At 42.6% G+C, this 71,846-nt stretch overlaps 1 protein-coding gene and 1 non-coding gene across 10 annotated transcripts; both read left to right on the plus strand.

The window, feature by feature from the left end:
- Nucleotides 1-622: 622 nt before the first annotated feature.
- TRNAE-UUC lies at nt 623-694 on the plus strand. The gene has a single exon. It is a non-coding gene; the product is annotated as a tRNA-Glu (tRNA).
- A 12,597-nt stretch (nt 695-13,291) lies between these two features.
- Nucleotides 13,292-42,748, plus strand: SRRM1 (serine and arginine repetitive matrix 1). Of its 9 annotated transcripts, none has more exons than XM_043444946.1 (18): nt 13,292-13,440; nt 16,079-16,168; nt 16,468-16,590; nt 18,683-18,853; nt 19,773-19,888; nt 22,311-22,514; nt 23,029-23,223; nt 23,514-23,633; nt 25,690-25,964; nt 30,661-30,741; nt 31,263-31,346; nt 32,618-32,762; nt 33,102-33,143; nt 36,026-36,136; nt 38,074-38,535; nt 39,115-39,310; nt 41,123-41,332; nt 41,716-42,748. In XM_043444946.1, the coding sequence occupies exons 1-18, from the start codon at nt 13,420-13,422 to the stop codon at nt 41,818-41,820; spliced, it is 2,751 nt and encodes a 916-aa protein (XP_043300881.1). In that variant the 5' UTR covers nt 13,292-13,419; the 3' UTR covers nt 41,821-42,748. The 9 variants fall into 9 exon arrangements, with proteins under 9 accessions (XP_043300881.1, XP_043300882.1, XP_043300883.1 ...); XM_043444947.1 differs by having other exon boundaries at nt 25,690-25,958; nt 31,260-31,346; XM_043444948.1 differs by having other exon boundaries at nt 25,690-25,958.
- The last annotated feature ends 29,098 nt before the right edge of the window (nt 42,749-71,846 follow it).

A 71,846-nucleotide genomic window follows, 5' to 3' on the forward strand; every position in this document is an offset into this window, starting at 1 on the left:
AATGGCAACCCATTCCAGTATAAGGATACAGAAAAATTCCATGAACAGAGGGGCCTGGTGGGCCACAGTCCATGGGGTCGCAAAAAGTCGGACACGACTGAGCGACTTCACTTTCTTTCTTTCACTTTCTTTCTGGACAGAAAGCATTTGGGTTAATCTCGTTAACCGAAAGCTCGGCCTCTGTACACCCTTGCCGAATCAAATCCCAGAGACAAAAGAGTTTGGGGTGAAGCAGGAAAGGATAGCTTTATTGCTTTGCCGGGCGATGGGAGACACACACTGGGCTTTTGCCTCGAAAACCTATTTGTCTCAAATCCAGAGAACTTAATGACGGTTTTTATAACAGTGGGTCAAATGTAGGGTCTTTGAAGGAAATGGCAACCCACTCCAGTACTCTTGCCTAGAGAATCCCATGGACAGAGGACCCTGGCCGGCTACAGCCCATGGTGTCGCAAGAGTTGGACGCGACTTAGTGACTAAACCACCACTTGACAAGACTGGGTGTGAAACTTTGCATTCCCCTAACCTCCAATCGGGTGGTTCCTCTCCTGAACTTGATGAACGGCTCTGGTCCCTTTCATCTTGCCTCACGTAGTTTCCTGGCCGCCCCTCCCTCGTCTTCTCCCACATGGTCTAGCGGTTAGGATTCCTGGTTTTCACCCAGGCGGCCCGGGTTCGACTCCCGGTGTGGGAAAAAAGAAGCTTTTGGACCTCCTAGGTGGCGCTAGTGTAAAGAATCCTGTCAACGCAAGAAACAGTAAGAGACTCGGTATTCTTTACCCCTGAGTCACCAAGGAAGCCCTTAATTAGCAACCATTCAAAAAAGCCCTTTCTAAATCAACGAAGGTGACGGAGGCAGGAGTCTTGCCTACGGGAAAAAGGGATCAGAAAGACCCCCATGCCTGGGAACCCCACACGGCCCTTCTCGGTTTCAGCCTCGGCCTTCTACAAATTAATATCTAGCCTAACATACTTTCTAAGCGTTTTGATCAATAGTAAATAATAAATGAAATAAAAGAACACCCTTGTAAAGAATTGGATAATCCGCCTTGCGGGCAGATTCTTTACCAGCTGAGCCACAAGGGAAGGCCGAGAACACGGGAGTGGGTAGCCTATCCCTCCTCCATCTCATCTTCCTGACTCAGGAATCGAACTGGAGTTTCCAGCATTGCAGGTGGATACTTTACCAACTGAGCTATCAGGAAAGCCCATAGTTTTTAGATGTTTTAATCAATAGTAAATAATAAATGAAATAAAAGTACACTCCTCTAAAGAATTGGATAATCACTGCTAAGACCTGCTAGGCAATGCCCCAAAATATTAAAAAGAAATGCAATAATTCCTTTTAGCCTATTTCCAAACTTTGAGTAGTTTTTCCTAAACAAGAGTTAAGAGCTAAGACTTAAAAGATAAACATGGATTTTTCTTTCTTCTTTTCTTCTCTTTTTCTCTTCTTTTTCTCTCTCTTGAAGACGTCTAGAGTTTTGTATATACCAAGAACTATGCTAAACATTTTAGGAATATAAACATGTTTAATCAGAGTAAAAGACAAATTGTCCCAAGTTTGATCTAGGGCAAAATGCTTTTGTAGGATCTAATTCACAGCTTCCCTCTAGGAAAAACAAAAACAAAATTTCTGAGAATATGTTGTGGACTAAAAAGATGCACAGGGTGAGAGTTAAATTTTATTTAGGGCAGAATGAGAACTGCAGCCTGGGAGACTGCAGCACCTCAGATAGCTCTGAGGAATTACTCCAAAGAGGCAGTGGGGGAAGGTCAACATATAAGATGTTGGTGAAGGGGGAGTTCAATGCAATCAAGCGCCTTACAAAAGATTTTCTACTAGTCAAGAGGAGCTGGTGTTACCATGAAGGGATTTAGTACTTTTCTAGACGTGAGGAGATATAAGAATTGGGATCATGAAATCGGTTTCTGAAAACAATGGCAGATTTTATTTTCTTGAGCTCCAAAATCACTGCAGACAGTGACTGCAGCCACGAAATTAAGACCCTTGCTCCTTGGATGAAAAGCTACGACAAACTTAGCGTATTGGAAAGCAGAGACCTCACTTTGACAACAAAGGTCCATATCGTCAAAGCTATGGTATAATCAAAGCTATGATTTTTCCAGTAGTCATGTATGGATGTGAGAGTTAGACCATCAAGAAAGCTGAGCGCCTAAGAATTGATGGTTTCAAATGGTGGTGCCGGAGAAGACTCTTGAGAGTCCCTTGGACAGCAGGGGATCAAACCAGTCCATCCTAAAGGAAGTCAACCCTGAATATTCACTGGAAGGACTGATGCCGAAGCTGAAGCTCCAATATTTTGGCCACCTGATGTGAAGGGCCGATTAACTAGAAAAAACCCTGATGCTGGGAAAGACTGAGGGCAGGAGGAGAAGGGGGCGACAGAGGATGAGATGGTTGGATGGCATCACAGACTTAATGAACATGAGTTTGAGTAAACTCCGGGAGACAGTGAAGGACAGGGAAGTCCGGCCTGCTGCAGTCCACGGGGTCACAAAGAGTTGGACACAAGTTGGCTACTGAACAACAAAGACCTGTTCCACCAGTTCCCCGAGAACACAGAATGCCTCACTCTCCACCCTAAACTGCCTTCAGGGCATGTCAAAGGTCAACAACTGCAGTCGCACAGTATGCAGTCCCCACAGAGGCAGATGGCGAATGGCCTTGTTGCCCTTCAGTCGTTGACAAACACTTTTGGCAGGTACCAATTTGTACTTGACATGTTTAAATCTGGAGAAGGACATGACAACCTGCTCCAGTATTCTTGCCTGGGAAATCCTATGGACAGAGGAGCCTGGGAGGGCCCATAGGGTCACAAAGAATCAGACATGACTGAGCAACTGAGCACACACTTTAAAGCAATTTTCTGATGAATTTTAATGGGATCAAGACATTCTGGAAACTAGTTTCTTGTTGTTGCTCAGTCATTCAGTCGTGTCCGACTCCTTGCGACCCCATGGACGGCAGCACGCCAGGCTTTACTGCTCTTCACAATCTCCCCAAGACTGCTCAAACTCATGTCCATTGAGTCAGTGATGCCATCCAACCATCTCGTCCTCTGTCATCCTCTTCTCCTCCTGCCTTCTATTTTTCCCAGCATCAGGGTCTTTTCCAGTGAGTCAGCTCTTCGCATCAGGGAGCCAAAGTATTGGAGCTTCAGCTTCAGCATCAGTCCTTCCAATAAATATTCAGGGTTGATTTCCTTTAGAATTGACTGGTTGGATCTCCTTGCTGTCCAAGGGACTCCCAAGAGTCTTCTCCAATGCCATATTTCAAAAGCATCAATCCTGTGGCGCTCACACCAGGAAAACCTGGTGTGATACAGTCCATGGGGTTGCAAAGAGTCAGACACAGATAAGCGACCTCCTTTATGGTCAACTCTCACATCCATACATGACTACTGGAAAAACCTTAGCTTTGACTATGTAGACCTTTGTTGGCAAACTAATGTCTCTGTTTTTTTAATATGCTGTCTAGGTTGGTCATAGCTTTTCTTCCAAGGAACAAGTGGATTTTAATTTCATGGCCGCAGTCACCATCTGCAGTGATTTTGTAGCCCAAGAAAATTAAGTCCGTCACTGTTTCCATTGTTTCCCCATCTACTTGTCATGACGTGATGGGACTGGATGCCATGATCTTAGTTTTTTGAATGTTGAGTTTTAAGCCAGATTTTTCACTCTCCTCTTTCACTTTTATCAAGAGGCTCTTTAGTTCCCCTTTGCTTTCTGCCATAAGGGTGGTGTCATCTGCATATCTGAGGTTATTGATATTTCTCCTGGCAAATTTGATTCCAGCTTGCGCTACATCCTACCCGACATTTTGCTTGATGTACTCTGCAGAGAGCACTTACCGGGCTTCCCTCATAGCTCAGTCAGTAAAGAATCTGCTGCAATGCAGAAGACCCGGGTTCAATTTCTGGATGGGGAAGTACCACTGGAGAAAGAAATGGCAACTCACTCTAGTATTCGCACCAGGAGAATCCCATGGACAGAGGAGCCTGGCAGGCTACAGTCCATGGGATCACAAGAGTTGGACACAACTTAGTGACTAAACCACCACCACTCTGTAGAAAAGTTAAATAAGCAGGGTGACAATATACTGAGTGACTGAACTGAACTGAGCACATACACACACACTACCCAACTGATTTCTATCTGAGAGTCTTCTATCAAGAGTCTAGAAACTCTTTTTTTCTTTATCTGATCAAACAATGGTTGTCTATCCATTTTCTTTTTTCCATAATGGAGCAAATCTTTTTTTAAAAATCTTTTGGTCATGCAGCATGGGCATGTGGGATCTTACTCCCCATCCAGGGATGGAACCTGCACCAGTACACTGGAGTCTTAACCACTGGACCACTAAGGGAGTCCCTGGAGCAAAATTTTTATTTGGCCTACTAAAAGCCTTTTCCTTTGGAACAAGATTATAATATAATTTTGACATATGCTGTTAACTAAATTATCTATAAAATCCAATTTTCTATAGCAACCCTCAAAACAACTCAAGAGATCTAAATAGAACTCTACCCTCCTTTCCCACCCAATGTTTGTGGCTCAAAATTTCAAACACTTTCTTTTCCCTGGATGAAAGCGAAAGTTAAAGTTGCTCAGTCGCGTCTGACTCTTTGTGACCCCATGGACTATACCATCCATGGTATTCTCCAGGCCAGAATACTGGAGTGGGTAGCCTTTCCCTTCTCCACAGGATCTTCCCAACTCAGGGACTGAACCCAGGTCACCCTCAATTGCAGGTGGATTCTTTACCAGCTGAGCCACCACGGAAGCATCTTCCCTGGAAGATGGCATCACAATTCAGAAGTTTATGGCAGACACAATGTGTGTTTGGATTCACAAATGTCCGTTGGAGGAAAAAAGATCTACCATCAGTTCACACCAGAGTGATCACAGAGGACCATTTATCAAGATAACAGAGTATTTCTAGAAATTCAGATATCCTGGAGAAATAACCTGAACTTCAAGATAACCTACATGAGCAGAATAGGTTATGGAGTCCCTGGAGAAAGACAACCAGGAATGACTTTCTGAACATAAGAGAACCCATTTTGGCCTAAGCCATTTTGTGATCTAAGCCTGGTTGCAATGCTTGCCCTCCAACAGGTCTATTACTAAGGTTTTAAGAATCAGCTCTCAGGGTCTTCTTAGTGAAAAATCAAACCAGTGTTTCTCAAAGTAAGATTCCCTATCAGAATTATCTGGGCATGTTTATTTAAAATGCAGATTCCTGCCTTCCACATAGATCACAACACTGGGGGTGAGGCCCAAGAATCTCCATTTTCTAATCAGGCCGCCCAGGCTCACCATCTTGAACTTAGGGTGAAACAATAAAGACAGTTCAGGTGTGCCTCATAAATGTTCAAGGGAAATGAAGTCAGCCTCCACAACTCCAGGGTGTCAAAGCCACAGAGTGTCTGTGCAGTGAATTGTTCTGTATTCACTCAGTTGGCTTTAATATATGAAATATATAAAATACAAACAGATCAGAGGTAGCCTTTTAAAAAAAACTTACGGATTTTATTATAAGATTATTTAATACAACAAAAGATTTTCCAATATAAAATGTCTAATCTACCTATTCTAGACTAACATTTTTATTAATTCACTTTACATTTACACACACTTCTTTGGAATGAGGTTATAGACCATAGCTTCTTAGCCTTTATTGGGTCCACGAGTTGCCTTGCAGGTATGGAAGCTCCTCACTCTTTCCAGCTGCTGCCTGGGCCTTGGGAGAGTGGAGGAATGACAGGAATTCCTACTGTGGCCGTAGGTACCTAGATATGATCAATGCATATGCTGGCTCTACCACCCCCACTCATCTGGTTGTTGGTTTGACAGGTAAATTAAATAACCTCAATTAATTGATAAGACATGGTGACCCTCGTTGGGATGTAAGCAATGGGTCAAGTCATAATTCATACATTCTACATCTGGTCTAAATGTCTTTATCAATTGCCTGTGGGCCACTGGACCACAGCCCCTCAGGCGTTCTACAAGATCAAAAGTGAAAGTGTGTGATCCAAACATATTTGCTGACTTGCTTCCCTGTGTTTGGTCTCTAGCCAGCCCTACATTTACAAGACAGTGTAAAGGATCCTGCTCATCGAGGGAATTTGGGTGTGGGAGATAAAGAGAAAAAAGAATGACCTCTTAGAATGACAGGATTTGTTGCTCATTTTAAATGAAATCAAGAATGATTTTTCAATCACTGACCACTTATGGTCGCCACTGCCAGAAGAGTTCTGGGCCAGAAGGTGAAGGAAGTTGATCCAGGCCTCTCTGGCTTTCCCTTCCTCTCACCTGGGTGAGACTGGGAGGCATTGCCCAAACTTGTTTGCTTACTGACCAATAGGATAAGGTCTGTCTTCATTCCCTTCTCCAGTCACTTGCTTAATACCTACATGAATGTCAAGCCATTTGTAATGTTGTGGTTGCAACCCCCAGCAGATAAACCAAACCCTGAACCTGAGTTTGTTGTATGCCAGTTGAGTGATTTTAGGCAAGTATCTTCTCCTTCCTAGGTCTCACTTTACTCATCTCTAGAATAAGGATAATACCTATGCATTAGCTTGTGAGGGCTGTTCCAACAAAGTGACACAGACTGCGCGATTCCAACAGAAATGCATTTATTTAATTTTTTAAATTTATTTATCTGGCTGCATCAGGTCTTGACTTCCCAGGTGGTGTTAGTGGTAAAGATCTTGCCTGCCAATGTGGGAGATGTAAGAGGCCAGCGTTCGATTCCCTGGAGAAGGGCATGACACCCACTCTAGTATTCTTGCCTGGATAATCCCATGGACAGAGGAGCCAGGTGGGCTACAGTCCACAGGGTTGCAAAGAGGTGGACGTGACTGAATTGACTTGGCACACATGCACAGTCTAACTTGTAGCAGGTGGGATCTTCTTTCTGGCATGGGGATACTTCGTTGTGTGCCTTCTCTAAATTGTGGCATGCATACTCGAGAGTACTCAGGCCCAGTAGCTGTGGCACACGGACCCAGTTGCCTGACCAGGGATCAAACTCATGTCCCCTGTGAAACTGTTTACCACAGATTGGGACTTGAACCCATGTGCTGGGACTCGAACCCAGCCAAAACCCAGTCTGGGACTTGAACACATGTGGCTGGTACTCCCAAACAGGGTTTGGCTGGTTCAAGTTCCAGTCACGTGGGTTCGAGTCCCAAGCAAGGTTTTGGCTGGGTTTGAGGTGGCTTGGATGGTAAAGCATCTGCCTGCAATGTGGGAGACCCAGTTCGATCCCTGGGTCGGGAAGATCCCCTGGAGAAGGAAATGGCAACCCACTCCCAGTACTCTTGCCTGAAAAGTTCCATGGACAGAGGAGCCTGGTGGACTACAGCCCATGGACTTGCAAAGAGTCAGACACGACTGAGCGATTTCACTTTCAAGTTCCAGCCACGTGGGTTCAAGTTCCAAATAGAATTTTGACTGGGTTTGAGTCCCAAGAAAGGTTTTGGCTGGGTTCGAGTCTCAGCACATGGGTTCAAGTCCCAAGCCGTGGTAAATGGTTTCACTTGCATTAGAAGGTGAACTTTTTTTTTAAAGAAATTATTTTAGTTATAATTCATTTATTTTTGGCTGTACTGGGTCTTCGTTGCTGTGAGGGCTTTGTTTTTGTTTTTCTCTATTCGGGAAGATCCCCTGGAGAAGGAAATGGCAACCCACTCCAGTATTCTTGTCTGGAGAATTCCATGGACAGAGGAGCCTGGCGGGCTACAGTCCATGGGGTTGCAAAGAGTCGGACACAACCTAGTGACTTCACTTTCCACTTTCTTCTTTCTTTATGAAGAGCAGGGGCTGCTCTCTTGCTGTGGTGCATGGGCTTCTCATTGCAGTGGCTTTTCTTATTGCAGAGCACAGGCTCTATGACTCTCAGGCTTCAGTAGTTGCAACACACGGGCTCAGTAGTTGTGGCTCTCAGGCTCGAGAGCACAAACTCAGTAGTTTCGGTTCACAGGGCTAGCTCCTCCAAGGCATGTGGGATCTTCTTGGATCAGGGATTGAGCCCATGTCTCTGGCACTGTTAGATTCATTGGCAGATTCTTTACCACTGAGCCACCAGAGAAGCCCCTAAACAACAGAAATGTATTTTCTTTCATTCTGGAGGCTAGAAGTCTGAGATCAAGGTGTTGGCAGGGTTGGTTTCTAGTGAAACTTGCCTCCTTCTTTGGTTTAGATAACCACGTTCTCTTGGCATCTTCACATGGTCCTCTTTCTCTAATTACAGCACCCATGTCCTTATAAAGGCACTGACCATACTGGTCTAAGGCCACCTAGGGACCTCATGCATGGGTGTTCAGTCTCTGCAGTCATGTCTGACTCTCTGTGACCCTCTGGACTGTGGCCCGCCAGGCTTCTCTGTCCATGGCATTCTCCAGGAAAGAACACTGGAATGGGTTGCTATTTCCTTCTCCAGGGAATCTTCCCAACCCAGGGATCAAACCCATATCTCCTGCATTGCAGGCGGATTCTTTACCCACTGAGCTACCTCTAATGACCTCATTTTAACTTAATTATCTCTTTAAAGACCTTAACTTCAAATACAATCACATTATGAGGTACCTGGGCTTAGGACTTTAATACTGAATTTTGGGAGGACACAGTTCAGCCCATAACAACCTACTAGGTATTATTGTGAGGACTGAATTTTCTAAAGTGTCTAAAGCATTAACATAAAGCCTGACATGACTTCCCAGGTGGCGCAGTGGTAAAGAATCCACCTGCCAATGCAGGAGACTCAGGAAACACCAGTTTGATCCCTGGGTTGGGATGATCCCCTGGAGAGGGAAAGGGCAACCTGCTCCAGTATTCTTGCCTGGAGAATTCCATGGACAAAGGAGCCTGGCGGGCTACAGTCCTTGGGGTCACAAAGAGTCGGATATGATGGAATGTGGACACACGCACTGACATAGTATGTCCCGCAAAATGGGAAATGCTATTATTTTGTGGCCCTATATAAAAGAAAGATTCTGTCATTGAAACACAAGATAACGCAGATGGAAAAAGGGAATTCTCCCAATTATGGCTTCTCATTTCCCATCTAATGGATATTTTGTGTTCCTCAAGTCCTTCTGTTAAACATGTGCCAACACAACATCTGAACACAACATCTCGGGGCGGGGGGGAGGGGACTTTCTTCTGGCTAGAAAGCAAGACAGACAATTAACAGTATTCTTCTTTGCCTGTTGCTGTTATCCTTCTGGCTATATTATAAGCTCTTTGAGGACTGCCTTAAATTTCCTTTGTGTCTCTTATTATATCTAAGAACACTATGCTGAGCATAGAGTAAAGGCTCAGTAAAAAATAAATCAAACCACGAGTCTTTGTGATAGACACTTATTTCTAGTGTCAAGTTCTGGCCAAAGGGGTACGTTATCCTGAGAGAGTAGATTGCCATCTAGTGACTCTTGTTATTAATATTAGACTAGGAAAGAGAGAGGTTCAGAAAATCCTAGGTTGCTACTTCTATGTTTCATATATTTGATATTTATATATGCAAACATAACCACAAATCTTATAATTGGACAGCTTGATTAATTAACGATACACTCGACTAATCTTTTATTTTCCTTCATTCCCAAGAGATTTATCACTCTCAAAACAAAACAGAAATTTACCAAATAATCTATATAGACTAAAATAATCTCATAGCTGAATAAAAATGACTGGATAAAATCTGATACATTTTGCACTGGAAAGTGTCTTTGAGCACAGCGGTGAATGTATTTTCAGTAGGAGTGATTCTAGAGGACAGAGGAAATCGGCAACAAGTGAACAAGCAAGCAACAAGCAATGAGAATAAGTGATAGAGGAAATGGAGCCTAGAGGATCAGCACCAAGGCTGGATGCCTATTAGCTTTTTGAAGTTCAGAATTTGAGGACTTAAAGACCAGTCATAGCCAAGAACCATTAGTGACTCCCTGGGGATGGTTTCTTGGTTTAAGGCCCATTTTCAAATGCAGAGCATCTGAGCTTATAGGAGATGGTGTCTGTAAATACCTTCACTGCCAAGTGGAGAAGTATCTCCACTGCACCTCTAGGGTGGAGGCTTCTCAGTCTCAGCAAAGTTTCAATGTGGACTTTTCCTTATAGAATCAATGGTTATATTTCAAAGACCAGATTCACTCATTGGTAGAAATGCTTTTGGTGACTAAGCCTTAGACTCTCGCTCATACATTCATTCAATAAGTATTTATTGATGTCCAAGAATGTGTTAGATACTGTTCCAGACACTAAGGCTTTAATGGTGAACAAGATGGACAAGATTTTTGCCCTCACAGAGCTTCCTTTTTTTTTAAAGGGGGCAAAGACAGTAAGCATGTAAACAAATAGATAATAGTCATGTACTATAAAGAAAAAATAAGGCAAGGTAGGATGGGGGTGGTGGTGGTGGTGAGGGTTCTGCTATTTTCCACAAGGCTGGTCAGGAAAGGCATATTTGAGGAGGTGACACTTCAGTCACTTCTTAAGTCACTTTTGGCTTACCAACATACAGACCCAAAACTGACTTTTGAAACCTAACCTGTTCATAATTAGACTAGAGTCTATAGCTCAGTGTGGCTGCAGTTTAGAAGTGAGAGATGGGGAAAGGGAGCTGATTAACCCAGGAGATGAGTCTGGAGAAGGGAGCAGTAAACAAACCGTAAAGGGCTTTGTAAGTCACTGTAGCTGGTTTGGACTTTATCTGGAGAACAACAGAGAAGCCACTGATGAATTTTAAGCAAGGAAGCAAAAGAATCAAGATTATCATCTTAAAAAAATCACTCTGGATATAAGATGGAGACATCAAACCCTGAAGGCAGAGAAAATGGTCAATAGGTTAGTGCAATGAGCCAGACAATAACCCAAACTGCCTAAATTAAAGAGGCAATGGGGCTAGAAGGAAGTTGAGGTGAGAAGGCAAGTTTTGATGGTTGTAGAGTGTGAAGAGAAGAATGATGACAGGGAGAAAGGTGTGCTCATTAAATAATAAGAAAACAGATGGTTAGACAAGTACAAAGAAGATGAATTCAGTTTGAGCTACCTACAGACATCAAGCAAATGTCAGCAGGAAGTTGAAAATACAGGTCTGGGACAGACCTATATCCGAGATACGCAGGTTTGAGAGACAAAAAGGTAATCAAAACCACGAGAGGACAGATAGGTCAACTTCTTTTTTTGAGAAAAAGAGTTAATGACAGAACCAGAAGGAAAACCAACTTTTACAAGATAGGCAGCAAAAGAACAAAGGCAGTGAAGGAAGGATAAAACAGAATAACTGATCAGAATCACACAGAACAGTAAGACGTGCATTGTGATTTCATAGGCCCATCTAGTTAACTGCCTTGTTCTGTGGAAACCAGTCACTTCCCCATCTTTGACCCTCTGACAAAGCTTTTGTTAATTCAACAAAATCAAGCCTATACTATTAACATGTGCCAGACACTGTTCTGCGCCATCAGTGTACCAAAAAGACACACACCTTGACTTTATGCAGCTTACATTCTAGTGTGGGGAACAGACAAAATAAACACACTATAGGTAAACAAATACTAGAAAGTGATATATGCTATGGGGAAAAACAAAGTAGATTAAGAGGTATCCCAGATGCAGAGGGAGTATGTGACTAATTTCCAGTGGGGCAGTCATGATAGCCTCATTGAGAAGGTGATGCTTGAGTAAAAATCTTGATATTTGCAAGTAGGTATCCGGGGGGAAGAGCATTCTAGGCAGAAGTTAAAACCAGTGCAAAGACGTTGAGACAGAAGCTAGCTTAAGAAGTTCAAGCACTGAGCTGTGTTAGGGTACTAGAAGATGAAATCAAAGAAACGGGGAAGTCAGGTGGAAATACCAGGGGCTATTGGGAGGTCTCTGAGCTTAGGACACACTTCTAAGTTTTTCTGTTTTTTTTTTTTTTTAATGGGGCCACTCTGACTGCTGTATTCAGAACAGATACTGAGTGCCAAGGGTAGAAGCAGGAAGGCCAGTTAGGCCAGGGCAGAAGTTCAGGCCAAGGATGACGGTGTTTTGAACTAGGATGATAGCAGAGCGAGTTTCTTGATGGTTTGGAAGTGGGATATAGGAGGAAGAGGAATCAAGAACAACACCAGTGTTTGTCTGCAATTAAACAAAACTGCCATCAACCAAGGCAGGGACGACTTCGGGAGGAGAGGGTCGGTTTTTGGTGGAGTGGAGGGTGTTCGAGAGAGAGGAGGAGGAACCAGGAGCTCAGTTCCGGGTCAGGTTAAGTAGGCGATGTCTTTCCAGTGGAAACGTCCAAGAGGACGTTGCCAACACAGGTTTGAAGTTTGGGAGAGAAATCTATGGTGGAAATCTATGAAGCTGCTAGGAGGGAGCTGGTGTTCAAAGCCGTGAGAGTGAATATAGTCTCCAGATGAGTGCTGTGAACAAAAAGCAGCAAAGGGAAGTGAGACTGTGTGTTGGGGGAATGACAAAAGGTGGCCAGAAAAGGATCACATGCTTATCTGAGAAAAAGAGAGAGCGCTTAGAGTAAGTGTAGCAGAAGACATCGATGCTGGAGTCCTCACAGTCGGAGCAGATCGCTGGAGAGGCAGAGCTGGGCCAGCGAGGTCGACGCCCTGGCCTCCGGCCTGGAGACCGGCCGCTTCTCCATCAGGCCGGCAGGATCACAGCTTTCCTCAGCTTCCTGCCCGTAAGCGTGGGGACCGGATAGCCGAAATCGAAACTCATCTAAAGGGCAGTTCCAGCTTCTCCCTAAAGCTAAGGAGTTGTACGGAAACGGGAGCCAGCCGAGGGAGCGGGGCCAAAATGCAAACTTCACTCATACTACGTAGCTCGGCTACTTCAGGGCCGAAGTCAGTAACTGACAAACTCGTAAAACCAACACAATCACAACTTTCATAACAACAGAGGAGGCCGTAGGCTTTTCCTCTGCGCAACGGCGGCCTCACTAGCGTCACTCTGAGGTAACAGTCTTTTTCTTGAATCACTCCATGGAACCCCCAAAGCGGGAAGCCTCCCACACTACGGGTAGAAGGATGGGTCAATTCACGGTCGGCGAACGGGGCTAGTTAGGCACCACAAAAGGATTCGCAGGGCAGGGCAAGTCAGTGACTCTCGCACGCTTGCATTGGCTGAGATCGCGAGGCTCTCCTCACGGACCGGCCAATGGGGAGGTTCAGAGCCCGGTAGCAACCCCCACGCCTTACAAAACGCGCGTGCGCGAGTGTGACGGGCGCTCACCACACTGAGCAGGCGCAGCCTCGTGTCGGCTGGAGGGGCGGGTTGTAGCGGCGCGCGCTGCGTCCCGGCGCTCGGCTTTCCCTGCCGGTCCCGCCCTCCGTCGCGGCGGCGCGGTGCACCTTGGGATAGGGAGCGATCTCCGAGCGAGGCAGCAAGATGGACGCGGGATTCTTCCGCGTAAGTAGGAACGCGGGGACCTGGGGTGAGGTTGGAGGGGGGGTTATCCGCAAAGCCCGGCAGGACCCCCTAAGCTCAGGACGGGGTAGCCGGCGAGCAGAGGCTTCGAAGATTCTGGGGATCCTCGGTAGCAACGGACGCTCCCCCCCTGCCCTGCGGCGGGGACCGGTGCGCCCCTACGCAGTCTCCTCCTCCGGAATCGTCCCCCCTACGCGGCGGCGACGACGGTCGCCGGAAAATGGCGGCGGGAATGGCAGGGAGCGATACCTCGCCTCCCGGCCTGCCTGACGGGGCCTGCAGACCGAGCCTCGCGTCCCGCCGGGTCCTGGGGCCTAGTGGGCCCGCGAGGAGGAAGTCCCTGGGGGGAGGCGGAGGGAAACCCTGAGGTGACTGGATGCAGAAGGGTCTTGAGAGACTACGGGTTTGAGGGTACCGCCTCAGGAGAGCGTGGTCCGGAAGCGACGCTGAGCAGCTTTTCTTGAGAAAGCGGGCGCCTGTCCCCCCACCCCCACCCCCAACCCGGGTCTAAGCCTTCGGGAAGGCTCCGGGTCAGAGTTCGCGGGAGCTCCCGCCCAATGTGATATCTCTTCAGGGAGGGGAACGCGGATAATTTTGTGTTCAGAACGTTTGAATCCGAGACTCTCTGAGCAGAGAGCGCAACAAAAAGTGCGCGTATATGAAGGCGGGGTTATGGAATGGATCTGCTTCTCCTTCCCGCTCACCGTACCCCCACCTCTCCAGTTTGTTTTACTCTTTTGAAAGTCTGCTCGAGGAAAGATGCCTGTAGATTCTCAAGGGTCTGCGGGCCCATCGCTTACCAGCAGGGACGCCTCGAAATTGGCCCTCAGGGCCCATAATTTATCGAGCGCGTGTTGGAGCCTGCTCATCTCCTTTTTCACTCGTGTAGAAAATGATCACCCAGTGGAGATCTAGATCCTGGTTTGGCAAGTGACACTAAGAGATCTAGAGTTTGCAGGTTCTTTTTAATGCTGAACGGACCGTGTAGAGACCAGTTGGTTAAGTCAGAATATAGGTTGGCTCTTTCCACTCCCTGGAGTATGAAATATGCAGCGTGTGTGTGTGTGTGTTTAAAGGAAAAGTTAAAAGAGGGGAAGACCGGGACTTTAGTAAAGAAAACTCTTGACACTCCAGAACTAGCGTTGAAATTTCTTTTCCGTTGACTTTAAATGTGTTAGTTTTTCATTAAATGTTGGAGTGTTATTCCAGGCGTTTGACTTAACACAGCCAGTTATATGACTGTTTTTAGGTTGTGCAAACAGTACTGTAGTTGTTTATGTAATGATAGTTTCGATTGAGTTTATCAAATTTTCACACTGCAAATTGTATCAAAGTATTTTGTAGTAAGTACTGAGTATTTCCTGTAGTGTTACTGTAATATTTTAAAACACAAGCCTATTCTTTTGATATTTTCATTATTTCGCATGGAAAGGCACTCCCAAAGGAAAAGAGCAAGACGGTTGATAAATTTACGAATGAGGTTTGCTTTTAGTGTTGGTAAAAACCTGTAAGAAAAGGGTACAATATAATCCTTAGGGGGATTGATTGGATTTAAGCTGAGTTAAAAGATTTTAGGACAGTTATTCTTTTAGTACACGGCCATTCAGGTAGTAAGATAGAAATAGTAGCTTTCATTTGCTGGACTACTGCTATCTGCCAGTTACTTTAAGTATATAATTTCTGATATACACAGCCCTGCGAGATATTGAATAGATTTTAGCAAGTAAGGAAACATTCTCAGAGAGGTTTAGTAAGTTTGAGGTCATATGACTTAACGTAGTGGCAGAGTTGAGGTTCTAATCCACATTCTTTACCTTCCTAAAAGAATTTTCTTGATCACTTTCCAAGGGACAGTGGCCAACTCTGTGAACCATTCGGTAGTTTTCATAGCTCAGCCAGCTATTTCCGTGTTTAATTGGGCCAATAGGAATGACAGAACTCACAGTGATTACTTGATGGCCCAAGTGGTGTTTGATGGCTCTCATTTTTCCAGTTTCTTTGCAGAAATTGAGTTTATTAAAGTAAACCTACTATGTTTTTCATACATCTCAAGTTCTAAAAGTTTTGCAGCCTAACACAACTTGGTCTCAGGGTGTTCTTTTTCCTTTCCCCCCTGTTTATATGCATTGTCACAATAATTTTGCAAGCATGCTACTGGCTTTCAGAAGAGGATGAAGCTTAATGGTTTTGTTTAAAAAGGATATGTTAATATTTACTATATTTCAGTGTGTTCTCATTTAAAAAAACAAACCAAGAACCACCTTAAATGTCTTAGCATAGAAAGAGGTGAAAAAGATATACATCAAATGTAACTTAGTAATGGGGGAGGTGTTAGGTTTATGCTATATTCTGTGTATTGTGTTTGACTTGTTATAGTGAGCATATATTTTGTAATTTTTTTGTTGTTTTATTTTGTAATTTTTAAATACAGTCAAATTTTCAAAATGTTAACTATGTTGAGAAAAGAGTATATACTTTGTACCTGTGAATATTAGCTATGATATTTCTGTTTACTTGATGACCCTGTTTCAAAACTGTGAAGGTCATAACCATCATTAGCAGATAAAAAATAGGATTTTAACTTTGAGCTCTTAATTGAAATGTGCTTCTCTTTCTACAGGGAACAAGTGCAGAACAGGATAATCGGTTCAGCAACAAACAGAAGAAGCTACTGAAGCAGCTGAAATTCGCAGAATGCCTAGAAAAAAAGGTATTCTTTTGGTTAAACTGTTCTGCACTTTTATAGCACAGTTGATTCAAACATTTTGGCTGTTTTGGAGCTGGACTGTAACATGACTACTTAGGAAAACATTTATAATTAAACATTTTCCATCTTTTAGCAACAATAGCAAACACTTGGAGATTGGCACAAGCAAATAAGAATGAGCTCTTAATAAATTTGTATCATGCTAAACCAAAGAGGAACTTTGTTAAATAAAATTCTTATGTGAGCTTTCTTTCAGGATTGTGAAGTTGTACTAAGTAATAATTGCTTGCATCTTTTATCAGGTGGACATGAGCAAAGTAAATTTGGAGGTTATAAAGCCTTGGATAACAAAACGAGTAACAGAAATCCTTGGGTTTGAAGATGATGTTGTGATTGAGTTTATATTCAACCAGCTGGAAGTGAAGGTAATAATATACAGATGGCTCTTATTTCTGAATATGTGACATAATTTTGTGAATCTATGGAAACTGAATTTTTCTATGGAGTACAAATATAGGAGGGTTATTTTACATTGTTTGTTGTGAAAAGAATTCACTTTGTAAACAACTATTAAGGCTGGAAGTTTAGTGAAGGTACATAGTTTTGAAAGCTACACAGGTGAAAAATCAAACTTATTGTTTGTAATTTTGCTGTTACATGTTAAGTTACTTTGACAGCAATTTTCTAATGATAATGTGATTTATGATTTAAAAGGCCTGAACCAAAATGGAAGTTATTCCTTGCGTCTGAAGTATAGCACCATCACCTTATTAGGTCACAGCAGAGTGAGTGTCCCAATGTCGCTCTGACCCAACTCCCTTGATGATGCAGTGTGTGTTTGGAGGTGAGTTGTGTAAAGTGGCCGAACATCAACAACAACAACAACAAAAAAATACAAACAGGAAAGAGCAATGGGTAAATCTGTACACTGCTCTTTAAAAATACTATTATGAGATGGACTTTTATGTGAAGCATGAGGGGCAATTCTGATTTGATTGGATATTGTTTTTAAAATAATCAAGAAACTAAAGTTTTTAGTTGTAGCTGCATGTCAGCTAGTCATCGATTACATTTTAGGCACAGAATTTTTTGTTTACATTATAGTTAAACTTCAGACTAAAATAAATTGACAGTATTGTTAGACCCAGTTGATGTAATTGTTCTTTCTTCATACATGAGATATGAGATGACAATAGAATTGATGTTTAAAAACAATTTTATTATAAGATAGTTTGCTGTTATGCCACGACAACCCAAAGGACAGTAAGATGCACCATATAACCTTTTGGCAAATATACCAATGTGAATTTACTTTTCCCAAAGAGTTCACCCTTGTGTTTTGACAGAACAGTTGACATTTCAACTGATAAGGTATTTCTATTTTTAAGACATAATTTGGTAATTACATTTTGTTTTGAATATTTGCAAATAGTATTTTAAGAATATGTTTCTTTTAAAATGTATGCATTTTACTTAGAAAACCAGGAACATGGGAAAAAGTTTTTTAAATGATGATTAAAGATAGATTTTATTGGAGAAATGCTTTACTGATTTGTATTTTAGTGCATTTTAAAAACCTTAAGTATCTGGTAGTATTCCCCTTATAGTGAGCATGAGATTAAAGTTTAGAACTTTTTTAAACAATCTTTTCTTTTTTTGTGGTTGTGTACTCATTATTGCTTGTTCGTCTTTTGCAATTTAGATAAATGATATAACATTAAACTCAAGGTGGTTGAGTTGCAGTAGGGAGTCGGAAGCAAGCCAAGGGAACATCTTTCTCTACAGGGGACTTGGCGATTCCAAACCCCCAAGGTTCCAAGAAGAAACTGAAGACACCTGGAATCTGTACTTGCTTTGTGCTATTGAGCTGTGCTTGTTATATGGACCTTGTTGCTTGACCAACAGATGTAGCATTTAAACACCCAGTTATTTCTGAGAAATAATGACCTCTTAGCCCTTTGTGGACAGTTGAGAATTTGAGGAGTTGTTATAATAGATTTTCCTTATGTAGAAGTGAAACTTTCAGCTTAGTCTTCAAAAGTTACAGAGTGCATGCATAACTGGACAATAGATATTTTGTAGAAAGCTATCTACAGTGTTAGAAGTGAACAGTTTATATACTTTTCTATTTCTCAATGAGGGAGAATTTCCAGACAAGCAGACACTTTCCTTGTTAGTAAATGCAAGAATTTGTGGATGTTCCATGTTGGTTTTTAAAGTTGATAAATGTAAGGCCCACTAACAGCCATAGTCTAAAAATACTTAATGAAATCCACAAAGGATTAACGGGCTGCTCTGATGGCTTTTGGTAAAGTGAGAGAGAGAATTTGGTAATCTGTCCTAGAGATTACATTGCTGAGAAACTACTAGGGAAAGCTATTTTTTAAAAATAGTAAAGAATATATGTATCTAAGCCCCTATGATAGACTTAAAAATACTAATTTAAGTGAGTTTTAGATTGGTTGGTTGGTTTGTTTTGGAGTAACCTGTTTTTCTTCCTGTCATGTCTTTTTGCAGAATCCAGATTCGAAAATGATGCAAATCAACCTGACCGGGTTTTTGAATGGAAAAAATGCTAGAGAATTTATGGGAGAACTGTGGCCCCTACTCCTAAGTGCACAAGAAAACATCGCTGGAATCCCTTCTGCTTTCCTAGAACTGAAGAAGGAAGAAATAAAACAGAGACAGGTAATGACCTTTACTTTTTTGTAATGTTTGACTGGAGAGAGTAGTATCCAGATTGCTGAGACACTTCAAATTTTACATGTCCTGGCTAGGGTCAGTATGTTTTTCTCTACTGTAATATGTTTGAATGTTTGGCTTTAGTTCTCTACTTCTCTCACTTTCATATCCCCACCCCCTAACACTGAGTTTAAAATGTCATTGTCCCAGAGTCCAATAATTTTGTAGATTATATATATATATAAAAGCATTTAAAATATATGTTTGTGTGTGTATATAGATATATATATTTTAAAACATACCATATATGTATATACATTAAAAATACGTGTGTGTGTGTGTGTGTCTAGTACATTTAGCTTAAAATAAAATTGAACTTTAGTAACAGTGTAAAAGGTAAGCACAAGCTCTTCATATGGGCAATAATTTTAAATCACAAAAGGATAATATAAATGTGAAAATGATTTCTTTTTTCTTAGTAAACTTGAAAACCGCAAACAGCCATTCTCTTTAGTTCAGCAAGTATTCAGTACCCGTCATAAAGTTTGTCTGTAGTGCCGTGTGGTCAGTTGTGTCTAACTCTTTGTGGCTCCATGGACTGTAACTCTCTGGGCTCCTCTTGTCCATGAATTTTCCAGACAAGAATACTGGAGTGGGTTGCCATTTCCTTCTCCAGGGGATATTCTTGACCCAGGGATCAAACCTGCATCTCCTGCATTACAGGCCAATCAGTTATTCAGTCTGTAGTATGGATGAAAAAAGACCAGTCTTGTTGAGAAGCAGAGACTGATGAAATGACAGTTAAGTGAAATTGGGGTGGTGAAAGACAGTTATATATAACATTGGTTTTTATCAGATGTACAGTCTTCAGTTTGCTCATTAATCTCATGTTCAGTTGTTTACTTTGAAAACCTTATCTTTACAGATTGAACAAGAAAAGTTGGCATCTATGAAAAAGCAAGATGAAGACAAGGATAAGAGGGATAAAGAAGAAAAAGAAAGCAGCAGAGAAAAAAGGGAGCGGTCTCGAAGCCCAAGAAGGTACGGTACAATCTGCATACCTGATGTTTTGGGTTTTTTATGTGAATTTATTTTATTTTATTTTTTGTGTGTGTGATTTATTTTTAGTTGAAGGATAATTGCTTTACAATATTGTGTTGGTTTCTGCCATACATCAACATAAATAAGCCATAGGTATACATATGTCCTCCCCTCCTTGAACCTCCCTCCCACCCCTCTAGGTTGTTACAGAACCCTGGTTTGAGTTCCCTGAATCATACAGCAAATTCCCATTGGCTATCTATTTTACATATGGCGCATACCTAATATTTTATGAATAACTTAGGTATTAAAATATTGTGTCCATAAAGTTCAGTTCAGTTCAGTCAGTCAGTCGTGTCCAGCTCTTTGCAACCCCATGAATCGCAGCAGGCTAGGCCTCCCTGTCCATCACCAACTCCCAGGATCTTCTCAAACTCATGTCCATTGAGTCGTTTATGCCATCCAGCCATCTTATCCTCTTTCGTCCCCTTCTCCTCCTGCCCCCCAATCCCTCCCAGCATCAGGGTCTTTTCCAACGAGTCAACTGTTTGCACTAGGTGGCCAAAGTATTGGAGTTTCAGCTTCAGCATCAGTCCTTCCAGTGAACACCCAGGACTGATCTCCTTTAGGATGGACTGGTTAGATCTCCTTGCAGTCCAAGGGACTCTCAAGAGTCTTCTCCAACATCACAGTTCAAAAGCATCCATTTTTCAGCATTCAGCTTTCTTCACAGTCCAACTCTCACATCCATACATGACCACTGGAAAAACCATAGCCTTGACTAGATGGACCCAGAAAGTTACACAGTTAAAAAGGAAGCTAACAATACAATTCGGGAAATTTTTCCATCATACAGTTTTCATGGTGAGCTATGGCTTGCCTCCAGACTAGGATATTTCTTTTTTTAAGAGATCATCATTTGACTATAATAATTATCTCTAAAATCTAGGTAAATTAGTCAGTCCCTTAATTCCTAAATCAAAATCTCGGCTTGTCTTTCATATTGCTTTAAATTATTTTGAGTTACTTTGATGTACTCCAACTCTTTCTTCTCTAGTTTTTTTTTTTTTTAGTTGGAAGTCTATACCCACTAGCCCTTCATATTGTACTTTTCTTAGATGATTGTACTGAACGCAAAACAGATGTTTGCTTTCTTTTTCCTTCCATTGAGACTATGGTTAGGTTCCCATTTTTTAATCCATGATTCAACTTGTGTATTTGTGGTGGTGAGAATTCCATTAGGCTTTCCATTTTTAGGATTCTAATATCTTCATAAATTAGCTGGCTGGAATTAGTAAAGAGAGCAGATAATTTCTTTGTCCCTTTTATTGATATACTTGATATTAAAAGCTGTTACCAGGGAAGCAGTATATCTAGAGTTAGGCACAAATTATAGTGGTAACTATTTGAAGTGAACCAGATTTACTCTTTTATTTCAGGTTAGGGAAACTACTGTTGAAATGGAAAAGGGGCTTCTCTTCCCAAAAAGCTATCTTAGGCAAGTTTGATATATTCATCCTCTTCTGAAGAGCATATTGCTTTAATTGCCCTAGTAATTTTTTGTGTAATTCCAAGAGTATATGATGAATTTTGATGGGATCTGTCCAGATCTAAACTGCTTTTTTAGATCTGATTTATATACAGGGTGTCCCTGATAGCTCAGTTGGTAAAGAATCCACCTGCAATGCAAGAGACCCTGGTTCGATTCCTGGGTCGGGAATATCCCTTGGAGAAGGGATAGGCTACCCACTCCAGCATTCCGGCCTAGAGAATTTGATGAACTGTATAGTCCGTGGGGTCGCAAAGAGTTGGACACGACTGAGTGACTTTCACTTTCAACAGGCAACTTTCTTATTATTACATATTTCATTCCTTTTACACATCCTCTTCCTGTAAAAAGTTGTCCTTTGGTCTTCCCAACTCTCGGAATGATTAAGAACCTAAATCTAGAGTCCTAGGTCAATATGTTCCTCTCTTAGAACTGTTACAGGACTGCCCTGGTGGCTCAGACAGTAAATAATCCGCCTGCAATGCAGGAGACGCAGATTTAATCCCTGGGTCAAGAGGATCTGGAGAAGGAAATGGTAGCCCACTCCAGTATTCTTGCCTGGAGAACTCCCATGGACAGAGGAGCCTAGTGGGCTACAGTTCATAGAGGCACAAAGAGTCAGACATGACTGAGTGATTAACACTTACAACTGTTACAGTAGAGAATGTTGTTATCCTTCATTTGCTTGATTTTTTGGTGTTCTCTCGGCCCTTTTCCTACTAAATAAATGTGAGAGAGTATCTTGTATTTTTAGGGAATTGCACAGGTGTAGACAATAATGGTGTAACTTAAAAGGTTAACCTCACTTCTTTTGACCTTTTCTCTGGTCCACGTTATTTAAAAAACCTGAAAAAAAAATTGCTTTCATCCTAGACGCAAATCCAGATCTCCTTCCCCTAGAAGACGATCTTCCCCTGTCAGGAGAGAGAGAAAGCGCAGTCATTCTCGATCTCCCCGTCACAGAACCAAAAGCCGGAGTCCTTCCCCTGCTCCAGAGAAGAAGGAAAAAACTCCAGAGCTCCCGGAGCCATCAGTGAAAGTAAAAGAACCTTCAGTACAAGAGGCCACTTCTACTAGGCAAGTACATAAAAATTCATTTTTAAATATCACAGTTTTAGGCTGTTATTAAGTCACAATAAATATACTTGTGAGTTAGAAATGTAAACTTGTTTTCCTTACAGGTTTTTTGTTGTTGTTGTTTTTGTTTTTTTCCTTACAGGTTTTTAAAATTATAAAGTTAAATTGTTGAAAAGAAGTTCAAATTTTATAGTAAAGTATAAGTAAGATGACCCAAAGGTGACCACTGCTATCTGCTGGTTGTGTTGTTTCAGACATTTTATATACTGTAACTTGCTCCCCCCATTCCCCATATCATGGACAACTTTGCACTCTTAAAAAATACATGTGATTAAAATTGTTAGTTGTTCTCTGGATTTCAGTGATGTATATATCTTTCTAGATGTTTTCATAGATTTTGAAAACTTTTTAAAGAGAGAAATAACTTTTTCATATCCCTGTATTAAGACTTAGGAGTCTGAGTAGAAAAGGCACGAAATAAGCTTTTTTTCAATCCCCCACCCCCACCCCACAGTGACATCCTGAAAGTTCCCAAGACTGAACCAGTACTAGAACCTAAAGAACCTTCTCCGGAGAAAAACTCCAAAAAGGAAAAGGAAAAGGAGAAGACCCGACCAAGATCTCGGACACGTTCGAAGTCAAGATCCCGGACACGTTCTCGCTCTCCTTCTCATACTAGACCAAGAAGGCGCCATAGATCTCGATCAAGGTGAGTAGTGGCTTTAATATCTGAATAGATCTTGAATTTTTATGTGTTGTTCTCCTAGGTAGAATTAGGTAAATTATTTCAAAGCTGTAGAAAATAATTTAGCACAGGTTTATGTTTTGGATTTCCAGAGATGATTTGAGAACACTGTCTATGTTCTGTTAAAAATCTCCATACAAATAAAAAATTGTGTCCCTTGAAATCCATTTTTTAAATGTAGCTGTTGAGAAAACTATGCTAAGGAATTCATTCCTTGGGTATGGTTTATTCAGATTCTAACTCTGTCGTGGCAGATCATACTCGCCTAGGAGGCGGCCAAGCCCAAGAAGACGACCCTCTCCTCGAAGAAGAACCCCACCGAGACGAATGCCTCCTCCCCCAAGGCATAGAAGGAGTAGATCTCCAGTGAGACGGTGAGGGTTTGGGGGTTTGGGGGGGCGGTTTTTCTAAATTTGGAGCTGTCAGGTGTACCAAAGTGCATTGTGTTTGTTTCAGGCTAATCTTTGAGTTAGTGTTCCTTCAGGAAAGAAAAAAAAACAGAACTCATGAGTAATAATAGGTAATGTCTCATGAAGGGATACCTCATTTGAGGTGTAATGCTGTTATTTTTGAGTGATAGCACTTATCCAGTGTTGGAAGATTAAAAAAACAAGACATTCACCATCCTGTTGGGTATTTGTGTTAATCCTTACCATTTTGGACCCTACCAGGAAATCTTACCAAGTAAGGGAATTGTCCACCTTCTCCCTTTGGCTTTTAATTACCGTTAGCTTCTGAATATAGATGATAATAGAGTCAATAAACTGGTTTTGTTACTGTTCAGTCACTAAGTCGTGTCCAACTCTTTCGCAACCCAGTGGACAGTAGCCTGCCATGGGATTTCCCAGGCAGAAATGCTAGAGTGTTAAAATAACCCATTATACCTTAATGTTTCTTTCATATTAAAGAAATGATGAGTACTTAGGATAAACAGTTGAAGTAGAAATGAAATGATTTAAAAATTACAGTCTCATTCCGTAGATATAACCATCAATGGCAGTTTGGTCCTATTTTTGAAGAGACTTGGCATAAAAGTCACTTTGTCAATACTGATGTTCTTTTTTCAAAACAATTTTTAAATTAGCATAAGGTAAATGTTAGGATCGAACACTTTTTTTAACAAAAAGATTATTGCCACACCTGCTTTGAGTAGAGGTATAGTGTTCTGGTGGCAGAGTCCTGTGCCATCTTGACGATGCATTTCACCTGTTTTTAGAGGAACTGATGATTGTGCTTCAGATTATATTTAGGACAGAATTTTTTGTGTTTTGTGTCTCTTAAGTTTTTTCAAGGCCCAAATCAACTTGGAGATAATGAGCTCTGTAATTTTGTTTTGTTTCTGCAGTCTAAAGTTTTCCAGAATCCCATATTTTTAAAGAAGATATTTTGGAGGAATTCTCTGGTGGTCTAGTGGTTAGGATTAGGCACTTTAGCTAGTGTAGCCCGGGTTCAATCTCCAATTGAGGAACTGAGATTCCACAACCCTTGCAATGTGGCCAAAATAAAACAGAAACAAACAAAAAAGACAGTATTTTTTTTTTCAGGGAGGAGTTGTCAAGATATGTTGGACCAGTTTTTATAAATACTACTAGAAATTATGGCATTGATGTTACTAGTAAAGAGACTAAAGATGTAAATGGTCAGTCAGTTTAGGCATCCCACTTTTCTAAAATTTATTGCTCCTCCTTAGGAGAAAAGTAATGCTGGTGCTTTGTAGTATAAGATTAGTGGAAACAGCTACTTCTCATACTGGAGTTTTGCAAACAGTGTGTTTTAATTGCTTACTAAGCCATTTAGCAGTCAAGATAATTTGCAGATTGTGTAAGATTCCCTTTCAGCCAGTTTTTGTCTCACACTTAAGGTAGGGTTTCTTTTTTTCAGGTTCTCAGGAATTCTTCCGCCAAAGGTGAATTCTGCAGGTACACATAATTGCAACAGAACTTACCACAGATTTTGCCGCAGAATTCGAGAGTCCCCTGCTTCTAAGTTTATGTAGCTAAATGAATTCCTAATATTGTGCTTTTTTTTAATGCAACATAAAAGGTTGCTTGACATTGTTATTAAATGAAAAAATACTTTGCCATCCCAATTTTGTATGCAGACTCCAAAACACTCATTATTCCTCAGGCGAGAAGAGACCGGTTAGTTGTATAGCACTTGACATTTTATAACTATGGGGAAGAAAACTCTCAAACAGAAGCATTTATCAGAATAAGTTATTTAGTTAGTCTCAGAACTAGCTGTTTCCTATCCTGGGTTATGGTTTTGTTTCACACCTTTTTAAAAAAGCAAACTCATTTATGTACTTAGCTACATAAACTCAAAAGTTGGATAAAAATAGCTGTATTTTTGTGTAAACTGTGCATACATACCTGTAAGGTCATTCTCTCTAAGCGTGCAGTTAATGAACATGAGTACTTTGTTCCACAGAAGAAGGCGTTCATCAGCATCCTTGTCTGGGAGTAGTTCATCATCATCTTCGTCTCGTTCCCGGTCACCGCCAAAGAAACCTCCGAAGAGGACATCCAGCCCTCCTCGAAAAACTCGTAGGTTATCTCCTTCAGCAAGTCCTCCGAGGCGAAGGCATAGGCCATCACCTCCAGCTACTCCGCCACCAAAAACTCGTCATTCCCCAACACCCCAGCAGTCAAACCGTACAAGGAAAAGTCGTGTTTCTGTCTCTCCAGGGAGAACTTCAGGTAAAGGTAAAAATCGCAAAAACAGTATGTTGTTCTTCATGCTGTCCCTACTCCCTTCAAAGTATGAAATAGCTGGGTAATATTTGTGTCAGGTTTTTTGTAAATTTGCTTAGACTCTCACCTTTTCTTTCCTGCTTTAAGCTCTTGGGGGTTTGCTGAAATGGAGTTTACATGTAAAATGCTTTTGTTTTTAGCATTGCCCTCTGGCGTTGAGTAGGTGGAAAAAATGTACTATTACCAGCCGTGGGCTGTTAAGAGTTGGGGTAACTTACCAGAAGTTTGTGTTGTCATGGTAAAGGGATCATTTTATTACTGAGACCAGTTAACTTTTTTTATACCCTGCAGATATTTTGTTTGATATCTTACTTGAGGACTTAATAATCTGTTTTAATTCTTTCTGTGACCACATTGTACTCCCTAGGGAGCGACATGGTGTCCTCCTAAAAGCTGGTTTGTTTTTTTTAATTTAGGCTCTAGGCAAGGTTCTTCTGAGTGTTGTCCTTGCTTTATTCTGCAAATTGATTTCTGAGGAATTTATGATCTGTGATCCTGCCAGGCAAGTAGAATGCTAATGTTAGTCTTGAGTGAAGGTTGTGGTCTGCTGGCATTTCTTTCTTAAGTGTTAAATACACAATGGAGAAAAACTATGGTATCCATTTGAGTTGAGCCTCTGGTACTTAGGGCTGGAATAATAAACAACCTGATAGGTGAGTAGAGGGGGAAGGGTGAGATCATAAAAGAACTGTTACAGTAACTGAGTTTTAAGGAGCAATCTGTAGATTAATATATACTGGGATTGCTCTGATCACATTTAAGTTTTCAGGTTATAAATGAAAAAAACGGGGATATCCCAGGCAAAATCTTGACTATTGTGTTTTTGTGAGGTTGACGAGAGCAGCATTTCTAATCAGCACCCTGCTGCTTGGTTTGTGTCCACCCCTCCATCACCCCCTGGCCCCACAACTCTGCAATGTGGTGATATCTAGAAAGACAAATTTTGCTTTTTGAAGTCTGTTAGTGTGAGGTGTAGACATGCTATCAGAGTGAGGGGTGAGGGTACTGTCAGATGATGGTAAATATGTAGAGAGTAATGTATAGATTATTTCTGAACTTCAACAGGTTAATTTGCTGATAACATGAATATGATGCAGTCATTTTTGTTGCATTGACTCATCAGACTGACAGCTGGATAAAAACAGAGACTTGTAGGTCTTCCAGATTCAGACTTAAGTATGGGTGTTTTAGGATTACTTACTTTCATAATAATCATGTCCCATATTACTTTCTGTTGAAGAGTTTCCACTCACTGTGTCCAGCTCTGATGCCTATTATCCTGACCTATTTTTCTTTTCTGGTGAAGTTTTTGCACTTCTGAATACTTACTTCCTTTCTCTGGAGCTAGAAATTTGTCTAGTAAAAAAAAAATGTTATGAATGTTACCTTGCAGACATATATCAGATTATGATTTTTCTATTCACATCGTATCACCAAAGCACAATAAAAGTACCAGCGGAAGGACTGAATCCTTATTAAATAGGTTGATTAAGCATTATTTATTACCTTTGTTAGGGTCTGCACAGGTACCACCTCTTGTTTTGATATGTTGTCAGAAAGAGTGGACTGCTGCTTTTTGAAAACAAGTCACAGTGAAGGGAAATGAAGGTGGAAGACAAAGGACCACTTATTCCTGGAGCTTATGGGACAGGTCTTCCATGTCCAGGCAAAATCCAACCAAAGAAACAAACTGTGGGCAGTGTAGTGAGAGGCTGCCTTTTGTCCACTGAAGCTGAATATTGGTTCTAACTACTTGGAGATAAATAGCTTTTTATAGTAAAGTGATCCCAACTCTTTGTGTTGAAATTTCAGAGCTAGGAAAGACTTCAGAGATTTTCATCAAGAAACAGGTTCTCAGGTTAAGTGATTTTGTTCAGGGTCAACCAGCCAGGACTAGAATTTGGGTTCTCAGTTGAAAAATGTCTCCCAGCTTTCCTACCCCTAAATGCCTGTTTTGATTGCTAGGGGAGAGAGATGGAAGGCAGGATCAAGTTTTTCAGCTTCTGTAGCTGATAGTGTGATTTCAGAAATTCCTTTCTTGTCTCCACTGCTAATTAGAGTAGTGACACCATTGGAAAGTGGTACATTTTACTTTTGTGTTTCATGCGGCACTTACCAATCAGGGCCGTAAGGTTCTACTGTTACTAGTGGGCGGATGGAGTGGGAGGAAAGAAGGAAAACTTTTGGAGGATTAAAGGTAAACTATTTGGAATATAATACACATTCTCATCTTCAGGAAGCATTTTGTAATCAGTGGCATGTTATAGTTAAATTGCCATTATCTTAGTACATAAAACAGTGCTTTGAAATTAGTGAAATATTTAATGAAATATGTTTCCAGAAGATCTGTACCTGTAGTGGTGGTGGTGATTTTAAGTTGAGATCAGTGCAGCAATATAAATTGTGCTCTGTAAATACTTAATGATTCTTTTACTAATTCTGGTCATAGAGTGACATATCTTTACCAGATTGATCTTTCAAGCAAGTCTGCAAGATTAATGATTAATAGGACTACTGAAATAAATTTAAAATACTGATTTTTCAGTGACTTTGGAGATTTCAGATTTCACGCTAGAATGATTTTCCCCCTTGAATACTAAAAACGAAACAACAGCAACATAAAAATAAGCTCTCTTTTTTTTTTACGATAAAAATGAATTGTTGAAAAATCTTACCTAGACAAGCAAGCACTAATGAAACATAGTACTAATAATGCGATGATTGAGTTAGTCTTATTAAGCCAGAGTAGGGAGTATGTTTAACACTGATTATATCAATAATGACTCAAGACTATTTTAGCCAAGCCATTGTAGAGATTAAATCAGGATAAAACCCCAAATACAAGCTTCTGTGAGGGGAAAATACAATGTTATAGCTCAATTGCATTATTTACTAAACAGGCATTTGCCAAATATATAGCAAACATAACCACATTTTTAATGTTTCTTAGAGGAAAATGCATTCTGGCATCCAAATGCACATTTCAGAACCCATTTCTCTAAAGTGGTACTTTGATGTGCAGGTTTATAAACTAGATTCCCTAAAATATTGTTTTAAGAGTTGAAGATTCACTGACACTTAAAAATGAAGAGGACCTATCCAGAAAAGAGCTTTGCATATTTAAAATTTTAAAAGCCTTTCTGTTTGTGCCTTTGACTTTGTTAAAATGTAAGTTTTAAGTGCAGTCTTGCTACTGATCACTAATTCAGTAATCACTAGATTAATCACTGGATTCTTTAGCCATTCCAGTGATTTGTCCAAAAGGCTTGTTATTAGGTAGAATTAATAAAAAGTATAGTGTTAAATTCTTTGATTGGAATGCTTCAGCAAAGATGATTAGATTGCTGTTACTGCCTCTTAAAATAAACCTTTAGAGAAATTTGAATATGTGTGTCTGTTAAACAAAATTATATAAATGTTAGGTTAAATATTCCATGTTAATTGCTTCAGTGAAACAAAAATAAGTGTGAGGATCCTGAGGGGATCGTTTGTCTTCAAGTTTAGTTCTTAGAGGACTGTTCTCTGATATTTCAGGTTAATCTTGGGTAAGATTAATGCTTATATATAAACATTTGATTTTAGTTGAAGCAATGGGATGGATAGTATAAACAGAAATAGTAATTGTTAGAAATTAAAGCTCATGCCTGTGCCATAGAAATAGTGTCTTGGATTCAGATCCTAGTTCACTTGAATTATTTGCATGACTTTGGTTAAGGTTGCTTTTTTAAATTAAGCTTTAGAAAGATACCTTTATTCTTAGCATTTAATATTTTTACCATGGTGAAGGTCTACATATATATATATGTAATTTTATCTATTGGCTGCTTCTTGGGCTTTTGCTCTGGTGGTGGCGAGCTGGGGCTGTACTCCAGTGGTGCCCGGGTTCACCCCGCAGTGGCTCCTCCTGTTGCTGAGCACTGGGCTCTCGGGCGTGTGGGCTTCAGACCTTGCGTGAGGGCTCAGTAGTTGTGGTGTGCGGGCTTAGTTGCTCTGTGGCATGTGGGATCTTTCCAGACCAGGGATTGTCTCCTGCATTAGCAGGCAGATTCTTTACCACTGAGCTACCAGGGAAGCCTTACTTCTTAAAAAATCTTTTTACGGATAGTTTAAGTTTTTCCTGCTATTGTGAAGGCTATTCTCTACATCAAGAGCCTTTGGTCTCTTAGAAGACCAATTTATTCCTCAGATTTCCAGATCAGATATTTTTCGCTGTGAAAGTTTCATCAGATCTTAAGTCTTAATCAGTTATCATCTTCATTACTTTTCTGGACCAACCTGTAGTGGTGCTTAAAAGTGCTTACATATTCAAGAGTGTGTGCTTGAAATTTTAAGGTAGCACATAGAGATTTACTGAACTAAACTGAAATGCTATTCTCTTAACTGTTTCTCTTGGGAGAAAGTTTGAAAGTTTTAAAATCATTGTAGAACTTTGTGAGGCTTTTCACCAAACGGTTATGAATTACTTCTTTTGCTTCAGGTAATGAACAGGATCTTTAAAAGAACTTTTTAATTGTCAGTAAATTATGAGAAGAGTCACACTTTTTTTGTATCATTAAGATGTGTAGCCTTTTGTTCTGTTGTTTTTGTTTTTTTTTTTTTTAATGTATGTAAGTGGGGCTTTTTTTTCCCCCTCCCCACTTATTTTTAGTGACAAAACATAAAGGTACTGAGAAAAGAGAATCCCCTTCACCAGCACCGAAGCCTCGGAAAGTAGAGTTGTCTGAATCAGGTAAGTGTTTTGTGTTTGTTTTGTTTTTTAAGCTGAATTTAGTTCTGGTTAAAGATTAGTTATAGTCTGTGGCTTAATGATTAAGAGCTAGGACTTTGAAGTCAGACTGGCCTGTTTGAATCCCCAGCTCCACTACTTTTTGTTAATTACTTAATTTATTTGAGCCTCTTCTCCCCTCCCCTCCATCTCTCTCCATCTCTGAATTGCATAATAGTACCATCCTTTAGTCTTTGGTGGTTAACTGAAATAATGTTTATAAGTGCTTGGCACACAGCCCGAACTGTCAAAAATGCCTAGATAAGTTTATTTTTTCATTATATTTGGTAAAGGTAGTCTAAATTAGCAATTAAATTGGCATTTTAAGCTCCTCCTTTATTCGGGGGGGGGGGGGAAGAGTGGATAGTGCTTGACCCAGCTGTCACAGATAAAAGTTTAGGAGAACATTTCCCAACTCAAATGTGTTATATTTTCTGTATGCACAACTAAAGAAACACTTTCTAAATGCATCCTTCTTTCAGAAGAAGATAAAGGTGGCAAAATGGCTGCAGCAGATTCTGTGCAGCAGAGACGCCAATATAGACGACAGAACCAGCAGTCTTCATCTGGTATGGACAGTGATTACATGTTTTTTCTCTCTGCATATCCTAATAAAAATATTTAAGATAAAAATATTCACAAGTGTAGTGAGTGTATTTAGGAGAAATATTTTTGTGCCTTCATAGAAATATGAGGGATTGTTAGTTTTGGAACTTTGGTATTAAGTGCTTCCTTAAAACTTAATTTTCTTTTAGATTGTTGTAAAAGTAATAGATCTTCAGAGTACAGAAGTTAAAACAGGAATAAAAATTGGAAAAGTATGTTTCTTTCCTCAACCCTAAGTCTTACTCCCCAAAGCTTTTATTTAGAAATTTTCTTTGCATGTATTAAGTATCTGTAGTTTAAAAACAAACCAAAAACACCTAACAGGCTCAAGCTGTAGATTATATTGCTTGCCTTTTTAACTTACTATATCTAGACATCTTCCCCTGTTCTTAAGGGTCTACCTCATTTATTTACTGACTGCAACATTTTTAAAATACTGATAACATACTATCGAGCCACTTGCCTATTTGGACATTTAGGTTATTTCTAGTTTTTTTTTCTGTGTATGTGTTTATATGAGTGTATCTATAAAATGAAATTTCTGAATTAAAAAGTGTGTACACAGAAAACTGATTTTAAAATCAGATATCCTGGTTTTATTAGCTCAGTTGGTATTTGTGATGGAGTCTAGGCACTGCCTTTCCTTTTCACTTATAAAATGGAAACCAAAGCATTCCACAGTGACATTAAGTCAGTTGAAGCTATATAGCTTTTGCAACTCCTTTAAGATGTGGTTAATCATGGAAATATTTGAAAATGCATTTATGTTTTGGATATTTTTTGGTATTTATAGGAAATGTCAGATACATTTTATTTGATAAATAATAGGGATATGAAGTAAATTATTCAAACCCCAGTCAGACTTTCAGTAGCCTTAAAAGTGCTTAGAGTAACTAGAATTAAGTAATTGCTCGAGATGCTTTTTTTACTGAGCTTTTTGGAAAATCACTAGATTCTTAAGGAGTGCTGTCTTCTCGGCTTGTGCTATGGAAATGATTTGTATAAAATAATTATATAATAATGTGTATTTATGTATGCTTGACTTTGAAGTCATTGGGCACACATTGATAATTGTCTTTTTTTTTTTTCAGAACTCATGGCTTGTATGTGTGCTCACTTATGTTAGTGAACTTGATTTGCTAATTTGGATACTCCCTCTACTTAGCTTCCAAAAACGGGTACAGGCTGTTAAGCATACATCTGATGTAAATTTTTGGTTATTGTATAATTATAGATTCTGGCTCCTCCTCTTCCTCAGAAGATGAACGACCCAAAAGGTCCCATGTGAAGAATGGTGAGGTAGGCAGGCGACGGAGACATTCCCCTTCCCGGAGTGCCTCTCCATCACCTCGAAAGCGCCAGAAAGAGGCTTCCCCTCGGTAATGTCTTCACTCTTGATCTGTAGTTGTGATAAAGCTTCATAACTTAAGGGATGGACTGTGGGCTTACAATTTGGTTAACTCCATTTCATTAGAGCTTAGAGTAGGAAATGGTCAGATTTTGGGGTATTTGGGTTTTCTTTTGTTCAGTGATTATTACTGTTTAATGAGAATTTAGTAAGTTTGTACCAGCATGTTGTCGTGCATGTGCATGACTTGAATAGACCAGTTAAATTACTTCTGACTATCTTTGAACATCTAAAATATATATATATATATATATCTCCATTAATTTGGTGAATGGAATTCTTGACACTTGTTTTTTTCCACTGCTCTCAGGATGCAGATGGGAAAGCGATGGCAATCGCCAATGACTAAAAGGTTGGTTAGATGCTATTTTGTAAATTAGGATTACATGTCAAAGTTCTAGTGACTTAATTTACTGTTTAGATAACATCCCGTTCCCAGGTTTACAGGTTATGATGGTGGAGAAGTTCCTCAGTTGTTTTGGTTTGATTTAATTATATTTTCTTACACAACAAATTAATGAGGTAGGACAAGAGGTAGGACAGTAATAATAGCTCTTTAGATTTAGTGGGGAGGGACTTGGTGATAATAATAGGGAAGGCAAGAGAAACTTGGGAGAGACATTTAAAAGGTTAAAAAATGACTCTAAGGCTTAAAGCAGTATTTTTCATGCTTCTAAACTTTTGTCTTTGGCTGTTGAACATTTCTTCCTTAATAGTTAAAGATATATTAATCATGTGCTCAGTCGTGTCCGACTCTTTGTGACCCCATGGACTGTAGCCCATCCTCTGTCTGTGGAATTCTCCAGCAAGAATACTGGAGTGGACTGCCATTTCCTTCTCCAGGGACACTGCCAGACCCAGGGATCAAACCCATGTCTCTTGCATCTCCTGCATTGGCAGGCAGATTCTTTACCACTGTGTCACCTGGGAAGTCCAAATATTAATCATACTTAGTGTAAAAAGGTTGTTGCATGTATAACTTGTCCTCATTACCAGTGTGACTAGGAAAGGATGTAGTTCTGAAGAGGTCACTGCACGGATAGGAAGCTGTTTTCATTCTGAGACTTGTCTATTCCTAATTCTTAAGGGCTGCTTTGTGTTTTGAGGCTTAATGAAACTGGTTCTTACACAATTTGGGGTGGTGGGAGACTTCTCTACTCAAGTGTCTACACAGAGTTGAAGGCTTGGGTTGGCATTAGTGTTCAGAGTAACTAGAAGATGTTTCCCTTTTTTTCTTTTTTAAACCCCTGAAATGTATATCATATCAATCAGCTTAAAGAAGCTGTAGATCTATTCGGTGTCAAGATTCCAGTTATAAGTGATTATCAAGTTTTGCTTGTAGTTACTTAATGTTAGTTTGGTTATTTTATTTAACAGGTTATGGTTTTATTCTCTTTTCAGTTTTCTCACATGGAAACATAGGTCATTGGAAGTTATCACTGAAAGGGACCTTTTAGTGATGCCAAGCCTTTCATTTTACAACTGAAACTGAGGCACAGGGTGAATATCTCAGGTCATTAGTATATCATAATAGATTCTAATCTGAGTTCAGTTTTTTTTTTAATGAGAATATTTTAAGAGGGGAGCCATATAATCAACAGTAATAGCCTCTTGTACTGTTACATCTGCTGATAACACACTAGGAGTTCTGCTTTGTATCATCTCATCACTCAGGTTTGTGAGTGTCAGTGTTTTTCTCTTTGAGTCAAAACCCAGATGTCTTTACCCATTTGACATCTTCATTACCTATTGAAGCAGTACAGTAGTCCACCCTGTTTCTCTAGGTCCAATAATTCTCAGATTAACCCTGCTAATAAAGTGACTTCTCCTTTACTGTCTTTCTTGTAATTAAAAATTTGGTGTCTGCATGTCATCTGAAACATATCTGTCTTGACCTATTGCCTCTTTTAGTTTATATTTTAAATCTGCTTAAAGTGAAATCTTAGTCTCCACAAAGCATAAGCAAGTTTAACTTAAAAATCAAATTTATTAGTGGATGTTAGAATGTTCATTGTTGTGTTAATGAACTCTCCTTAGTTTTATTGGGGAATCAAGCCAAGTAAACTTGAGAAAATATTTCCAGATTCACAGGGAGCTTCAGTCCTTTACTGGGCAAGAAATTAGGAACTAATTACAGTTGACCCTTGAACAACATACATTTGAACTGTGGGAGTCCACTTACACAAAAAAATTCTTTTTTCAAATAAAGAAATACTGTAGTAATAAGTGATCCTCAGTTGATTGAGTCTGCCAGTGCAGAATCTGGATATAGAGGGTTGACTATAAAGTTATCTGCAGATTTTTAGCTGCACAGATTCAGTAACCCAAGCTCCCCATTGTTCAAGGGTCAATTGTACATTATTTGACTGCTTTTTATACACAGACTTAGCCAATAGATGTCAAAATGGCTTGATATTTACTTTAATAGATCTACTGGGAGGCTACTATGAGTTGGTCCGGTTGATGATAATCATATTTTACAGGTGTGCCTTTTGTGGTTGTGTAACAGAGCTCAGAATTAAGGTCTATGTTTCTTATCTATATTTTAACCATAGTGCTCCTCATCATGGCTTAAGTGCTCAGGCAGCTTTGTTTCTTTGTCTTTGGAGTAGTGTTTTTAATTAATTGTTTGCAGTTGAACTCATGTTCAACCATAGGAACGTATTTTTTTAAAGAGCACTGACACTCAGCTTTGGGGCCTTTAATTTTAAATGTCTATATTAGCACGTTGCATGTTTCTAGGCTTTACAGCAGTTGTTCCTAACAAGGAATCAAAAATTACTTGAAGAACCTTTTTATTAACCTACATCAGCTGGACCATAGCCAAGACCTGGTGAACACAAAGTTCAGACAAGTTTCCCAGCTGTTCCCAATGTACAGTCCAGTTAGAAAGCAGCTCCCTGAGGTAGTGTTAGCAAAGGGTTTGCACCTTGTGTCATGTTAAGAATGTTCTGTGTGATCCAGACTGCATATTTATATACTGCAACAAAAGTTTCACACAACAAAATTTGCCATAGTTAAAACACTTAGCTTTTCTCTTTTCTTTCTTTCTTTTTTTTAATCTGTTCTCATGGAGTTTTGACAGACTGCAGTGTGGTTTGAGAAACACTGCTGTGAGGGATGAAGTGATGGCTGCTGCCCGTTGGGTTGACAGTGACTGAAACTAAATCATCTCAATCACTTAGTTACAGATGTTACCGACTCTGAATCAACTATAATTCTTCTTTGGTTTAGTGGTAGACGGAGGAGAAGTCCCTCCCCACCGCCCGCCAGAAGGCGACGTTCTCCTTCTCCTGCTCCTCCGCCTCGTCGACGCAGGTCTCCCACACCACCACCACGGCGGAGGTATTTATGAGATAGGCTCGTGGGTGCTGATGGGAGCAACTTTGGCTTTCTGTGATTGAAATATTTATTCAAGTGGCCTTGTTCAGCTGTTTACAAAATACCACATATTAACATTTCCATTTAGCTGACAAGTCCAGGACACACAAACCTAGAGGGAGAGAGAAAGTAGATTCATGATGGTGCCCAGGGTGGGATGGGAACCAGGAGTCGTGATGGTTGAAGACCATGAACGCAGTTGACCTTGAGCAAGGTCAGGGGTTGGGGGTACTGACAAGTAGCTGAGAATCTGACTCTAACTTTGCGGTTGGGCCTTCCATATCTGTGGATTCAGCCAATGGCCAGTTGTGTAGTACTGCAGTGTATATTTTTAAAAATCCACATATAAGTGGACCCATGCAGTTAAACCTATGTTCAGGGGTAACCTATATACTAAAACAATTGAAATTGGGTGAATTTTATGATTTGTAAATCATATATCATTAGAAGAGGTTAAGTAAATTAAAAGATAGAGTCACTCTAGTCATTATAGAGGGAACATTTTTATGTTCAGATATTTTCAACCCATTGAATATGGGTTGGTTGAATCTCTGGATACTGGGTCTTTGAACACAGAGCACTGACCATCTCAGACAAACCCAAATTGAAAGTGATTCTACATAGTAACTGATGAGTACTCTTCAAAAAAAATCAATTGTGAGAGAGACTGAGGAACTGTTACAAATTGACAGAAAAACTAAGGGCATGGGACAGTTGGATGTAATGTAGGATTCTGATTTTTGGAACCTGGAACAGAAAAAGGACATTACTGGGGAAACTAAGGTGACATTAGTATTTTTTTAGTTAATAGCAAATTAGCACTAAGGTTAATTTTATAGTCTTGGTAGTTTTTCTATAGTATATGAGATGTTAAGTGGCAGGTCTCTACTATTGTTCAGCTCTTCTGTCAATGAAAAATGATTTCAAAGTAAAAGGGGGGATTTTTTTTTTAAGAGAATTGCTCAAACATATTATCAAGCAGTATAGCAACTACACCCTGAATGCCTTTTATGTGCCAGCTAAAGCATTAGACGCTTTATGTAGTTTATCATCAGTCCTCAAGATGATCTTGCGTAATAGTGGTATTCCCATTTTCCAGGTGAGGAAATCTAGGCTCAGATTTAATAGTAAGAGCTAAATGGAAGTGCATTCTATGATGTCGCACAATGTATGGCCTTTCTAAAAGCTGATTTTTAGACAGTAAAACTTGAGCTCAAGGTCTGAATGTTTCAGGATAAAATCAAGTGGTTGAGACAATGAGGTTTAGTTTCTAAGAGGCAAGTTAAGGTTATATAGAGATTAAACATTAAGAGAAAGGCCAAGTGGGACTTCGGCAGGAATGCATTCTCCCTAGCAGATTTCCAGTGAATACTACTCTTCCCAAAATGCAAGTCTCTCAATGAGGGCGGGGTGATGTCTTTTAAACCTTGTGCAAGTGAGCGCTCTTTACTAATACAGAGTCCAAACACCAGTGTAGAGAGTGTTCCCCATAGGAGAGCTCTTTAAAGCGCAGACTTCCTGAGTTCAAGTTGAACACAGTCAATAGAATCTTATTAATAGTTATCTAGTTACTACATAGTAGTAATGGATTTTCAGTTTTCTTCAGAGCAATGCAAGATTCTTTTCTGAAAAAATATTAAACTGATTCTACATGGATTTTACTGAATGACTTGACAAATTTGAATTCAATCTGAACATTAAATCTCCACGAACCAGAATGTCCTATTTATAATCATCTAGGATACACAGTAATTTACTAAGTGATTTTCTTTTTAAACTTAAAGGCATGGCATTTCCACTTAGAAATATTCTCTTTGTCTGGTGCTGTAAGTGCACAATTTTCTTTGTATTTTGTTTCTAGTCTGTTGGACCTTTAAGCTTTCATAATGTATTTTTCCTAGGACTCCGTCTCCTCCTCCACGTCGTCGCTCACCTTCCCCAAGAAGATACTCTCCTCCAATACAGAGGAGATACTCTCCTTCTCCGCCTCCAAAGAGAAGAACGGCTTCACCCCCTCCCCCTCCTAAACGAAGGGCATCACCATCTCCACCACCAAAGCGTCGGGTCTCCCATTCACCACCTCCCAAACAGAGAAGCTCCCCAGTCACCAAGAGACGTTCGCCTTCATTGTCATCAAAGCATAGGAAAGGGTCTTCCCCGAGCCGATCTGCCCGGGAGGCCCGGTCACCACAGCCAAACAAACGGCACTCACCCTCACCACGTCCTCGCGCTCCTCAGACCTCAAGTCCTCCACCTCTTCGAAGAGGAGCATCATCGTCACCCCAAAGAAGGCAGTCCCCATCTCCAAGCTCTAGGCCCATTAGGAGAGTCTCCAGGACTCCGGAACCCAAAAAGATAAAAAAGTAAAAATGTTTTATCCTTTTTGGTTAGGAACACTTACCTTGCATAGCTCTTTATGTTTGAAAACTCCTCCTCCTCCCCCCCCCCCTTACTGAGAAATCACAGGAAAGAACAGCTGTGAATACAAATTTTAAGGCAAATTCTTGGTCCTGTTCATATATCCTTTTCTGTTTTCAGGATAGTTCCTTGTGGTATAAGCTAAATGAGGATTTTATTTGGTTATTAAGGATATCAGGTTAATTCAGAAGTGTGCTTCCAAACCCAGCTCCGAAGTGATGTATAGAATGTTTCTTGCATGTCTGTAAGACTGATAAAAGCAGTGTTAAATATGGCAACTGGCATTACTAATTTCCTACAGGAAGAACCATTAACAGAATGGGTAGAGGATAGTGGGACTTGGAACTACTCTCCAGGAGACTTAGATGATAAAAATTGTGTCGATAACAATCAACCAGCAAGCTAAGTGCTGTAAAATATTTAAAGTTGGTGATCAGGTTGTATAATGGTAGTTGGTCGTTTTCTCTTAAAGCAGGATCTCTGTTTTGAAGGCTAAATGTTTTATTTTTTCCTTCTGTTTCTAGAGCTGCCTCACCAAGCCCTCAGTCGGTAAGGAGGGTCTCATCTTCCCGATCTGTCTCGGGATCTCCTGAGCCAGCAGCTAAAAAGCCCCCAGCACCTCCATCACCTGTCCAGTCTCAGTCACCCTCCACCAACTGGTCACCAGCGGTACCGGTTAAAAAGGCTAAAAGCCCAACACCAAGCCCATCACCGGCAAGGGTATGTCTGCCCTGTTGTGGACATCCTTTATAAGTGTACATGGTTACTTGCAATGAGAGGGGTTTTTGTCTTTAGTAGTTCAGAGGAGCATAATTTTCTGATTCAGGTGGACTTCAAAAGGAGGCGCATATTAAGTGGTGGTGTTTGCATCACTGTGCATGCTTAATATTCTAGACATCCACTAATTTCCAGTGTCTTATAGTATTAATTTCTATAATCTTGGTGGTGAAGGCTGGGCTATATAGATAACTTAGAAAAACAGGGAAAAAATAAAAACCTTGATTCTAATATTATCTAGGAGATAATTGTCTAGGAGAAATTATCTCCTAAGTCCTAATTATCTAGGAGGAAATTAGTGTTTGTTGTTTTCTCTAGTATTTGACAGGTTTGGGGATGGTTACGATTACACAGGCAATGAAAAGTTTTGATCTTGGATCATGTCTGTTAGTATGATTACATTTTATTTAAAAAAAAAAAAAAAGTATCACAAGATATCAAAATGTCACCAGTGGTTTTGGAGGAGAATAATGAGTGATCTTTTTCTTCTTTACGTTTTAATGCTCTTAATTTTTCCTATAGTGGAAATACATTATTTCTGTAATAACAAGTGAATCTTGCAACGTGTGAAATCCTGGATGGAATAGAGAGCACATCACTGACCCGGGCAGTCTTGTCGCTGGCAGGCTGCGTAAATAAAGTAACATTCTTGTTTCTACATCATCAGGCTTACGTATCATTGGGATATTACAATGTCAGAGCTTAAACTGTTTTCCTTTGTGATTCATTAATCGTGGCAGATTCTTATATTGTATAAAAAACATCAGTAGTTAGTTGTCCATCTTAATAGGGTTGTGTTATTGTGCAGACTAATTGGATGATGAGGAATTTTAAGTAATTGCTTAGAAATGTGAGATTGAAAAATTACATTACAGACTAGATTCATTTATAGCAGAGCCTACCCTTGGCTTAAATTTGGAATGCATGTAGTGGAGAATAAATAACCCTGCATTCTAGAGATCAGTGACTAGAGATGTGGCAATCACCCACTTATAATTAGGGTAATAGTTTTTTATTATTTAGGCTGGTATGATGGGTGATTTACAGATATTCCCATTTAATTCTCGTAAACAGCTTTATTAGGGATTGTTACACCCAATTGGGGTTAATAAAAAGGCCTCAGAACAAGTCAAGCAATTTGTGAGAGGTTGACCAGTAGGTTCAGGAACCAGAATTCAATTTGGGTGAGTTCAGAGACTTTTCTTCCTATTCATCATGGCGCTTTCCCTTGCATCTAGAAGTATACCTAGACTCAGGCCATTTTTGGAGACCTGATTCATAGTGTGCGACTGGGAGGCCTGGTTTAGTGTGAAGTTAGGTGTGCGCGTGCTCAGTAGTTTCAGTCATGTCTGACATGTTGCTACCCCGTGGACCGTAGCTCACCAGGCTCTTCTGTCAATGGGATTTCCCAGAATACTGGAGTGGGTTGCCATGCCCTCCTCCAGGGGATCTTCCTGGCATAAGGATCAAACCCACGTCTCCTGCATGCAGGCAGATTCTTCACCTCTGAGCCACCGGGAAAGCCCAAAGTTAGTTGGGGAAATTTAAATCATTTACCTTCAGTGTCCATTTCAGCTCTTGGAAGTCTTTACTCCCATCTTTAGGGGTACTTTTCTTGGTGATGACTGGCCTTGGACCTTCTTCCTCCTGAAGCTGTATGAAATCCTGAGATTAATCCAACTGGTTATTCCCTTGAAATAAAATGTTTCATTGGACAGGTTGACTTTATTGGTTTTTGTTTTTCTGGATTTCTAGAATTCAGACCCAGAAGGAGGTGGAAAGAAAAAGAAGAAGAAGAAGGACAAGAAACACAAAAAGGATAAGAAGCACAAGAAGCACAAAAAACACAAGAAGGAGAAGGCCGTAGCTGCTGCGGCTGCAGCCGCCGTGACCCCTGCGGCCGTGGCTGCTCCCACGGCCACGTCAGCACAGGAGGAGCCGGAGCCAGAGCCCGAGCCCAAGAAGGTGCCTGTGGGCCCGGTCCTGACGTTTGTGCAAAGAGCTAAGTCATTTGGTTTGAGAAGCAGCTGAGGAAGTTTCTTCTAATAATCAGATGCCCCATGTTAACTGTCTTCTGATTGGTGTCTCTAGGACCACCTACCAAGAGCAGGATTTGCTAAGGCTAAAGATGAGAATAGGAATAACGTCCAAAAAGTTTATATTTTTAAAAAAGAACTTTGATATTATTAAACTTATAATTCACCCATTTAAAGTAGTGATTTTGTGGTTTTTAATATATTCATAGTTGTGCTGCCATCACCACAGATAGACTCAACATTGCCAACCATTGTCTCAAGATTTAATGATATGACCTTTCTGGGTTTTTTTTTTGTTTTTTTTTTTTTTAGGAGACTGAAAGTGAGGCTGAAGATAACCTTGATGACTTAGAAAAGCACCTGCGTGAAAAGGCCCTGAGATCAATGCGGAAGGCTCAAGTGTCCCCACAGTCCTAGATGGAAATGTTTGTTATGATGTAAATTTTATTTGGTTTGTACGCAATTCAATTTCAAAATTGCTAAAATGTGTTTGAGCTTTAGACTATAACATTTGTTGTAATAATTGCTAGGTTGAAGTTCACCATGTAAAAAAAAAAGGGCATGGATTTACATTGCAAAAGGTGTCCACAGTGTATTAGTGACATTCTTTCATTGACAGCTGACATAAATTCGTTTAGACTGAAATATTTTAAGCCAAAAAAGAAAAATCCCCTTTTTAAAAAAGGGGGTTTAAATATCGTTGGCATTCTTATGGTTCCTTTAAATACCCCTGGCTATTCCCAGAGGTTTCTCTTTCTACTTTTTCTTTCCTTTTTCATTTTTCTCATTTGAGTCTTAGCACCCATTTAAGTTATGATGCTTTCAACCTTGATGGTTTGCAAGCTTGCCCAGAAATAAGACCACTGTTGAACTACCACAAAAGTATAAATGAATATTTTAATGCCACAATCTTTCCTGTTGCCTGTGGAGTCTCTGCTGAAATGAATCAGGATTCGAGCTCTAAGATGAGACAGAAAATGAAAGCATGTTGTTTGCCAGGACACTGTGGGTTTATATAGATGTGTAACAAGTTGATTTGGAACACTGGAATTTCATTCTTTTCTCTTCTTTTGTAAAGGCAATTAACTAGCCCCAGGAAGGATCCTTCAGTTACATAAAATTTTGTTTTATGAAATGTCACGGCTCCATTCATAATTTTGTCTTGTTCCAGTCGGTATATACAACTTTCAGAGCTCTTGTATTTGGAAAGCTGGAAGGGCCCAGACTTTGAAATAGTGTCTTGTTTTCACTGTTTTTGTTTCATTTTTGTTTCTTTTTTTTTTTTTTTAAACTAAAGCTATATAAAGCTTGTGGATTAAACAGAATAAATTTCTAAATTTAAAAATGTTGGCCACTCACTTTTATTACCCATCTGAATACTGCAGGAAGCCAACCTTAGAAATCTCACAGTGTCTATATTTTACCCTCTTGGCAACTCTGGCAGAGGGAGGATTGGGCGAGGGAAATGCAAGGTGATAAAATTGTCCTGGCATCTTTATGTTAGTAATTAATGTGATAAGTGCCATGAGAGGGAAGTGCACAGTGAGATTGGAACATATATAATGGGCAGGTCAGCCAGGCATAGGGGAAGAGAAGAGTTTCAGGCAGAGCACACAGTATGTGTATACCCCAAGGCAGAAGGAGTCTGGCACATTCTAGGAAGTGAATGAAGGCTAAAAAATGATTGGAGCTGTCTTCCTGTATCAAAGGCGTGTGCGTGCACTTGTGTGTGGGGCGGGGGGTGGTTGGTATGGGTGGTGTATGGTGTGAGTGGGTATGGTGGTTGGCTCCTTACAGGCCATTTTTGAATTTTAAGATTGAGGAGAGTAATATAATTTGAGAGAACTTAGAAGGTGATAACATTATATAAGGTAAAACAGTAGCATTCACATCTTCTGTGTGTATGGGGCAAGAATATAGAGCTTTCAAGGATCTTCATGTAACTTCTTTTGATTTTTATAATTCAGTAATGTTGGAAATGTACAGAATATCCAGTCCCTAAGGTGGTTGCTCCTGACTTACCCCTTCCAACATGAACAAACCAATGAACATCACTGGGGGTACTTCTATCTGTCTGGCCATTCGCTCATTCAGTCCATTTATTCACTTGTTCCATTTATTCAGTAGGCTTTCATTCCTCCACTTGACTGCACTTGTTAAGGTGAGCAGCAGCCTCCATTTTGCCAAAATGAACGGTCAATCTCCATCTTTTACTAGCCCTGTTGGCAGACTTTGACTTATTCACTCCTTTGCTGAAACACTTTACCTTCTAGATGGAACATTTAAATATCTTTTTGTTGATGTGTCAAATTTTCCAGTTAAACCTCGCCTTGACCTAGACCTCTATCCAGCTACCTGGCTGATAGGTTCATTTGGGTGTCTAAAAGGCATACCAAATTGAACGCGTCCTTCGATCCTATCTCAGTCTCATTTGGTACCTGTCACATTTGCTCAAAATTGAGTTGATGCCGTCAGTGGCAGCATTGTCCACCCTCCAGTACTCACGCACACAAGGCCATCCTGTTCCCAGTAGCCTGTCAGATCATGGTGGTAGTCTAGTTGCCAAGTCGTGTCTAACTCTCTGCAGCCCCATGGACTGTCGCCTGCCCAGCTGCTCTGTCCACGGGATTTTTTCAGGCAAGAATCTGAAGTGGGTTGCCATTTCCTTCTCCAGGCATCTTTCCAACCCAGGTCTCCTGCATTGGCAGGTGGATTCTTTACTGACAGAGCTACCAGGGAGTCTTGTCAGATCATAGTACTGCTCAAAACCCTCAGTAAAATCCAGATTTCTTACCCTGGCCCGCAAGACCCAGTAGCACCTGCTTGGGCATCTTCATCTCCTCCCCTCAGTCTGCTCAAGCCATATCTCCCTCCTTGCTCTGCTTTAATCAAAGTGTTCTCTCTAGGGTCCTTTGTTTTCACTGCCCAATCTGACCTGTTTTCTTTACTAGGTTTTCTTCAGACAGGCTTCCCTAACTCCTCTTTTTTCATCTGTAGTGATGATTACAACCTGAAATGATGTATTTTTGGTCTCTAGGAACTTGGTCTTGCTTGTGACTGTGTCCCCAGTGCCTAGTACACTGTAGAAGTACAAATACTTGATGAACAGATGAGAAATAAGTTTAATTGACTGTCATTGCCAGGCACTGCTAGGGCTTGAGGTGAGGAAAACGAAGACATGGTGATTGCTGCCAGCTAGCTAGTATTTGCCTCCTGGGAATAAAAACATACAGTCTGGAGTGGGCAAGAACATAGAGTGTGGCAGGCCAAAGTTTCTACCGTAGCTTTCCACTGTGTGACCTTGATTAAGTTACTTGGCCTCTAAGTGCTTCCATTTCTTGGATCGGAGTCAAATAATGGAACTACCTCAGTTTTTAAAGAGTTAAATGTGTTAGCACATACAAAGCAATGATAGTACAAAGCGAAGTCCCCATTTTCTTAGGTGACATAATGTGTGGTCATCCTATTAACTATGACAAGTTTTAGTTTGGCTGTCTGAAAGGGATTTTAATCATCCCTTTTCAATGTAATTTTTTCTTTAAATAAGATTCACCGTTTTAAAGTGTGCAGTTCAGTGGTACTTGGTATATTCACAAGGTTATGCAACCATCACCATTATTCTGGAACATTTTCATTACCCTAAAAAGAAACTCTGCCCATTAGCAGTCACTTCCCATTCTACTGACAGCCCTAGCAGACCCAACTGTCTATAGATTTGTCTATTCTGGACATTTCATTGGTATCATTTAGTATGTGCCCTTTTGTGTCTGACTTCTGTCATTTAATTTATAAACTGTTCAGTTGTGTTCGACTCTGCGACCCCATGGACTGTAGCCTGTCAGGCTCCTCTGTCTATGGAATACTTCAGGCAAGAATACTGGAATGGGTTGCCATTTCCTCCTCCAGGGGATCTTCCCAACCCAGGGGTAGAACCTGCATCTCTTGCATCTCCTGCATTGGCAGGTGGATTCTCTACCACTGCATTAGCTGGGAAGCCCAACATCATGTGTTTAAGGTTCATCAATGGTACTTCCTATTTTTTATTTCTTAAGTGGTATTGCCTTATATAGATATACTACATTTTGTTTATCCATTCATCAGTTGGACACTTGAGCTGTTTGCACTTTCCAGCTATTGTGAATAAAGCTGCTATGAATGTTTGCATACAAGTTTTTATGTGGACATATATTCTCTTGGGTATGTATATACATATACATGTATACCTAGGAGTGGCATTGCTGGGTCATATGTAATTCAACTTTTTAAGAAACTGCTGGACTATTTTCAAAAGCAGCTGTACTGTCCTAACATTGTTACTAGCAGAGTATGAGGATTATTACTTCTCCACATTCTTAATAATACTGTTTGATGATAACTAGCCTAGGGTGTGAACTAGTATCTCACTGTGGATTGATATGCTTGTCTTGTGATGGCTAATGATGTTGAGCGTCTTCATGTGCTGACAGACTTCAACGCCATATTAAGGCAGACTTGTATCTATGAGAATATTTCTGAAATTGTAGGCTCTCAGGGTTTCTGCAGAGTAGAGCTTAGCAGTAAACAATCCACCTGCCATCCAGTAGGCAGTGGACATGCAGGTTGAATCCCTGGGTCGGGATTTCCTGGAGGAGGAAATGGCAACCCCTTCCAGTAGGAAAATCCCAAGGACAGAGGGGACTGGTGGGCTACAGTCCATGGGATTGCAAAAGAATTGGACACGACCTAGTGACCACCACCAACAAACAAATCGATAATGCATTTGTAAAGTGCCTGTTGCCGGGGCTGGGGCTGGGGGTTATGGCCAAACAAAAGTTTGTTCCCATGTTGTAGAAAGGATCAGGAGACTAAGCAAGGGTGTGACTTCCTTAAGATACATGCAGGTCTGGTTGATACTGTCCCTCCTATCATCTGGTGGAGAACACTTTTTCTCAATATACCTGCCTGGTATTAAAATCACATTAGATGATGGAAGTAGAAACTGTACCCAAATATGTATGGTTCTTAGAAAGGCATTGGAACTAAGGATGGAGCTTATGACTCTGAAAAATCCAAGTTTAGAAGTTGAAATTTGAAAGGCATTAATATTCTAAAGGCCCAACTCTGCTCATTCCTTTCTGAAAGGCTAGTTCCAAAAGTCTGTAAGACTGTTTTGTCTTTTGAAAGCTTATTTGCAGTATCCTTCACATAAAAGATCCATCTTAGCTCATACAAAACATGTCTTTTGGCCCTTTGGAACTCAATTATTGCTATACTCCTAACTGGTCTATGCGAATCTGTTTTTAAAAGAAAGATAGGATCTGAAATACAGGTTTGTCCAGAGCTCCTTGCAAAATCTTCCACATTTGTCAAGTTTCACATCATATGTCACATATGTCAATGATGTTAAGTTGGCATGCTTTCACATCATAAGGGATTTTTGCCAAGATGCCCTTCTATTTCAGGTGTATCGTGGTAGGAGAAGCTGATGTGCTGATTTCCCGAGTGGCACCATATGTACAGAGGACTGTGGGTACCTCTTACCCGACAGGGCAGTCGTAAACTCTTCAGCTGGCGACTTCCTTAAGAGGAAGTGTTTTGCAGACTGCAGGTTGAGACGCAGCAGTGACTTGTAAAGTTGAATGGGTCACAGCATATAAAAAAGAGAACGAAACAGTAAATTGAAGTATGAATCACATATAGTAGGTTAAATATTATTTCATGAAGTATATATGTGCGTATGTGCTTGTGTACTGGGTTACAATGTAATTAATATAGTCAACAAGATGGAAAACTGCTACCTCACAGATTGCCTAGTCCACCAGCTTTTAAACTGCCCTGCAGAGCCCTGAGTGGTAGTGGTATGATTCAGATTTTCTCTGTAGGATGGGGTCTCTAGCAACACCGATCTTTGAGGGATTGAGAGATGATACAGGTAAGATTGAGATATGATACAAGTTTTGCAAGGGCTTTGCTCTACTCTGATGGTTTTGTTCCCTTTAACTTTGAACTTCCCTGTTGGGGTTCCACAGCCCAAACTATGTGAAAACGAGCAGTTTGGCTTAGACCTGGTGATCAACAGATAAAGACTGCAAAGGGGAACTGACTGCCCCAAAGTAAAGCCTCGCTCCTCCAGGTGCCCTGCCCCCCCACCCCCCTCAGCCGGGGGCAGTTACGGGCGCTTAGTGTTTTTAGTTTTTGTTCTTAAGGCAGGTTTGAAAGTAAGTGTTAGTCGCTCAGTCGTGTCCAACTCTTTGCAACCCCGGGGACCATAGGCCCACCAGGCTCCTCTGTCCATGGAATTCTCCAGGCAAGAATAGTGGAGTGAGTTGTCATGCCCTTCTCCAGGGGATCTTCCTGACCCAGGGATCAAACACGGGTCTCCTGGACTACAGACAGATTCTTTACCGTCTGAGCCACCAGGGAAGCCCAAGGCAGGTTTATTGAGATATAATTTACATAAGTAAAATCCAACTTTCCTGGGAGCATCATTCTATGAACTCTGTCAAATGTGTGAAAGTGAAAGTCGCTTGGTCATGTCCGACTCTTTGCGGCCCCATGGATAGTGCATGGAATTCTCCAGGCCAGAATTCTGGAGTGGGTTGCTATTCCCTTCTCCAGGGAATCGAACCCAGGTCTCCTGCATTGCAGGCAGATTCTTTACCAGCTGAACCATGAGGGAAGCCCTGTTAAATGTATACAGTCATATAAACACTACTACAGGAAAGAGAGACTTATTTCCATCCCCTCAAGGAATTGAGGGCGCCCAGCTTTAATTCTGTTGTAGTCAAAGGAAACAGTACCCAGGCGCTTCTGAGGCAGGGTTAGCAGTAGCTTTCAGTGAAGAGTGGAGACGTGGAAGGAAAATCCCAAAGTGGCCTTTGGGAGCCTCAAGTCCCACATCCGCTCCTTACCCAGAGCATAGCTGCGTGGGGACCTTTCTCGCAGTCTAAGCGTGGAGGCTTTGGCTTACGCAGCCCACAGGCTCAGAGAGGGTGGTCAGCCTGCCAGGTCTGGACCCCGCCTGGAGGGAGAAGCTCACCTCAGCCAGGGGGACCCACCCAGCCAGCCAAGGTGTGCTGAGCAGCCCGCGGGGACCCTGTGATTTCCCACTTCCGTTCTTTTGTGTTTCTCCTGCTGTTCTCTACCTGGGATACCCTTTTTTGTCTCCTAATGTCCAAGTCCTTTTGGGACTTAGAAGTGTATTTAAGATGATGATCTCTAACTATAAAATATATATATATGTTCACTTTCAGAGAAATTGGAAAACAAAAAGAGAAAAACTTGGGGAATTCCCTGGCAATTCAGTGGTTAGGACTCAGGCTTTCACTGTGGGGGCCTGGGTTCAATTTCTGGTCTAGAAACTTAATCCCACAAGCCACACAACACAGCAGCGCGCCCCCCCACCCCATCCCCCCCAAAAAACAAATTGTTGTCAATCCCATCATCCAAATACAACCAAAGGCCCTTACTTCAGGTCAAGTACTCTACTTGAAAATACTCAACCATCACTGAGCTCCCCTCCTTTAATATATGGAGCAAACCAGGTTTTCCCCCAAATATATTTAGAAGTACTTACAGAGCATATCAGGATCAAACCATGTATATATAACGTTTTATTATTTGTCTGTGTTAGGTCTTATTTGTGGCACTTAGGATCTTCGTTGCATCATGTGGGGTCCTTTGTTGGGGGTGCAGGGACTCTAATTATGGCACATGGGCTTAGTTCTCATGTGACATCTTAGTTCCCTGATTAGGGCTCAAACCTGCGTCCCCTGCATTGCAAGGCGGATTCCAAACCCCTGGACCACGAGAGAAGTCCCTTGTAAAATTTAGTAATTTTTTTTCCATTTGACATACCATGAACTAAAATTCCAGATACATTGTGAAGATTTTCTGCAACCAGGAAATTTGGAAAATAGAAAGTGAATTAACTCATGCCAACATCAAAACACAGCTACAGTTCTCCCTTTTGTATACTTTTTATTAATATCTAGTCTTTTTATGTATATATTAGATACTTCTAGTTTATTTGAACTCTTGCCTCTATGGGTAAAATGGTAATAATGGTACCCACCTCACAGGGTTGTGAGGAGGATGGAATGAGATGAACAAAATGTAGTCCCGACCAGGAAGAGGGGTGATGAATCAGGGATGAAACCTCATGCTCAAGGACGTTTTAAAGAGAGGAGCGGTGCACTGTTGCAATGGTCAGGAGTAATGTTCCGTAGCAGCATCTCAGCCAGATACACTGTGAGACGAGGCAAGTGACTTCGCCTCCCTCAGCCTGTTTCCAGTTGGTTTTCTGCGAGAATTGTTCCACATGTACTTTTATCTTCGTTGTGTTTGTCGGGGGAGATGAGCTTCATGTCCTCTGACTCTGCCTTCTTGATCTGCCGCCAGCCTCAGTTTCCTCTCCTGTAAAGTGGGCATAAATTCAATTATTCAATAAGATAATGCACATCAAGGGCTTAGCTTGTGCCTGGAGCATCATGAGGACTTCATTAGTGAGAGTTATGACCGAGTTTTATCAAAACTCGGATGCTGGCAATTAGAGGATGCACCACCATCTAGTAAATGTTATCTGTTCGTGGTAAAGGCATGTGGTAATTCTGGAGAAGTGAAAATTGGGCAGGGGGAGTCTTACACTATAACTTACAATGTATATATATCTTACATTATACACAATGTTATGCACAGAAGGGTCTGGAACCCTGAAGAAAGAACACACTCATCTGTCACACTCAGTTTCTCTGTCCTCATCTCTACCTTTTCAAACTGTTCATGGGGTGCTCCAGGCAAGAATCCTGGAGTGGGTTGCCATTACCTTCTCTAGTGGACCATGATTTGTCAGAAGGAGATCAAACCAGTCAATCCTAAAGGAAATCAACCCTGAATATTCACTGGAAGGAATGATGCTGAAGCTGAAGCTCCAATACTTCGGCCACTTGATGTGAAGAGCCGACCCATTGGAAAAGACCCTGATGCTGGGAAAGATTGAAGGCGAAAGGAGCAGGGGCTGGCAGAGGATGAGATGGCTGGATGGCATCATTGACTCAGTGGACATGAATCTGAGCAAGCTCTGGGAGATAGTGGAGGACGGAGGAGCCTGGCGTGCTGCAGTCCATGAGGTCTCAGAGAGTGGGACTTAGCGACTGGACTCTACTCCAAGCTGCTTCCTTTTCTCTTTCCTGTTTCAGCAGCTTCTCAAATTCTTCCACGAGGTGGCGCCCGGACCCTGGGACCCGCAGCAGGAGCAGACGCCCTAGATGTTAGCCCATCTCTCCTGCTTTCTCTTTCTTTTTCTTTCTCTTTCCTTCTCCCTCCATCCTTATCTTTCTTCTGGTCAGTGAGACAATAGATTCAGTGCTCAGAGGCTCTCTGGAGGCTTCCAGAGCTTGAAGAACAGCTCCAGGGCCCTTGCAGCTCACCTAGTCCATCCGAAGTTGTAATTCTTTTGTAGCCAGTCCCTAGCTCTCTCCAGTTCTCACGTGCATACCTTCAGTGACAAGAAACTCGCATTATGAGGCTTACATAATGAGGCTTCATAAACTTACATTATGAGGCTTCTGTTCTGCAAGGAATTCCATATAATAGTCAAGCGCTCGAACCGTGAAGATAAACCCAGCTGCGTTCTAATGTCCCAGTTTTGCTCTTTGCTCAACGAGTGATTCAGACCCTCGCTGCTTTGTTTATGAGTGAATCACCAGGGTCTGGCACAGGAAAGGCACTCATCTGGTAAATAAGTAAATGAACAAAGTCAATTGTCTTCTGCATCCAGTTTCTTCACCTGTGAAATGGGTTAATAACAGCATTCACCTCATATGTTTGCGAAGAATTAACACAACAGGACCTGAAACAGGCTTTTTCCTGGCACATAGTAAGTATCAATGATTACTTCTTTCATTTTCTTTTGTATTTCCAGTATCTCCACTCCTCTTATCTGAAAGTTGTCCTTTAGAGCTCCTTTCAGCTTAGCCCTATTCCTTGGAGCCATGAAGAACATTTGCTCACTTCTCCAAATGCTTCAACTCTGCAAGCCACATGTGTGCCAAGCACTTGGGTGACCACAACAAAGACTTGATCACGGTGTTTTCTTTGGGTGCCTCTTTGTCTAGCCATGGAAAGAGACAAGCAACAGTGGGTGCTCAGTGAAGATTTTGAATGAACAGTAGGACTTACCCCAGAAAAGTCACTTAAGCTGGGGAGTATAGATCCAGGACTTGGATCCTGTCTGATCACAGCCTGCACCTTAAGCCCTCAGTCCTGTCATCCCTTCGCTCTGGAGGATGCTGGAGCCTGTGGTTCATTTCCTGTTCCTGGGCATTCCACCACCACCACCGTGACGTCATGGCTATTATGTGGCTTCTCATCACGCGTTCCTCGTCTCTCCCATGTCGGAACCATATTTGGCTCTATTGGAACCCCATGTGACTGGCTGGGGGTAGGGCTGGCACCTCCACCTCCAGGGTGGGCTCTGATGGCTTGGACCAAGCAATGCCTCATCCCCTTACACTCAGTCACAGAGACAGACACTACCTGAGCCAGAGCCAGGGAGCTGCCCAAGGAAGTCAGCGGGGGGTCTTCCCTGGTGGCCCAGTGATTGAGACTTTACCTTCCAAAGCAGGGGCTGTGTTTTGGATCCCTAGTTGGGAAACTAAGATACCACAAGCTTCATTGCACCCCCCCCCAAAAAAAAAAACACACAAAATATTAAAAAACAAAAGCACTCTTGTAACTTTCAATGAAGATTTTCTTTTTAAAAAAATAGGAAAAGCACAGCGTTTAGAGGGGAGAAGCTGCTTTTTGCTCCTGCCGAAGTATTGGGCGGGATATGGTATGGTTGCCCGCGGAGTGTTCTGAGGGGATGTGAGCGCTGGAGGCGCAGCAGCTCTTCTGCCCAAGCAGGATCCCTTTTGAGGATGAAGTCAATATACAGAGGCAGGCAGAGCCCGGAGACTTCCTTGAGAAATAGAACCCAGTCTGCGTTTTTCATTAGTTACTATTGTATAACAAATTACCCTAAATTTAACAACATAAAGACAGCAAACATTTATTATCTCACATGGTCAAGGGTTGGGAGTTTGGAGAGCCTAGATGGGTGTGGTTCTGGTTCAGTTCTCAGGAGTTTACAGGAAGATGCTGGCTATGGCTGCACTCATCTGAAGTTTGACTGAGGCTGGAGGATCCCTTTCCAAAATGACTCACTTACATGAATGTTGGGAGGAGGCCTCGGCTGCTCACCAAGTAGACCTTTCCATGGCACATGGATCCCCCACTCCCACCCACCCTGGACAGCCAAGGAGGACTAACCATGCCTTCTAGAACCTAGTCTCTCAAGTCACATGCTATTATTTCCATTTTTTACTGTCTTCCAGAAGCAAGTCATTGGGTACAGCCCTCACTCAAGGGGAGGATCATTAGGCTTCCTTTGAAGGGAGTGTTGAAGAATTTGTAGACCAGTGGGCTTTTTTTTTAGTGGAGACTTTAAAAAAAAATTGAAGTATAGTTGATTTGCAGTGCTGTATTAATTTCTGTTGTATAGCAAAGTGATTCAGTTGCACAGATATATATGTATATGTATACTCTTTTTCATAGAAATTCTTTTCCATTATGGTTTATTACAGGATACTGAGTCTAGTTCCTTGTGCTATGCAGTAGGACTTTGTTGCTTATCTATTTCATAGGTAGTAGCTTGTATCTGCTAATCCCAAATTCCTATTGTATTCCTCTTCCACCCCTTTGCCCCATTAGTAACCTTAAGTTTGCTCTCTATGTCTGTGAGTCTGTTTCTGTTTCATAAATAAGTTCATGTCATATTTTAGATTACACATGTAAGTGGGGCTTCCCAGGTGGTTTAGTGGTACAGAATCTGCCTGACACTGCAGGAGACTCAGGAGACACAGTTCGATCCTTGGGTCAGGAAGATTCTCTGGAGGAGGAACTAGCAACCTACTCCAGTGTTCTTGCCTGAATACGATCCAGAGGAGCCTGGAAGGCTACAGTCCATGCGGGGGCAAAGAGTCAGACCCAGCTGAGCACACACACACACGTCAGAGATGTCGTAGGGTATTTGTCTCTTTCTGACTTACTTCACTTTGTATGATCATCTTCGGGTTCATCAACTCTGAATATTCATTAGAAGGACCAATGCTGAAGCTCAGGTGACTTTCGCAACCTGATGCAAACAGCCGACTCTTTAGGAAAGACGCTGATGCTGGGAAAGATTGAAGGCAGGAGGAGAAGGGGACAACAGAGGATGAGATGGTTGGATGGCATCACCGACTCAATGGACATGAGTTTGAGCAACCTCCAGGAGGGATGAAGGACAGGGAGGCCTGGCGTGCTGCAGTCCATGGGGTCACAAAGAGTCAGACAGGACTGAGCGACTGAGCAACAATAACAATGTTGCTGCAAACGGCTTTATTTCATCCATTTTTATGGCTGAGTATGCCATCGTATATATGTGCCACACCTTCTTTACCCATTCATCTTTCAATGGACATTTATGTTGTTTCCATGTCTTGGCTGTTGTAAATAGTGCTGCTATGAACACTGGGGTGTGTGTGTATCTTTTTGAACTATAGTTTTGTCTACATATGTTCCAGGGAGTGTGGGAACTCTATTTTTAGCATTTTAAGGAAACATCATACTATTGACCATAAGTGGCTGTACCAATTTACATTCCCACCGACAATGTAGGAGGGTTCCCTTTTCTTATGGACTGGTTTTAACCCACCACTGTAGTGATACCTGGAGAAGGCAATGGCACCCCACTCCAGTACTCTTGCCTGGAAAATCCCAAGGACGGAGGAGCCTGGTAGGCTGCCGTCTATGGGGTTGCGCAGAGTCAGACACGACTGAAGCGACTCAGCAGCAGCAGCAGTAGTGATACCACTGGAGCCGCTCAGCCAAGCGCACGCCTGAGGATCCATCTCTGACACACGAATTAGTTCATGCTCCTTGTTGCTGTTATATTTTTGGAGGGAAGAGGGCTTCCTTGGTGCATGCAGGCTCTCTCTAATTGCAGCGAATAGGGGCTATTCTTCGTTGCGGTACATGCGTTGCTCATTGCGGTGGCTTCTCTTGTGGCGCAGACTTAGCTCCCTGCAGCATGTAGAATCTTCCCAGACCAGGGATCCAATCTGGGTCCCCTGCATTGGCAGGTGGGTTCTTAACCACTGGGCCATCAGGGAAGTCCTTAAGTTCTCCTTGTTGCTGAAGCCAGTTTGGGCTGGGTTTTCTGATCCCGGCAAATCAAAGAGCCCTGGTGAATACCTCCAGTGCCTCATGGGAAGAGCTTTTGTCTGCCTCCTCTCCTTCTCCAGGCCTGCCTTTTCTGACCGTGTCCCTCTGAAGTGCAGCGAAAAGAGCTTGGCCCAGGCTCCAGGAGAAGTCCTCTATCCTGCAACAAAGTACACGCCACAGTCCCACGGCCACTGGTGAAGACGGATGTGGGAAAACACCCTGCTTTGTTGACTCATGATCCTTCAGATTCGTTTTTCCAGCGGTGGCTCCTGCTAAAACATGCCTTTTCCATCCACAACCTGCCCTTAGATATTTGGCAACAGTTTCCGAGTCTTTCTGAGTCAGGCCCCTCTGGGAGGAGAGAGACAGAGGACTCAGTTCCCATGGGGACTGTCGGTTTCCAAGGGGAGAGAGTTTTGTGTCCACCTTCACCCTGCCTCGCCATGTGAATATGAGCAGGTACCTGCTTCTCTTTGGTTGTCAGCGCCCTCCCTTACAAAAGGGGGTGAAGGTTACACCAACATGTCAGAACCTGCTTTAGGATGTTCTTAGTTCCCTTCTGTCCAGAGGAGACATGAAATTGAAGAAGGAGCCTCGCTCAGACAATCTGAGTCTTGTGCAGTCAGTGGTATCCTAGCAGAGATAAAGGCATACACTCTATGCCCTTTGCCATCTGCCATCTCATTTGATCCTCCCAGAAGCCAGTGAGGAGACAGGACAGACAGACCTGCGGACAGATACAGTCTCACCTCCAGGGCCTGGGATAAAATAGCCGCTGTGGATTATTGAGTACTTTCTGCTGACTGTGTGCCAAGTACTTTATGTATGATCATTTTGTTTCACTCTCACGTCAGCCCTGCTGGGCGGTTACTATTATTAGTCTCTTTTCCAGATAAGTACCCTGAAACTCAGAGGGGTGACGTAACTGTCCAAGGAAAAGGAAGCAAAAGGAAGCGGTGGAGCTGGGATTCAGATGCCGCTCCAATGTCTCAGAGGCTGCCTGTGCTTTCCATCACGCAGCACTCCCTCTGGTGCTAACAGGAGCACGAGGGTGGGGGTAGGGTGGGGCAAAACAGGAATGCAGAGACTCGGGATCGCAAATAAACTCTGAACACTTACCAGCTCTTCACAGGAGAAACTGACAGACATGGCAAAGCAGCTAGACTCCAACAAAAATTAATAAAAACAAATAAATTAGCTATCAGTTCAGTTTAGTTCAGCTCAGTCGCTCAGTTGTGTCCAACTCCTTGTGACCCCATGGACTACAGCACGCCAGGCCTCCCCGTCCATCACCAACTCCCGGAGTCTACCCAAACCCATGTCCATGGAGTCGGTGATGCCATCCAGTCATCTCATCCTCTGTCGTCCCCTTCTCCCCCCACCCCCAATTCCCCCCAGCATTTGGGTCCCTTCAGATGAGTCAGCTCCCTGCATCAGGTGGCCAAGGTATTGGAGTTTCACCTTCAGCAGCAGTCCTTCCAATGAATATTCAGGACTGATTTCCTTTAGGATGGACTGGCTGGATCCTGCTACTGTCCAAGGGACTCTCAAGAGCCTTCTTCAGCACCACAGTTCAAAAGCATCAATTCCTCAGTGCTCAGCCTTCACTATAGTCCAACTCCCACATCCATATACGATCACTGGAAAAACCACAGCCCTGCTATATATTATACAGCATAAAAAATATAGCCAATAATCTGTAATAACTTTACATAGAGTATAAGCTATACAAATTCTGAATCACTATGTTGTATACCTGAAACTAATATTATACTGCAAACTGACTATACCTCACTAAAAAAGGGCTTCCCAGGTGGTGCTAGTGATAAGCAACCTACCTGCCAATGCAGGACACATAAGGTATGTGGGTTCGATCCCTGGGTCGGGAAGATCCCCTGGAGAAGGAAATGGCAACCTACTCCAGTATTCTTGTCTGAAGAATCCCATGGACAGTGGAGCCTGGCAGGCTACAGTCCATAGGGTCTCAAGGAGTTGGACAGGACTGAAGCAACTTAGCACACATGGGGGTGTGCGTGCACACACACAAAACAAAAAAGTTGAAAAAAAAAAAAAGAAAAGACAGCAAAAAAAAACCCAAAAAACCCAGCTCTATACGCTTACTAGTTCTGTGGCCAGGGCAAAAATCTCTCATCTCACTGAGCCTCAGTTTCCTTTTCTTTAAAAAGGGGCTAATGGTTCTCATCTGAATTGTGAGGACTTGGGGGAAAATATTTGTAGCGAGGGTGTGTAAGTGAGCATCCCTTTTGTACTGCAGAGCGGTCTAAATGAAGAGACTGTTGTTTTTCTTAATCCCGGAGCAGGGGCTGGGCCAGGAAGTAGGCAGGCCGATCGGGATGGTCCAAGTGTCCCAGAGTGGCTGTTTCCACGCTTGGCGTCCACCAAGTCCCCTGGAAAGGAAGAGACAGAGCAGGACGAAAGGCCCAAGCCTCGGATTCTTATCTAGAACTTCCCTCCACCCTGGGCCCTTCAGGGGAAGAGCAACTCTGAACTGTCACCACCGAGTTCCAGGCATTCCAAAGGGCTCAGCGGGGAGGAAGGCTGTCATCGCCCAAGCCAGCAGCAGCCAGAGAGAGGCCTGGAAGGGTTGGCGGAAATCCAGGCCTTGCAGCCTCCATCCTTGCCCTGCCCTGGTCTCACTGTCCTACCCGAGGCCCGAGAGACTGGTCCGCCCAAGAGAAGCCGCGGACCGCAGGCCCCAGCAGTGATGGCCCACTGCCCAACCCTCCCGAGCGGCAGCTTTAAGGGCGACTGGGATTTGGACTCAGGGGGCCTGGCCTCTGTTCTGGTTTAGTCCTCTCCCCTCTCTGGACCTCAGTGTCCCCCCTGTGGACTAGGAATGTCAGGGAAGGGCACTGCAGTCCTGAGGTGAAGTCAGAGTCCCTGCTACGCGGTCACAAAGTGCCCCTCTCATCCTTCTTCCCAGGCTGCCCTCTGGGTCCCGGTCACAGTCCTCCAGCCCAGGGCTTCCACGTGCATGCCATCTTTATAATTCTGTATCCCTGATGCTTCCTGAATTCTAGGTCTTTCTTGCTCCCAGTTAGGCTGAGAGGTCCTTAAGGCTGAGAGTATGGGGGCCTGCTCGCTTCTCTGCACCCCTCAGAGCCTAGCCCAAGGCTGAGTTCTTTCCTGATCGTGCTGCTGGGCCCTCCTGGGGACCCCTGATGGACACTCAGTCCACTCCCAGTGCCTGTCGGAAAGAGTTCTGGCCAAAGAGATGGGGCAGTCCTGCCTTCTGACCCCAGCTGCCCCCAACTCAGACTGCGTGATTTTGTTCAGGGCCCTTCCCCTCTCCCAGAAGGATCTGTGGCTCTTTGAAACATGCTCAGTGGAGACCCAGTGAACACTGCGGCTCCGAGGAGAGTGAGAAGTGGGTATTCCTGGGTGGTGGGGTGAGGCCCAGGGCAGGAGCCGGTACTTTAGACCTCAATACCACCCTGCCCCCAGAGCTGCTCTGCTTTTAACTTGTATGCACTGGGCAAACCTGGGATTTGTGTTGTGTGTGTGTTTAAGGCTTTCCTGAGGCAAAACTGATGCACAATAAACTGCCATATTTAATATGTAGGCACTTTTGGACTTCCCTGGTGGTCCAGTGGATAAGAAAGTGAAAGTCGCTCAGTCATGTCCGACTCTTTGCGACCTCATGGACTATACAGTCCATGGGATTCTTCAGGCCAGAATACTGGAGTGGGAAGCCTTTCCCTTCTCCAGGGGATCTTCCCAACCCAGGGATCAAACCCAGGTCTCCCACATTGCGGGCAGATTCTTTACCAGCTGAGCTATCAGGGAATCCTCCTGCCAATGCAGGAGACACAGGTTGGATCCCTGGTCTGCGAAGAGCCATCATCCCATGGGGCAACTAGGCTCATGCACCACAACTAGGCAGCCTATGCTCTAGAGACAGTCCTCTGCAACAAGAGAAGTTATTAAAATGGGAAGCTGGTATACTGTACGAAGACCCAGAGAAACCAAAAATAATTTTTTAAAAAAAGACTTAAGAAAGTGTACGCTTTGATAAGTTTTGACATACGTGTACACACAGGAAATCATCTACAATCATGAGGGCGGAGGTATCCATCACCCTCAAAACTTGCCCCACGCCCCTTTCTAGTTCCCCCCATTACCCAAGAGCCACCAATCCGCTTTCTGTCACCGCACACCAGTGGTCATGTTGGACATTTTTTTTATGTAAATTGGCTCACCTAGTACGGTCTTTTGCCTGGTTTCTTTCACTCAGCATAAATACTCTGAGATTCGTCTATGTAGGCACCTGTATCAGTAGCCCATCCCCTTTTAATGCTGCCTGGGGTTCTGCTGTGTAGATTCACTGCAGTTGTTAACCCACTGACCTGGTGATGGCCATTTGGGTTGCTTCCCATTTTTACCTATTGCAAATGCGTGTTCCTGCTATGAGTGTTCCAGTTCACAGGATTTTATCTGAAAAAGTTGCACTATTTAAAAAAAAAAAAAAGCTAGGGGACTTCCCTAGTGATCCAGTGGTTAAGAATCTGCCTTGCAATGCAGAGGATGCAGGTTCAACCCCTGGTCCGGAAACAAACATTTCACATGCTATGGAGCAGCTAAGCCCACACCACAACTATAGAGCCTCTGCGCACAATGAAAGCCCAGCAGCATGCAACAAAGACGCCTCACGCTGCGATGAAGACCTGATGCAGCCAAACAAATAAATGAATAAATAAATAAATGTTTTAATCGGTATTGCTGTTGTTCAGTTGCTAAGTTACGTTTGATTCTTTGCGACCTCATGGACCGCAGCAAGCTGAGCTTCTCTGCCCTTCACCATCTCCCGGAGTTTGCTCATACTCGTGTCCACTGAGTCCATGATGCCATCCAACCATCTCATCCGCTGTCATCCCCTTCTCCTCCTGCCCTCACTTTCCCAGCATCAGGGTCTTTTCCAATGAGTCAGCTCTTCCCATCAGTGGCCAAAGTATGGGGACTTCAGCTTCAACATCATTCCTTCCAATGAATATTCAGGGTTGATTTCCTTTAGGATTGACTGGTTTGATCTCCTTACTGCCCAAGGGACTCTCCAGAGTCTTCTCCAGCACCACAATTCAAAAGCATCAGTTCTTCAGCGCTCAGCCTTCTTTGTAGTCCAACTCTCACATCCTTACATGACTACTGGAAAAACGATAGTTTTGACTACACTGACCTTTGTTGGTAAAGTAACGTCTCTTCTTTTTAATATGCTATCTAGGGTTGTTATAACTTTTCTTACAAGGATTAAGTGTCTTTTAATTTCATGGCTGCGGTCACCATCCGCAGTGATTTTCTGCAGTGATTTTGGAGCCCAAGAAAATAAAATCTACTGCTGTTTCCCCTTCCCCCCATCTATTTGTCATGAAGTGATGGGACTGGATGCCATGATCTTAGTTTTTCAGTGTTAAGTTTTAAGCCAGCTTTTGCACTCTCCTCTTTCACCCTCATCAAGAGGCTCTTTAGTTCCTCTTCACTTTTTGCCATTAGAGTGGTATCATCTGCATATCTGAGGTTACTAGTATTTCTCCTGGCAATCTGGATTCCAGCTTGTGATTCATCTAGCCCAGCATTTTGCATGATGTAGTCTGCTTATAAGCTAAATAAGCAGGGTGATAATATAAAGCCTTGACAAACTCCTCTCTCAATTTTGAACCAGTCTGTTGCTCCATGTCTGGCTCTAACTTTTGCTTCCTGGTCTGCATATAGGTTTCTCAAGAGGCAGGTAAAAATGTATACGTGTGTACATATTTTTTTTTAAGCTAGACAATGTGATTCCTCCCAATTGAAGGCTCTTAAGGACCAGAAAGCTGTCAAGGACTTCAGGGAGCTGCTGTTTTGCTCTCCTACTGGTGCCAAGAACCTGACCACATCTGCTCATTTAATTATAGCACATCTGGAAAGCAGGTGCCATTGTTATTTTACAGATAAAATAGCTGAGACCTAGAGGCATGGATGCAGCTAGCTGACGACACGTATCTAGGCTGGGGCAGAGCCATGACCCAGGCCCAAAGCCTAGCTGCCTCTTGCCTGTGAAGAGAAACAGCACTGGTTCCTTCTTGACTCATTGTGTGGCTGGGGATGACGTCTGCGTTGACTTTTGTCATACTGGGCCTGCTGGGGATAACCAGTCAAGCCTGGAAGGCACAGTGGGGAGCTGGGGCCAGAGCAGGGGCAGGAAGTGAGTCAGTCAGCCGCACTCATGAGGGCCACCGGGTCGGGGCCCGGCCGAGGAAGACCTCACACAGAGGTCACCAGGCTTCCCGCACAGGTTCTCTCCTACAATGTTCACCGCAATTCTGAGACGTGAGAATGACCATCTCCATCTTACAGATGGGAAAACGGAGGCTCGGGAGGGTCTCTTAGTCAGGATTCTGTCAGCTTCCAGTAACAGAAAAGCCAGCTGAAAGTGGCTTCGGGGATTCCCTGGCAGTCCAGTGGTTAGCACTCTGTCCTTGCACTGCAGGGGCCCGGGGTCAATATCTGGTCGAGGAACTAAGATCCTGGGCCAAAAAAATATAAATAAATAAGTGGCTTAAACCATAAATACATTTAGTTGACAAAACCTCCAAAGCTCTAGGTTCGGCAAGAGCCAGGTTGTTGTCCAGAGGCCCCACGGGCCCTTAGGACCCGGGTTCTTCCCCTCATGGAGGCCTTCATCCTTCAGGTCTTGGCTCATCCCTCCCTCACAGCCCTGAGAAAGCCTGTAATGGTTTCAGGGGCCACAAGCCAACCATGACAACTGAAGGCAAACAGAGAACCCTCTCCCCCTTGTCACCCCGTGTAAGAGGGAGGAGGTCCTCCTGGGGCTCCCAGCACACTTCCCCTCACTTACCATCAGCTGTGCGTGTGTGCTAAGTCACTTCAGTCGTATCTGACTCTTTGTGACCTATGGACTGTAACCAGCCAGGCTCCTCTGTCCAAGGGAGTCTCCAGGCAAGAATAGTGGAGTAGGTTGCCAAAACCTCCTCCAGGGGATCTTCCTGACCCAGGGATCGAACCCATGTCTCTTATGTCTCCGGCATTGGCCGGCGGGTTCTTTACCACTAGCGCCACCTGGGAAACCCCTACCATCAGCCAGAATTGCCTAAAACCATCACTGGGTTAGGGATTGGACCTCACTTGTGGCCCAGACCCATTCGGACCCACCTCCAGGGTGGGATCCCTCTGGAGGCTGGGTGCTGAGAGGGGGATCTTGTTTTCGAGGAAGAAGGGGTCTGCCATGGGAGGAACAGAGGCCTGCACAATGTCATCTAGCTGGTAGAGGAGAAAATTGTGGCTCCTGTTATGGAAACCAGAAGCTTCCTTAGGCCGCCCTACTGTGCCAGCTGGGTATTATCCCGCCACCGTGAGGTGAGATGCTAATATTACACCCACTTTATAGAGGGAGATATGGAAGCTCAGAGAACAAGAAGTTTGCCTGAGGTCACACAGCCAGAAAGTGATGGCCCTGGTATTTGAACTCTGTCTGGAATTCCAGCTTGTTCTTCCTCCAGCCCAGCATTTCTCATGATGTACTCTGCATATGAGTTAAATAAGCAGGGCGACAATATACAGCCTTGACGTACTCCTTTTCCTATTTGGAAACAGTCTGTTGTTCCATGTCCATTTCTAACTGTTGCTTCCTGACCTGCGTACAAGAGGCAGGTCAGGTGGTCTGGTATTCCCATCTCTTTCAGAATTTTCCACACTTTATTGTGATCCACACAGTCAAAGGCTTTGGCATAGTCAATAAATCAGAAATAGATGTTTTTCTGGAACTCCCTTGCTTTTTCGATGATCCAGCAGATGTTGGCAATTTGATCTCTGGTTGCTCTGCCTTTTCTAAAACCAGCTTGAACATCTGGAAGTTCACGTTTCACCTATTGCTGAAGCCTGACTTGAAGAATTTTGAGCATTACTTTACTAGCATGAGAGATGAGTGCCATTGTGCAGTAGTTTGAGCATTCTTTGGCATTGCCTTTCTTTGAGATTGGAATAAAAACTGACCTTTTCCAGTCCTGTGGCCACTGCTGAGTTTTCCAAATTTGCTGACATATCAAGTGCAGCACTTTCACAGCATCATCTTTCAGGATTTGAAATAGCTCAACTGGAATTCCATCACCTCCACTAGCTTTGTTCATAGTGATGCTTCCTAAGGCCCACTTGACTTCACATTCCAGGACGTCTGGCTCTAGGTGAGTGATCACACCATTGTGATTATCTGGGTTGTGAAGATCTTTTTTGTATAGTTCTTCTGTGTATTCTTGCCACCTCTTCTTAATATCTTCTGCTTCTGTTAGGTCCATACCATTTCTATCGTTTATTGTGCCCATCTTTGCATGAAATGTTCTCTTGGTATCTCTAATTTTCTTCAAGAGATCTCTAGTCTTTCCTATTCTATTGTTTTCCTCTATTTCTTTGCACTGATCACTGAGGAGGGCTTTCTTATCTCTCCTGGCTATTCTTTGGAACTCTGCATTCAAATGGGTATATCTTTCCTTTTCTCCTTTGCTTTTCGCTTCTCTTCTTTTCACAGCTATTTGTAACGTGTCCTCCCCAGCCATTTTGCTTTTCTGCATTTCTTTTTCTTGGGGATGGTCTTGATCCCTGTCTCCTGTACAATGTCACGAACCTCCATCCATAGTTCATCAGGCAATCTGTCTATCAGATCTAGTCCCTTAAATCTATTTCTCACTTTCACTGTATAGTCATAAGGGATTTGATTTAGATCGTACCTGAATGGTCTAGTGGTTTTCCCCACTTTCTTCAATTTAAGTCTGAATTTGGCAATAAGGAGTTCATGATCCGAGCCAGTCAGCTCCCGGTCTTGTTTTTGCTGACTGTATAGGCTTCTCCATCTTTGGCTGCAAAGAATATAATCAATCTGATTTCAGTGTTGGCCATATGGTGATGTCCATGTGTAGAGTCTTCTCTTGTGTTGTTGGAAGAGGGTGTTTGCTATGACCAGTGCGTTCTCTTGGCAAAACTCTTATTAGCCTTTGCCCTGCTTCATTCCTTACTCCAAGGCCAAATTTGCCTGTTACTCCAGGTGTTTCTTGACTTCCTACTTTTGCATTCCAGACCCCTATAATGAAAAGAACATTTTCTTGGTTTTAGTTCTAGAAGGTCTTGTAGGTCCTCACAGAACTGTTCAACTTCAGCTTCTTCAGCGTTACTGGTCCAACCAGTGCATCCTAAAGGAGATCAGTCCTGGGTGTTCATTGGAAGGACTGATGTTGAAGCTGAAACTCCAATACTTTGGCCACCTGATGTGAAGAACTGACTCATTGAAAAGACCCTGATCCTGGGAAAGATTGAAGGTGGGAGGAGAAGGGGACGACACAGGATGAGATGGTTGGATGGCATCACTGACTCAGTGGACATGAGTTTGAGTAAACTCCAGGAATTGGTGATGAACAGGGAGGCCTGGCATGCTGCGGTTCATTGGGTCGCAAAGAGTTGGACATGACTGAGTGACTGAACTGAACTGGTATTTGGATCCCACCTCACACAAAGATCAAGGGAGGGGCTTAGAGAAGGCCCAGGTGAGTGAATCAGAGGGCAGGTGGGGCAGCCCCCAGGCCAAGAAGAGATGGCTGAGCAGTGACAGGTAAGGGTCAGCTGCTTGGGAAGTCCAGTTGCCAGGAATAGGTCTGGGGCCAAGCTGGCTGGCAAGCCCAGCCCAGCCCATAACACAAGCCCAGGAGGCTACCCCAGCCACCCAGTTTGCCTGATTCTCAAGTTCCAAGTCTCTTGCCTGAGCCCCCTGCTCCACATTCCAGATTGAAAAACTGAGGCTGTCCTTGCATAAAAGTCTGGTCTATCTGTTTTATTCACTGCCTCATCCTTTGGCCTAGAACAGTGCTTAGCCCATCGTAGGCAATAAATAAACATTTTTTCAATGACTGACTTGTTGAATGAAGGTGGTTTTCTGGAGGCACTCAGAATTGCAACAGAAAGCTGACTATCAGAACCAAGTCTCGGGACTTCTCTCTGGTGGTTCAATGGCTAGGACTCTGCTCCCAGTGCTGGGGTGGGGGAGGGCAGGGTTCAATCCCTGGTCCGGGAACGAGATCCCACATGCCACCATTGAAAAGATCCCCAAAGCCACAACTAAGATCTGGTGCAGCCAAATAAATACATTTTTTTTTTAAGAGCAGCCTCTTCTTCAGTCCCTGATGTTGCACATGGGAAGAGTACTGGGGGTATCCCTCACAAGGCACACAGGCTCTCGCAGACACAACATTTAATACATTTCCCCCAATGCACGCACACACACGCAGACACACACACACTCACCTTACTTTGGTTCCAAGGACAGACTCCCCTCAGCCTACTTAAGCATAAACGGGGTGGCGGGAGGTGGAGAGGGTCACTGGCAGGACCCTTGTGTAAGGGCAAGATCAGGAAAAGCAGCCTGAGCTCCAAAGGGTCAGAAACAAAACGAGGGGAAAAAATGACATCACCCACCACCACCCCTGCCCATTTGGGCTGAATGCCTCCTCTTTTCTCCCCTTCTCTGAACACTAGCTTTCTCAGGACTCCTGGCTACCTCAACCCCAGGTGTGCAGGTCCTCTCAGTTCCAACACCCAACTGAGACTGGTGTCTAGGTCTCAATTTCAAATTCTTTGAGAGTGAATCTGATTGGCTAGCTGGGGTTGGAAGCCACCTCCGGTTCAGGGGCCACCGCCCAGGACCCATGATGGTGGGGGCAGACCCTGAAAATGCCAGTGCACATGCCTTCTCTAACAGGAACGTGGAGGGTAGAGGAAGTGATGCCTTCACAGCCCCCATCCTTCAGGATATTCAAGAAGTGTTGAGTATCTCCCGTAATGGCGCTCTTATTACCCATGCAGCACAATGCCATCCATTGTCCCTTGTTATTCAGCGCCTCGGTCACGTCTGACTCTGTGACCCATGGACTGCAGCACGCCAGGCTTCCTGTTTTTCACTGTCTCATGGAGCTTGCTCAAACTCATGTCCATTGAGTTGGTGATGCCATCCAAACATCTCATCCTCTGTCACCCCCTTTTCCTCCTGCCTTCAATCTTTTCTAGCACTGGGTCTTTTCCAATGAGTCAGCTCTTCCCATCAGGTGGCCAATGTATTGGAGCTTCAGCTTCAGCATCAGTCTTTCCAATGAATATTCAGGGCTGATTTCCTTTAGGATTGTCTCGTTGGATTTCCTTGCTGTCCAAAGGACTCACAAGAGTCTTCTCCAGCACCACATTCTGAAAGCATCAATTCTTCTGCAATCAGCCTTCTTTGTGGTCCAACTCTCACATCCATACATGACTACTGGAAAAACCATAGTTTGATTATACTGACATTTGTCAGTAAAGTGATGTCTCTGCTTTTTAATATGCTGTCTAGGTTTGTCATGGTTTTTCTTCCAAGGAAAATTCTCTCTTAATTTCATGGCTACAATCACCATCCACAGTGATTTGGAGCCCAATAAAATAAAATCTATCACTGTTTCTACTTCTTCCCATCTATTCGCCATGAAGTGATGGGACCGGATCCCACGATCTTAGTTTTTCAATGTTGAGTTTTAAGCCAGCTTTTGCACTCTCCTCTTTCACCCTCATCAAGAGGCTCTTTAGTTCCTCTTCACTTTCTGTCATTGGAGTGGTGTCATCTGCATATCTGAGGTAGTTGATACTTCTCCTGGCAATCTTGATTCCAGCTTGTGATTCATCTAGCCCGGCATTTCACATGATGTACTCTGCATGTAAGTTAAATAAACAGGGTGACAATATACAGCCTTGTGGTACTCCTTTCCCAGTTTTGAATCAATCTCTTGTTTCATGTCTGGTTCAAACTGTTGCTTCTTGACCTGCATAAAGTTTCTCAGGAGGCAGATAGGGTGGTCTGGTATTCTCATCTCTTCAAAAATTTTCCACAGTTTGTGGAAATACATACAGTCAAATGCTTTAGCATAATGAAGGAAGCAGAAGGAGATGTTTTCCTGAAATTCCCTTGCTTTTTCTATGATCCAACACATGTTGGCAATTTTGCCTCTGTTTCCTCTGTCTTTTCTTAATCCAGCTTGCACATCTTGAAGTTTTCAGTTCATACGCTGTGGAAGCCTAATTGAAGGATTGTGAGCATTACACCTTGGTAGCATGTGAAATGAGCACAGTTGTATAGTAGTTTCAACATTCTTTGGCATTGCCTTTCTTTGGGATTGGAATGAAAACTGACCTTTTCCAGTCCCATGGCCACTGCTGAGTTTTCCAAATTTGCTGGCATATTGAGTGCAGCACTTTCACAGCATCATCTTTTAGGATTTGAAACAGCTCAACTGCAATTCCATCGCCTCCACTAGCTTTGTTCGTTGTGCTGTTTCCTAGGGCCCACTTGACTTTACATTCCAGGGTGTCTGGCTATGGGTGAGTGACCACACCATCATAGTTATCTGGGTCATTAAGACCTTTTTTGTATAGTTCTTCTGGGCATTTTTGGCACCTCTTCTTCATCTCTTCTGCTTTTGTTAGGTCCTTGTTGCTTCTGTCCTTTATTGAGTCCATCTTTGCATGAAATGTTTCCTTAGTATCTCCAATTTTCTTGAATATCTCTAGTCTTTCCCACTCCATTGCTTTCCTCTATTTCTTTGCATCGTTCACTAAGAAGGCTTTCTTATCTCTCCTTGCTGTTCTCCGGAATTCTACATTCAGTTGGGTGTATCTTTCCCTTTCTCCTTTGCCTTTCGCTTCTCTTCTTTTTTCAGCTATTTGTAAGGCCCCCTCAGACAACCACTTTGCTTCCTGGTATTTCTTTTTCTTTGAGATGGTTTTGGTCACTACCTCCTGTACAATGTTATGAACTTCCATCCACAATTCTTCAGGCACTCTGTCTACTAGATCTAATCCTTTAAATGTATTTGAGAGATGTATACCACCTCTTCTATATAATCATAAGGGATTCGGTTTAGGTCATACCTGAATGGTCTAGTGGTTTTCCCTAGCTTCTTCAATTTAAGCCTGAATTTTTCGATAAGGAGTTCATGATCTGAGCCATAGTCAGCTCTCAGTCTAATTTTTGCTGACTGTGTAGAGCTTCTCCATTTTGGGCTGAAAAGACTATAATCCATCTTATTTCAGTATTGACCATCTGGTGATGTCCATGTGTAGTTATCTCCTGTGTCATTGGAAGAGAAGGTTTGATATGACCAGTGTGCTCTCTTGGAAAAATTCTTTTAGCTTTTTCCCTGCTTCATTTTGTACTCCAAGGCCAAACTTGCCTGTTATTCCAGGTATCGCTTGACTTTCTGCTTTTGCATTCCTATACCCTATGATGAAAAGGACATCTTTTTTTGCTGTAAGCTCTGGAAGGTGTTGTGGGTCTTCACAGAACCTTCAACTTCAGCTTATTTGGCTTTAGTGTTTGGGGCATAGATTCAGATTACTGTGATGTTGAATGCTTTGCATTGGAAATGAACCAAGATTGTTCTGTCTTGAGACTACACCCAAGTACTGTATTTTGGACTCTTTTGTTGATTGTGGGGGAGTACTCCATTTCTTCTAAGGGATTCTTGCCTAAAGCAGTAGATATAATGGCCAACCCGAGGATCAAACCCAGGTCTCCTGTATTGAGGCAGATTCTTTACCAACTGAGTCACTAGGGAAACCCTAGATATAACGGCCATCTGAATTAAATTCACCCATTCCTATCCTTTTTAGTTCACTAATTCCTAAAATGTTGATATTCACTCTTACCATCTCTTGCTTGATTGTGTCCAATTTACCTTGATTCATGGACCTAACATTCCAGGTTCCTATGCAATTGTTCTTTATGGCATTGGACCATTGTCCCTTATTACTCATTATTGGTTGAGGGCTCTTAAGTAATCCCTTCTTCTGAACTCACCATTGCTCATATGCTCACATCTGTGGCTGCAGCATTTACACAGTTTTAAGTCAAGGCAACAACCTGTTTCCTCATTCTGCTTCTTCCTAAATAATTTTTATACCTTGTAGAGCCAAACCTCACGTAAGAGAGGATGTGACTGGTTCTCTCATTTGTTAGCTTGCCAGTGCTTCCCCTGTTGGCCAGAGCATTCATGCCAGCTTGCCCACTGGTTGCTAGCCAACCTATAGATGGCTGTCCAAAGACCAGAGCCCCGCCCATTTCTGGACAGAGACGTTTGGGGTCATTTTTTAGCTTTGGCTTTTGAAAGTGTTTTCTCCTCTTATCCTAAGTTTCCTGCGGGTCTGGGCCAGTTCCCCCACCAGAATTCTTTGCTCATTGTTTACAGAGGCTTATTCTTCTCCTTCCTAGTGTTTCTCCACCTTTTCCCTGCCAATTGTGCGTTTTGGACACAGCTCTAATCATTTCAAGCAATGATCACATGTATCTCTGTGAGCAGGTCTCTTATCCTCTTTGAACCTCAGTTTTTCTGTGTGTATGTTGGGGCTGTGTGTGTGTGTGTGTGTGTGTGTGTGTGTGTGTGTGTGCTCAGCTGCTCAGTCACATCCTAGCCCATGGGCTGTAATCCACCAGGCTCCTCCGTCCGTGGAATTCTCCAAGCAAGATTATGGAGTGGGTTGCCATTTCCTCCTCCAGGGGATCTTCCTGACACAGGGATAGAACCCTCATCTCTTGCATCTCCTGCACTGGCAGGCAGATTCTTTACCACTGAGCCAACTGGGAAGTCAATGCTGGGGCTCCTAACTCTCATCTCACAGGATTACTGAGAAGATGAAAGGAGTCTATGTATGGGCAAGCTCCACAGAACTGAATCCTAAACAAACTCAGTGTTGGTCTTTCCTTTTGGCATCAGCCCTTAGTTAAGTTGATCAAAAGCTGAACCAGGAGAGAGAAGAGGTTTGACTTCAAGCCTCAGCTTGGCCATCTAATTTTCCGTGTTTGGGAAATTCCCTTCCTCTCTGGGATCAGTTTCCCCATCTGTATGCAGCTTCACTGAAAGGCAACTCCCCTCATCCGTCACCCATGGATCAGTGAAAGTCTACCACATCCTCACACGTGACCTTGGAGAAAGTTTTTACAAAGTGGGTGGGCTATGTTCAACCTTTGGGCTGCCAATGGAGTGGAAAGGGCCTTTAAGGGAGTTGAGAACTGAAGGAGATCAAGAATTCAGCAGGAGTAGGTTTTATGAAAGGAGGAAGTGAAGAAGCTGACTAGGAGAAATGGATCCCCTTCCCAAGAATTCCCATAGAGATTAGGAGGTGTGGTGGTCCTAAAACATGGTGCCCAAATGCTTTCTGACCCTCCCATAAGAATGTGGGGTTTTGTATGCCTTCCCCTTGAATATGGATTTTGTGACTGACCAATAGAGTATAGGGAATGACCCAAATCTTAAGAGACTGGAAGGTCACTTCCTATTTCCAAGAACACTTATTCTTGGAATCCAGCTGCCATACTGTGCCCAGGGTACCTTAAGAGGCCATATGTAAGTGTTCTGGCCAACAGCCCCAGCTGACAACCAGTATCAACTGCCAGACATGTGAGTGGGGGAAGCCTCTAGAATACTCCAATTCCATCCACCATCTACACTTGATCTCAGTCAAAAGGCCGAGAAGTGTTCCATCCACCATCTGATCGCAACCACACGAAGAACCCTGACAGAGAACCCAGCCTAGCTGAGCACAATTGACCCAGAGATCCATGAGAAATAATAACAAATGATATTGTTTTAAGCAACTAAGTTTTTTGGTTTACTCCTTTCACAGCAACAGTTTAACTGGAATAGGAGACCAGCTATGAATCCTTTCACAGTGGGATAGGATAGGAAAGCCCATTCTTCATGAGATCTTAAAGCACAGGGGGACCCCTAGCAAGCTGTTAAACTTGGAGGTCGAAAGCAGTGACATCTGGAGGAAATTGGAGTGAGATAAGTTTCTGCTGTGACCTTTAGGAGTTGGCCAGAGACTCACCAGGTGAGAGAAAGTGTCAAAAATGACTTGGAAGTTTCTATCTTGAGCAACTGTCCTCGGTGATAGCAGGAGATGAAACTGGAAAAGAGGAGAGCAAGAGGATGAGCAGGTTTGGAGGGAGATGATGAGATCAGTTCTGTACACAATGTTGCATTTGCCAAGTGTCTTCTATAAGTACAAGAGCCTGCAGATAGACTGAGAAAAAAAGAGGAATTCTTTCTGGAAGCTTCAGCTTAGAACCCCAGTCCTCATTCATCAATGCCCATGCTAATTCACTCATTCATTCATTTATTCATCCATTCATTCACTCATTTAGTAACCCATTCAGACAGACAGGTATATTTAAGAACCCAGACTCTAGAGACTGCCTGGGTTCAAAGCCCATTTCTACCTCTTCCTACCCATATCCACCATGGCCTTGGGCAAGTAACATAATCTCTTGGTACCACAGCTTCCTTATCTCCAAACAGGAACGATAATAACAGTATTTATATTATTATAAAGATTAAAAGAGCATATACTTGGAAACCTTTAGAATAGTACTTGGAACATAAATAGATATTACATGCTAGCTATTAACAGTTCAACAGAAAATCTGTATGCTGGACCCCTTACTGCACTGAGGATGCAGCTGAGAATTAGGCAGACACAAGCCCTGCCACATGAGGCTTACATTTTTATCCTTAAGCACTTGGGCCCTAGGCTTCCTCAAGTTTTCTTTCATGAGTATTGTCCCTTTTGATCCTCAGGAAAAGATTATTAAAAACAAACAAACAAACAAAAAAAACAGAAAGAGCCCATGAGGCTGGCATGACAGTGACCTTCTCCCCATTTGACAGAGGTGGAAACTGAGGCCCAGAGAGGAGCATGGATGTCCTCTTTGCACAGTGCCTCTGTCTACTGGCACAAATCAATGTGTCCCTTTAACAAAGGCACACTGGGGACTTCCCTGCCAGTCCAGTGGTTAAGACTCTGCCTTCCAATGCAGGGGGTGTGGGTTTGATCCCTGGTCAGGGAACTAGGATCTCACACACAGTGGGGTGTGGCCAACAAGTTAAAAAAAAAAACAAACAACCAAACATAAAAACAAAGACACTCCCATGAGTGGGCCTTTCTCCTGTCAGGTAACTCTGCTTCCTCTGCCCATAAATCCTTCAGCAAATGAAATCTCAACCATGATTAACCTCTGACCTCTGCGCGGGGATCTCCACAAGCCTTTTAAGGCGGAGTTTCCGGAGGGACAAGGTCAGGACCCTGTGCTTACACTGCCCCGCTCCTTACTTGGTCTTCCAGGGGAACTGGGTGTTTTTCCTCTTGGTGGG

Source organism: Cervus canadensis, chromosome 24 (genome assembly GCF_019320065.1).
Source record: "Cervus canadensis isolate Bull #8, Minnesota chromosome 24, ASM1932006v1, whole genome shotgun sequence".
Classification (NCBI taxonomy): Eukaryota; Metazoa; Chordata; class Mammalia; order Artiodactyla; family Cervidae; genus Cervus; species Cervus canadensis.

Bases quoted from the DNA above. Each gene is read 5' to 3' on its own strand.
- SRRM1 (XM_043444945.1), top strand. From the start codon at position 13,420: ATGGACGCGGGATTCTTCCGC. The intron at 16,591-18,682 runs GTAATAATATAC...GTCTTTTTGCAG, and splicing joins TCAACCAGCTGGAAGTGAAG to AATCCAGATTCGAAAATGAT. The intron at 18,854-19,772 runs GTAATGACCTTT...TTATCTTTACAG, and splicing joins AAGAAATAAAACAGAGACAG to ATTGAACAAGAAAAGTTGGC.